The sequence below is a fragment of the Nannobrachium achirus genome (genome assembly GCF_963921795.1).
Source record: "Nannobrachium achirus genome assembly, chromosome: 17".
NCBI classification, from domain to species: domain Eukaryota; kingdom Metazoa; phylum Chordata; class Actinopteri; order Myctophiformes; family Myctophidae; genus Nannobrachium; species Nannobrachium achirus.
This window is the reverse complement of record NC_137824.1, coordinates 10,578,725-10,650,813: the sequence shown is the minus strand read 5'-3', so window position 1 is coordinate 10,650,813 and position 72,089 is coordinate 10,578,725. Positions and strand designations below refer to the sequence as shown.

Genomic DNA, 72,089 nt, shown 5'->3' with positions numbered 1-72,089 from the left:
ATTTAGGATTCTCTTTTCCTCCCTTTGTACTCACGCAGTTATACAAGAGAGAGAGAGAGAGAGAGAGAGAGAGAGAGAGAGAGAGAGAGAGAGAGAGAGAGAGAGATGGAGTTATAAGGGCAACCTGAGTCAATGCATTGAGATTCTCACTGCAGTCTTTTTTATTGTTACCAGGGGCGTCACAAGGGGGGGGGGGGGAGTGGGACTTACAAGTGGGAGTGGGAGTTAGTGGGAGTGGGAGTTACTAGGGCGCAAGGTGGAGGGGTGCCTTAATTATTTTATACTTTAGCTATTGGAAAATAGCAGATATACAAGCTCACAGCGCGGCGAGCTTGTAGATCTGCCATTTTTGAAAAGTCGCGAAAACTTGAAAATACTTTCTGGTGCCAAGGAAGACAGATTAAACGTCAGCGCCAAGCTCCAGTTGGTAATGTAAAAAAATAAAAAATAAAACTCTAGCCAAGTCAATAACCTTGGACCCAGGACTTGAATTTAAACAGCCACATTATCACAGTCACAAAGTCAGCCTATACTGTGTCCTAGAAAAAGAAAAGAAAGAAATACAAATCAATCAGATGGCTGCAGTTGATTGAGATGTGAGAGAGATTAATAGAGGGTGCAGGCAAGATTGACAACGTTTCGATGTCAATACATCTTTGTCAGGTCATTGACATCGAAACGTTGTCACTCTTTTCTGCACCCTGTATTAATAAAAAGGCTTTAAAGGTCCGTGTCTGCTCCAGTACGCTCCTTCTACATATTCAAGTCTCGTTCCTAAGATGCACCGGACCGGCCTGAACTAGGCTAGAGGCGCAGTGGACACTCCTCATGCTAGAGATGATATATACTTTATTAATCCCTGAAGGGAAATTGAGGCGTTATAGTCAGCAGCATAGTGTGACAGATGGATGGATGGATGGATGGATGGATGGATGGCAGTATCTATCCATCCATCCATCCATCCATCCATCCATCCATTTGTTTTGCACGAAAACCATTCCTTGGGCTAAAATCGGACCCCATAAAACTATGGTTTAGTGATGACTGATGAGTCATCACTTTTTACAGTTTTGTGGGGGCTCTCGGAAAGGAATATTTTTCGTGCAAAACAAATGCTTGCATTGGATTCAGAATCCCGAAAAAACACCTAGTTTGACCCCTCACATGCTACTTAAAGCATATTTATTTTTTGTATTATTTTACTGTATAGTAAAGCCTATGAGAGCCCAACTTTGATTGGCTCCCACAAGTTTCCCAAGACAAATCTGCGATGGCCCTATAGGCAACATTTTTCCATATGGCATGTTCTGATATAAGTGGCTAAGAAATATTGTTTTAATTTAGTTTAGCTTCCCACAAAATTGCCCCGATGACAATGATGCTGATAGCCACAGAATGGTCTGGTCTGTCTGTCAGTCTGTCATTCTGTCCGTCACACGTCATGTCACACTTTTGCCCTACTCATATCTCCGCCACCGTTGCCCCATCCATGCCAAACTTGTCATCTAGTCATGTCATCGACATGCATCTGTCCCATTTCCCATATTTCCCCCTGATAGGCTACGATTGCCTTCTAAATTTTGCTGCATTGCTCCCTTTTCAAAAATATTCTGCAAATCATGAACATGCCTTTTCTTTGCAATTAGCCATGCACATTCCCTCAACACATAGCCATACATGCCACTTAAAATCTTCACATCTACCTGCACCTGACCAATTTGTGTATACATGCGACCTGACTGTTGCTTATCTCCCGATTAGAGAGTCTTGCTGATTGTGGGAGTGTTAACCTCTTGAACCCCTTTGCCCCCGCCGGCAGGGGCAAAAGGTGACCTCTGAACAGCTGTCAATAAATGTCAATAAATCAACAGAGACCAAATCAAACAATTTCTTTGTTGATTATTGTTACAGTGGTCCTACAGCATAGTAATCAGCTGCCATTGTACTTTTCATCCATACATTACTCATATTACAGTATTATTACAACTTATTGTTACTGTTTTTTTCACCCTAGATTTTAACATTACTAATATTACAGCTCTACTCTCACTAACACATCTGTAGAGTTTACATAGTTTGGAATATATTCATACAATTTTGCCTATCAATTGATGACACCTTGGTGAACAATTTCTCTATTCACTATTTGAAAACTGTTTTCAATGAGGTCTTGAGGCTCATTCACTATTCAGAATGCAAAATGTCCATAGGCGGAGGTCTTTTTTAAATCATCTTTTCCTTGGTAAATGATCACAGCAGGACAATTTGGTAAGAGAAACGTGATGTTTTACACTGCATCTGTGAATTCTCAGGGGTTAGCTGACATTTGGTGACATTTGGTGAGCCACAGTCATGTTAGTTTTGTGTCCACAACTGTTCCAATTCAGGCATACATTTTAGGTAGGCCTGTGACGATTCACTTTTTCCCGATTCGATTCGATTTCGATTCATAGGGTGACGATTCGATTATATCACGATTATTGCGTTTTCCTGCGATTTGCGATTCGAATCACGATTATTGCGATTTTTCCTAAAAAATTACAGCTTTTTTTATATTGAAACATTTTAAAACAATTCTAAACAATATAAAACATTAAAAGTTGAATCATATACTTCAAATCAATGCAGCCAAATAAAGTCAGTCAATCTTTCTGACATTTATTTCAGCCAAAGTGCCAGTGGTACAACATTACAACAACATGTTCCTGGTCAAGATGCCAGAAAACACAGAACACAACAGTCATAAAAAATAAAAAATCGCTGTGCTGCAGGCCTACAGCACTGTGCTAGCTTTAGCCATAACATGACATTCTCATGACCTAGAACTGTTCCTTTAGGACCTGTACTTACTCTGACTGAAAGTGGTTATGTCACCTTCAGGTTAATTTCGCCTTTAAAAAAAAAAGAAAAAAAAAAGTTTTTTTTTTTTTTTTTAACTCATTTAGTGCCCATGAAATTAACGGATTATAAAGTCCACGATGCCAGTCTCAGGTTGGCATCACCCCCGTTATCTTATTTTGAAGGCCAGAAGTCCACAGCGCAAACACTTCCGGTCTGACGTCATCGCATCCTGCGCCGGAACCGATCGTTGTCCACGTGGAGTTGTGTAATGGCGGACCGGGAGCTTTTATACATGTGTAACATAAGCGAGCATCTGCCTCCATCCTAGCTTCTAAAGTGTAGTTTTGAGATAATGGACATTAAAGATGAGATCCCCCGTCCACCTCAATGTTATGGATGGGACTATTTTGTGCTCGTGGAGCCGTGATGATGCGAAATCAGCGACGGATTTCGTCTCCGGACCTCCGGCCATTGTTCTTGGTAATGTATCCGCCGTTACAGTAATATATTACTTTTCACGAGTATACTCGGGATTGGCACCATGTGATACTCGAGTATTTTTCACAAGTCTTCTCGGGATTGGCACTATATATGAGTTTTTAATAAATAAATAAAATCGGGAAAATCGATTCTGAACTTTGAAAATCGATTAATTGAATCGCCAGTATTAACATCACGATAATATAGTGAATCGATTTTTTTGCACAGGCCTAATTTTAGGCAGATCTTTCCCCTGGACCCCCCTGGGGCTTAAGAGGTTTTTAACGTGTGGACAGAATGGTCTTATTGTTAGAGTGTTAAAGTGTGGACAGAATTGTGTTATTGTTGGAGTGTTAAAGTGTGTCCTGGGAGAACAGAGCTGTTGTTTGTTGTCCTGTGCGTTGTGTGACTGACTGCTGATGCAGCAAACCTTAAGCCTTCACAGCTGCCTGGCTGACAGCCACACCTCTTCAAACCATAAACTCTCCATTAGTCTGTGTGCGCATGCACGTGCATATGCGTGTGTGGGTTTGCGTGTGCTTGCATCCGTGCACTAGCATACTATACTTGTGAGGTCTAAACGTCCCCACATATAGATAGCCCTCACAACTATATGTCCTGTGCTGTGCACCACCGATCCGACTGAAATGAATATTGTTTCCCAAGCAGTTTACTGGGGAAAAGAGGGTGTGTTAATGTGTGCTCCACTTCCTCCACACAGCTGATTCAAATCACTTAACAAAGCACCAATTAATCACCATGCAGAGATTCAGGTGTCACAGGCTCACAGCAGCAACAGCAACCAATCACAGGCTCACAGCAGCAACAGCAACCAGTCAGAGTGAAACACCTAAGAGGAACAGGAAGTGATGCCCACCTTACACGCAAGGGCTCATGGGACACAGTCTCGTGTGGCCAGACTGTTGACACCGCGATGCTCCCGTCATACATACATAATGTTAGAAGAACGATGAGTAACCGGTTAAAACGGAAGTGAAGCCTTCTCCTCACTTCCGTTTCCGTCTCACATCGCGCACATTTATCATTATATGAATACAAATCATCTAAGCATATTTAGCTTGCTGCTTAGCAGAAATTACATTTTAAAATATAGTTTCATGAACAGAAATGCCAGCTTCCATTACTCGCCGTTCAGGAGCTGTAGTTCCAGACTCTATATTCTCCTTTTGCACAAAGTAGAATGCAAAATAGAGGGCGCCAGATCCCATGAGTCACACCCTACCATTACTTCCTGTTCATCCACAGAGCATTGATTCTAGTTGTTTTCTCCATTAGATCAGTGGTTCTCAACCTGTTGGTCGGGACCCCCAGGGGGGTCCCCAAATTATTTTGGGGGGTCCCCAGATGATTAACTTAATGTGCAACATTGTTTTCTCTCTCAACAGGAAACAAAACATAAAGTTGAAGTGCAACCTTGTGTATCGTTTTGTTAGCATTAACGTTAGCATTTTTAGCATTAGCATTAGCATTAGCATTTTTAGTTTAAGAATTGGCATTAGCATTTCAGTATTAGAATTAGCATTAGCATTTTTAGCATTAGCATTAGCGGAAGTAACGGTTAGCATTAACGAAAGTAGCTGTTAGCAACGAACGGTAAAAAGATGAAGCAGACAAATAAAATGTATTTTGACAAGTCCTAAAAGTGGAAAAAAGAAATGAAAGCACTTTAATCTAATGGAGAAAACGACTAGAATCAATGCTCTGTGGATGAACAGGAAGTAATGGTAGGGTGTGACTCAAAGGGATCTGGCGCCCTCTATCTTGCATTCTACTTTGTGCAAAAGGTCTATATAGCATTCGGAGATTGTGGAAAAGTTGTCTGGCTACGCCAGACTATGGGACACAGGAAACTTGTGGATATTTGTCAAGCCCTTGTCCCTTTTATGCCCATACTGTATATGGAGATCTCTGCATACATATGCACAATTCCAAATCATCAGGCTTTCCTGATCCTTTTAGTGATTATTATCTTGAATGCCCCTGAATCCATATATGGCCAAGACAGCAACGCCTCGCACCGTGAGGCGTTGTGTGCTTGTAGATCAGCTGTTTTCACGCGACAGCCTTGTGTGATGAAGCAGCGCTTTACTTTGCGAAAAAATGTACAAATTTGAAATTTGGAGATAGAAGGTTTCTGCCCGACAGTGACGATATGTATATGTTGACATCTTTTTTTTTTGCCATTTTTTTTATCTTTAGTAGCCCGAGTAGCAAGGTAAGTCTAAATGGTTAAATTAGCTGGTACCCACTGCGGTCGCTACTCAACCTTAGGGAGTGTTACTAGTAGTAAAGTACTGAAGAAAATGCACTTCATTCCAGTCCACCATAGGTGGAGCAGTAAAGGTCATTAGTTGTGTGACAGACGCTGTCACGCCGCGAGGCCTTATTTGGGCAAGTGCAATTAAGAGGCCAACACATGAGAGCTGATTTGTTATGACTGCACGTAAAGCTGTCACTTCCCCCCGAGCAGACAATAGACTCCAGGAGATTTAAATCATGCATCGGCCAGGACCTTTCTGCTACAGTATAGCAGCTTCTCAAGTTGCTTTGTGTGTGCGCGTGTGTGTGTGGTGAAGTACTAATATACTTGTGAGGACCAAATGTCCTCACACACAGATACAGATAACAGCCTTTGTACACTGCTGCGTTTTTTTGGCCAAATATTGGAGCGAATTTCGGAGCACATAAATAAATAAATAAAACATTTGCACACTGCCGCCCGTTTCGTATTTATTTTCGGACCAGGGTTGATTTTTTTCCCGATTTTCTGTCTCCACTGAGTCCCTTGCTCTCCCTCTCTCTCTTTGGCCTGAAAAACATTATTTTTTTCTTTTTTTTCTTTTTTTTTTGGATTTCCAAAATGCAATGAAAAACACAGCAGTGTGAAACCACCTTTGGAGGTGGAAAGTACTGAAAAATTCTACTCAAAGTAAAAGTATTGTTATTTTAAATGACAAGACTTTGAACGGCCGCGAACGGGAGCTGCCACATGCACAAATGGGAAACCTATGGCAGTCTGAGTAAAAAGAAAAAAGCCAAAATGGTATTCATAAAATGTTGAGATCCTCGCAAGTATAGCAATACAAGCCTGTGTGTGTGTGTGTGTGTGTGTGTCCCTTGCTCTCCCTCTCTCTCTTTGGCCTGAAAAACATTATTTTTTTCTTTTTTTTCCTTTTTTTTTGGGATTTCCAAAATGCAATGAAAAACGCAGCAGTGTGCAACCACCTTTGGAGGTGGAAAGTACTGAAAAATTCTACTCAAAGTAAAAGTATTGTTATTTTAAATGTATGTAAAATGTATAACTACTAGTCCAGGAAATTACTCAAAGCAAGATAAAAATTGGCCAAATTGTCAAATATTAGGAGGCAGAAATTGTGAAAATAGCACATCTACATGCTCACAAGCTTGTAGATCGGCATGTAGATCATGTAGATTGGTCGTGTTGTACAACATGTAATGCCTCAACTCTTAGTGCTCGTCAGGGTGCAGTTAAAATATGATTATTTTGTGCCACGGCGGCCGCTAGTGAGCAAAAAAATGATTTCCCATGATTCCTAGCGTAAATAGTATTCCGCTGGCATCCGGTCCCCATGCTAGCTTGCCGCAGCAACATGGATTTATCTCCGCTTCTTTTCCCTATGGTTTGGTTGGTCAAAAATGCGATAGCTTACGTACAGATCATCGCGGCTGTATTTTTTGTTCTCCGTGCATGTGAAAGACAAGACTTTGAACGGCCGCGAACGGGAGCTGCCACACGCACAAATGGGAAACCTATGGCAGTCTGAGTAAAAAGAAAAAAGCCAAAATGGTATTCATAAAATGTTGAGATCCTCGCAAGTATAGCAATACAAGCCTGTGTGTGTGTGTGTGTGTGTGTGTGTGTGTGTGTGTGTGTGTGTGTGTGTGTGTGTGTGTGTGTGTGTGTGTGTGTGTGTGTGTTTGTGCGTGTGCATGCGTGTCCATGAGGTGACAGTGACGTCTTCGTTAGGGCCAGGGGAGTCTCATTTAGACCGTGTGAATTATTCAGACGGGCCATCAGCCTGTCCCCTCCCCCGTTCACACCTGCGCACGCACGCACACACGCACGCACACACACACACACACACACACACACACACACACACACACACACACACACACACACACACACACACACACAAGGACCAGACGGACACAGTGAATTATTTAAGCAGCCGTCACACACACACACACACACACACACACACACACACACACACACACACACACACACACACACACACACACACACACACACACACACACACACACACACACGCACTCTTAAGGCAGTGGAGGAAGAGGATGTAATCTCATGTGCGTTCACACAATGGATGGAATAGTGGACGATACTAACACAGTGGAACGTAACAGCAAAGGTGAAACACCCTCCCCTACAACCAATGAGACTAAATGGTGATATGCAGGGGTGCCCACACTTATTTTGCTGCACACACTATTGACACTAATTAACAATAAAAACAGCGTGCGCGCATGACGTCATGATTTTTTTTTCTCTTTCTTTTAATCTTATCTATCTTTTGTCTTACTTCTCTGTAACTTTGTAAATACTGTATACTGCTATGCTACAACTGGACAACTGAATTTCCCCCTTGGGATAATAAAGGTATCTATCTATCTAATTTAGAGGACCCACACTTCTAAAATCAATATCACACCACTGGTGATATGCCCGCCCTACATTTTGCATACTGGGCCCTTGGTTCCCTCACAACCATGGGAGCTGAGAAGAATGTACATACATAGCTGAGCGAGGCCAGACCCTATCTGCTGCCTTCAGTTAAGAGTCTAGCTGCGCTAGGCTACTACTCTCCCACTGCCGACCTGGGTAGAGCCCCGAACTGAGCTCATACTTCCTTCAGTGCATGAGGAGTGATCGGGCCGCTTCTTATAACCTGACAGTGGGGAGTATCACCGGTAGGACGTAGCACGCGGAAGGAAGACCAGACTCGAGTCCGACAACTAGAGTCCTAAAATGTTTTAGTTTTTACCCCCCCAGCTGCAGAAAGCAAGATTCCAAGCCTCTCTTTAACATGCAGGCGCCACACAGACAGACAATCGATACGATCAGTCCGACCCGATCAGATTAGCGCGTTGTTTCACCCACGTCACACTCCATCCTAAAGCAGACCTGTACACTAAACTACTGATTAGAGAGGCATCGACAGAAAGACAAAGACGGTGCTGGAGAAAACATGCACTTCATTCAGATAACAGCAAGACTGGCCCTGATTTAAAGAAATCCACCCAATTACAGCCAGGTTCAGAACGGTTGATGCAGAGGCGTCAATTGGGTATGGCAGGGGTATGCAGCTGCCATACCCTGGCTCCAGGGGGGGAAATTAAAGTTACTTTTAAATATAAATACATGAATGTCTCTTTGTCTATCTGTGCTGGTTATTATGTTATAAAATACATGAACGTGCGCCTTCGCGCGCGTTCAAGACACCAGTCATGTTGCCATACCTTAGCTTTTTCTGAACTGACGCCACTGGGTTGATGAAACAGCTGCTCGTTGGAAGCTCATATGTCCAAAACCTTTCAGGATTAAAAAATGAATAAAAAATACATAAATATAGCCAAGGCAGTGGTGTAAAGTAAATAAGTAGCCTACATTTACGTAAGTACTGTACTTAAGTACAATTTGGGGGCAATTTGGAGGCATTTGTGAGGCATTTGTACTTTACTTGAGTATTTCCAATTTCCAATACTTCTACTCCACTACATCTCGGATCCAAATGTTGTACTTTTACTACATTTATTTGACAACTTTAGTTGCTAGTTACTTTGCAGACATAAATGATTATAGTATAAAACATTTGTTAATCCACTTTAGCCCTATTATATACCTATTTGAAAATAGCCGATCTACAAGCTCAAAACGTGTCAGCAGTTTTTAACTGCCGTCAGTAAACCGCCTTCACCACTTTAACCCAATATGGTTGACAGGGGTTCCCCAGGGCTCTGTACTAGTGTATTGTCTGCGTTGTGAGCGTGTCCATCGGCTGTTTTCAGGCTAAAAAAAAAAAGCAAACAAAAAACCTTTCCACACAATATGGATGCTGTTGTTTAGCTTGTTATTCTTATTGTATCTTATTATCATACCTGGAAAAATGGAGCACACACACAAGTGCACGCAAGCACACACACAGACACACAGACACACACACACACACACACACACACACACACACACACACACACACACACACACACACACACACACACACACACACACACACACACACACACACACACACACACACACACAAAAGCAATTACAGTTCCCTACTTGCATTTGCCATCAGGAAACAAAAACAGGCATGCTCGCACAGGTGCACACACGTACGCGCGCACGCACGCGCGCACGCGCACGCGCACGCACACACACAAACACACACACACACACACACACACACACACACACACACACACACACACACACACACACACACACACACACACACACACACACACACACACACACACACACGGCAATCAGGATGACTAAACAGCCAGTGTTTTGCAGCGAAAGCTCTATCAATCATTCCTGAAGGTTGGGTCAGCTATAGAGACCCCTAATAGCCTTCTGTGTGTGTGTGTGTGCGTGTGTGCGTGCGTGTGTGCGTGCGTGCGTGCGTGCGTGCGTGCGTGCGTGTGTGTGTGTGAGCGCACAAGCGTGTGTGTGAGCACTCGCACATGCATACTTGTTTGTGATCACACACAATATTGTGATCGACGTATCGACGATTTAAGTGGTTAAATGTCTGAAAAAACACATTAACATGAATCCAACATAGATGGATGACAGTGCTGTCAAACAAGTTTATGAATCTATCTATGAAATCGATCAAAAACTGCAACACATAAGTAAAATGCCTGTAATAATGTTCTTGGTGATCATTAGAATGTCTAGAACATGTACATGTTATTATTGTAAAGAAAATATCCCCACAATGTAAATTATGATTTATGATTTATGGCTATAAAACCTTACAACATTTTTTTTTAAACATTACATTTCCCTCTGATTAGGACTCCTAAAACACCATCTGATTTATTTATTTATTATTTTATTTTTTTGCAAGTAGAAATTTATTTGGCTCTTGCAGGGTTAAACAATATGTAGAGGGGGTCCCTGCTTCATGTCTCTCTCTCTCAGCTAAGTGGTCCTTGGCCTGAAAACATTGAAGACCCCTGACATGGAGAATTAAGTGTCCATGTTGTTGGCTAAGACTAAAAGATTAAAGGCCCATGCATTCCCCACCAGCAAACTGTGTTGACAGGCCAAGCAACAGGCTGCGACAGATAAAGAGAAAGCCTCTGAAGTCATCACAGTGAGCCATGAACAATAACAATTTGACATTGGAAGATGCGGACTGCGGATGGCGCGGATAATGGGCGAATAATGGCCGGATAATGAATGTTAGCGGGCAGATTTGTGTGAGGCTCATCTCTATTGACCACACATTGTCACGGTAGAAAACAGAGCAGTAGCCAGGTGTGAAATGGTGCCAGGAGTCTCATTTCACACCTGACTATATGGGCACGACAAGGGGGGGTAGAGACTAGGGATGGGACGATAAGCGATATTATCGGTTATCGTGAAAACACTTACGAAAATCGTATCGTGGAGATTTAATTTATCTTGATATCGTCCTCCGTCCAGTGGCGTTTCTGAAAATTGTGGGGCCCCCCTGCGAGGAGGTGGGTGGGGGCCCTTTTGCAAATGATGCGCAGATACTCTACCGACTCGTCGGGTCGAGGGGAGCACATATAAATACACAATTAAGCTTTTAATACCACAACTTTTACACCACCAACAAGCGGAGTATGAACATGATTAGTGCCAACTCTACCAGAGGGAGCTTGACACTAGAAACACAGCTGTAAACACAAAGCAATCTGTTGGACATTGTGTTTGATATGTCCATTCTAAACAACTGTTGCAGTGGGCCGCTAGTCTAGGGGGCTGCTCAGTGGCAAAAAAAAAAAACAGCAGAGGGCCCCCCTCTGCTGGGGTCCCCCCGCCTTGCGGGGGTTGCGGGGGTCTCCCCTACGCCACTGCCTCCGTCATGCACTGGGATCAATTCACCTTATATTTGCCGAGCTGCATATTATCAGGTACCACTTAAACCCTCTATTGGTAAAACGTACTTATAATATTGGTACTTGATACAGTCTTTTTTCTCATTCTCTTTTACCAAATGTCTTTGTCAAAAAAAGCAGATCTACAGGATTGCGACGCTTTGTGAGTCTGTTGATCGGCTATTTTTTTTGGCAAATGTTCCACCCCAGGATAGTGGATGTTGGAGATATTTTGATATCACGATAATATCGTAAATCGCGATTCTTTGGTCAAAATAATCGCGATAGGAAACTTTCATATGGTCCCATCCCTAGGGGGGACTTTAGGGAAAGATTAGGAAAAGACCAGAGAAGTGTGAAGAGGTCAACGTCTGTTTGAGATTTCCATGTGGGCCACCGCCCTACAAAGGCAGAGTGCAGTAACTACGTTTTCGAATTTCACCAAAAAATGGGTTTAAAAGTGTTACAGCTTATCAGCCAAATGAGATAAAGATATAAAAGTGATATTACACTGATTGTACATCTGTTCTTGAGGTAATTGTTCATCCCCCAATATCATGAAGGCTAATTTGACCGTTGGGCGACACAAATAAGTCGGTGTGTCCCAAAACGTAGTTACTGCACTCTGCCTTTGTAGGTACACATTCCTCTTCTCTTCTGGCTATTTGAGGCACGTCAAAAACGGATAGGCAATTTTTACGGAATTCTTCCACGTGCGTCACAGAAGGGGACGTTCTGGGCCAATCAGAGGCGGGACTCCTTCTTTCCCAGAGGCACTTGCTTTGGCAATGCAAACGTTTGCTTCCTCGTGCTAATAAAGCTCCTTTGAATTGAATTGAAGTCGCGGAAAAATACGTTTTTATATGCTGGTCAGGGGTGTTGCACCAAATTCTGGGCCCTGGGTACAAGGATACACTGCGGGCCCCCCCATGAATGTTCTTTTTAGACTATTTTGTGCTTTAACTATTGAATTTGTTTTGCAGATATACAAGCTCACAGCGCGGCTGCAAGCTTGTAGATCTGCTATTTTTTTTAAATCGTGAAAATTTGTGCAAGTCTTTGAATATTTCAAATCCTTCTAAGGTTTATTGTTTTTGGAGAAAAAAAAACTATGTCATTGGTGCTCAAACCTTTCTATGTGAAGGACCCCATGATATGTATTTGGCCACAGACTCCCATCTCAAAATATTTAGTTCCAGGGACCCTCCAGAAGCAAAACTTCGCTTAAAAAAATACATATATTCAAAGATTTGCACACATTTCCACGACTTTCGAAGTATTTTTCAATAGCTAAAGTATTTTAAGGCCCCTCCACCTTATGGGCCCTAGTAACTCAGTCCCATTTTCCCCCCTTGTGACGCCCCTGATGCTGGTAACCCACAGGTTAAAGACCCAATGAAATGACTATTTGGGGTATTTTATTTTGAAGTTTCAGTTTGAAAAGGAAGCCTGTGTGTTTCTGAACCAATCCGAGGGGACCAGCCCTTCAGGCGATGGGATTTAAAATCTGAGTAATGGGAGTAATTGGAGCCAGCAATGGGGAAACAAACAGGTGCATGTAATCAAATCAAATTTATATTGACACCTATCGATGTCATCACTTTTTGAATTTCTGTTCACAGGAAGTAATTAAGAATGGCCTATTTAGGGACCTTTGATATAAATACACACAAAAATGATTTATTTTCTATTTTTTTTGCATCGTGTTAGGAATCGTGTTAGGAATGCCCATATGATTACCACGGATAAGCTCTAAAAGTGTGAAAAACGTACTTTTCATTTCACTGGGTCTTTAACCTGTTAACAATCCTGTATAATTTGCAAAAAACGCCTATACACAGCGTACCCAAAGTAAATTGATTGTTGTTTTTAAACCATTTGGATTAATGCATTGGGCATGGTCTCATTTTGAAGTTTTACCCAGAAATAAATAATCACTCTGTGTGCAACTGACATTGAGTAATGCAAGTTTTAACTTACTGGAATAGCAGGTTTTTAATCCTCGCCTAAATATTTTCAGTAAATAGATGCCTGCATAACACTGTTATTATCATATAGGAGCTGAAAAACACAATGTGGACACATTTTGAAGCCTTACCTAGCCCAATTTCAAAGGACATGATACAACTACAAAATATGAATATTTTACACATGTTTTACTAAGTGTATGTTTATGCGTTTTCATTTGGAGACATTTGCATATATCATATAAAAAGGTCAAAAAAGGGCTAATAGACTGGATTTATTTTATTTTAATTTTTTATTATTTTTATATATTTATTATTATTATTATTTAATTTATTTATTTTAATGACAGCCCTAACACTCTTGGTCTGACGTTCGGCGCGCTGCTGCGCATTTACGCACGTCCAGTAGAGCTGTTACGCAGGGGTCTATGGGTATTGTAGTTCACTTCAGCCATGGATTTTATCATGTTTACCCTTCCTCTACACAAGAACATCATTGTTGTGGAAATATATGATGTTGTTGGAGTACAATCCAACTCTAAACGTGAGTAGCAGCAGATTTATGAATATTTGTTTGTTTGTTTATGTCGGACTTCTGCGTTGTTTGCGGCGTGAGTTTTGGGGCTATAATCAAATGGTTTGCAGATTCGGAATCACAAGAATCTTAGCTTTAAAATGGTATACAGCTTGGCAATGCAAGTGAAACAGAGGCTTGTCTAAACGTGATTGTTTGTCAAAATACGGCAGGCGGGCCCGCCGGCGGGCCCAGACCTGTTAAGAGGTTAAGGAACCTCTGTAGACTGTGGATTCTATAGGCTGTGGATGTCACAATTGTCACATTGTCAACAGCTAATCCATTTTATAGGTTGTGGAAGATGGAATGGAGCTCGTTACTTTTTACTGATAATGAGCACCTTATCGATCTTGCTTATTGAGCAGGGCTTTTATCGAGCCCACTATTGAGCGTTTTCTAATATTTTGTGGAAAGACGCGAGACAAATTCTGTCTGACCACCATCTATGAAGATGACAACTGACAAAAAGTAACACATATTATCATTAAATATCATTAAAACAATCATTCATTAGTGTGCAAGTTTTAAATGGCTTGCACTGTAATAATTTCTTGATCACTGCGAGAGTAAATAAAAAGACCAATCTACCAGCGATATTAAATTTTTCCTTACCTTTTCAAATATATTCGATTGTTGAGCGTTGCTAAACACAGGTATGTTTCTATGCTTCCCCGGTTTTTACATTTTATTTTTGACCATCCATTCTCTAGTTGTGGGCCATAGCCTCATCATCAAACACAATCAAAAACATGTTCTTGGCAGCGTGAGGCTTTGAAAGCATTCGAAAAGACGTGATTGACCAGTAAATAAGTTCATTATTTATTTATTTATTTATTTATTTATTTAACGTTTGTGCACCTGAGGAGAGACAAAAATTTGGCTGAAACTTTTTGGGAACCATAGTTTTTATTTAGACCAGGGGTCTTCAACGTTTTCAGGCCAAGGACCCCCTAGTTGAGAGAGAGATGAAGCAGGGACCCCCGCAACCTTTTCATAGATTCCATATAGTTTCATCGTTTGACAGCACAATCATCAGTGTATTTTGGATTCATGTCAATGTGTGTTTTCAGATATTTAACCACTTGAACCGTCAACATATTTCCGCAACTGGGATTTCTTAGGACTTTTAGTATGTTGTTCTGGAGACCTTATAGAAATATAGAGGTCTGTGAAGAAAAAAAATCTGTTACAATTACTTTGTGTTTTGGTTCCAAAATGAGCTAGTTTGCCTGGACTATTAGTAAACTTCACCTTTCACAAGTTAGTCTGCTCTTTTTCCCCCCTCTACACCAAACCCCCTTGTAGATCTGCTATTTTCGGATACTGTTCTCAGAATATGGACACTAGGGTTCAAGTTGTTAATATAAATGAATTGGAAGATTTGGAGGACCCCCTGAAATAACTCTGAGGACCTCCTTGGGGTCCCGGACCCCCTTTTGAAGACCCCTGATTTAGACCATTAAGCGGGTTTCTTTCTAACCTAGCGCGGACATCTGTTCTCGCAGGGTGTCAGCGGCCATATGCTATACGAAGGCAACAATTATGCGTTGCCCTTTCAGCAGTGAAATTGAATGGAAGTTAAAGTGAATGGGAAATTAAAGAAGGAGGCGAAGTGTGCCTGGACTTCACAACAACTTTTAACAGCCCGCTTCAGGAGACGAATGACTTTTAACCTATTTAGGCCTAGAATTATTGAATGCTTTAACCGGTGAAAAATAGCAGATATACAAGCTCGGTGCCGCGCTGCGAGCTTGTAGATCTGCTATTTTTGAAAAAGTCGTGAAAATGTCTGCAAATATTTGACTAGATGTATTTTCAAAGCGAACGTTTGTAACTCAAATTTTGCTTCTGGGTGGTCCCTGGAACTAAATATTTTGAGATGGGGTCCGTGGCCAAATAAATATCATTTTGTCACATGAAAAGGTTTGAGAACCACTGACATAGTAGTCTCTCAAGAACACTAACTGAGCTCAATTTAAGTGAAAAGGACCTTTTCTTTGACGATGGCTGGCCAGATTGCTGACATAGAAACACAGGGTTTTTAAAAAAAACCTTAGAAGGATTCAAAAGACAATAGAATCGGGTCAAAATTATAATTTTAGCGATGTAAAAAAAATAGCAGATCTACAAGCTCGCAGCACGGCACTCTATTTTTCAATAGTTAAAGCATAAAATAATGATACACAATAAAGTGTACCTGTTCTAAATAGGTTAAAGAAGTTCCTTGGGGCGCAGAGCAGAGCAGAGCTCCAACAGTTTGAAGGAGTTTATGTTTAATGCGAAGCCAGTTGCAGTGTATATATCGTCTATATGTCGGGTGGCAACCTCATTTGTCCAAAACTGTTACTTCTTTAGCACTAAAATTCCAAAACGCTGCAGGATCTGGTACTTTTGATGCTTTTTAGTTATGCTGTACGATCACCAGTGGTGGAAAAAAGTACTCACATTCTTTACTTGAGTAAAAGTATCAATACTGCAATGTAGAAATACTCCGTTAGGGTGCCCTCACACCAAAATACCTATGAGAGTGGAATCCGCGTTCCGCCAATGCATTTCAATGAGAGTGAAGTGGTTTCATGCCAGCAGAGGATTTCTGCAAAAAACGCTCCCTTCTCATTGAAATGCATTGGCGGAACCCCCACACATTTCAGCTTCAAAAGCCTTCTCTTTATATGTTTTCTATGAGCCGTGAGGGGGGGAGAATTTCGCGGCAAAATGACGTCATCATACACTACCGGCCAATCACAGCGAGGGTTATACACTGCCGGCCAATCACAGCGCATCTTGAAGTGGGGTCGCTAGGGCGGCCATATTTGTAGTCTCCCGTGTGTCTCTATACTCGGAGTCCGTTTCTCCGGAATGCCTGAACGCACAGGAACCAGGGACCCCTCTAAAGATAGATCTCGGCGAGGTGGAGGCAGACGCGGGGGTGTGAGAACCGTTCCGCGGCGAAAAACGGCCGAAAGACGCGGACGCGACCGAGGTTTGCTATAGAGCTACTGACCACAAGTTGAGCAACTTACACAGTATAGCTTTAAGTACATTACTTAAGCAAATGTACTTACTCTACACCACTGATTTACAGCAGTGGTTCTCAACCTTTCCAGGCGCAACCCCCAAAATAATCACATTTTAACTGGGGACCCCCCATCCTGACGAGCACTAAGAGAGACACGGTTCTATTGTGAAAATAGCAGATCTACATGCTCACAACGCCTCGCAACGCAAGGCGTTGTGAGCATGTAGATCGGCTATTTTCACAATTTCTGCAACAAATATTTGACAATTTGGACAATGTTTAATTTGTAATTTTAGAAGTATTAAAAAGTCCTTAAATTGTCACTTTAGAAATGTGCATACACCCGATCTATACACTCAAACTTAGTTTTGGTTTGTTTACTGTTTGTTTACAGAGAAAACAATGTTGCACATTAAGTTAATCACCTGGGGACCCCCCAAAATAATGTGTGGACCCCCCTGCAGGGGGTCCCGACCCACAGGTTGAGAAGCACTGATTTAGTTAGAAAATGGAGATAAGAGGTTTCTGCCCGGTCTGTGTCTCTTCCCTCCCCACAGTTACCTCGGCAATAAAAAAAACAAAGTGTTATCTGGACTATTAAAACTTCCTCCAACTCGAGATGCATGTCTCCCACACGTCTGCGGCGCTGAACTCGCTGCTGAAGCACTGCTCGCCGTCTTATTGTTTTGTGGCCGCTGTTTGTGCGTCCCTCGGCTGGTCGGGCTTGGCTTGTGTTTGTGGAACCACGAATAGATTAATTAAATGGTCTTGGATGCGCGCCCGAACCGCTCCACTTGTGTGGTGTCTGTGCATTTTCTTCTTGAGTTGTCCTGTTGTTCAAACACTATTAAATGCCTCCCTATTCACTCAAGACACAATAAATAAAAACTCTCCTGATCATGAATGCAGCATCCAAAGGCGGTTCCAGGGGGGGCTAGAGGGGGCTTATTTAAGGAATAAATAAATAAAATGTATATGAATATGTGAAAGACAATTGACTAACTTCTACGTAAACCATACTCAAAAATCATACTTGTTATGCTGAAAAGCATCTTCAGCCTCACAAAAACCCTATCCGATCACCTACAGTCCACAGATTTGGACCTAGCATCTGCCAATGATCTGGTCTGTTTGTCATATTAGAACTATTCATTATAGTTTGTTGCCAAGATTAATTAGCCCCTGCTCTAAAAAAGCCAGCTCCCCCATAGCCCCCCCAGTCACAATTCTCTGGAGCCATCTTATGTTGAAAGAATTGCCCTCTCTGTGTAGAAATCCATGCTGTTACGCCACATCTCCAGTATTGACTTGATTCTGATTAGTTCAGTGTCGTACCAAAAATAGGTACCACAAATAGGTACCACGACCTCCAAGCTCACAACGCGTCACGCTGCGACGCGCTGTGAGCTTGGAGATTTACTATTTCCGATATTTCCACCAAAAGGCTCTTTTAGAAATGTCAGCCCCTGCCTTTCTAACAGTCTGGACAGCAGTGTGCTCAAAGCATTGCTTTGTGCACAGGAAGGAGGCCCAAGGAAAGCAAAGTAGGTTGATTGCAAATGTGAAACATGCACACATGCACTTGCTCATGTCAAATATGTTATACTGTTTTACACAGTTTGATGACTTATATACGTTAGACCATTCAGAGTGGCAACGGAGGACAGAGAGACAAAGAGACTGAAATACTATTTGAACCCCCATGAACCGACCACCTGCAGAGGAGACGACACAAACAAAGAGAGAGAAAGAGATGAGGAGAAAAGAGATTCACTGATGAGCATATTTTACAGAATGCGTCATTCACTCACATGGTGTGAAGGAAACCAGACATGAGAAGTGGAGAAAGAAGCCGGGGCAGAAGGTCTAAATTAACCTGTTTAGGCCAAGAATTACTTAATGCTTTAACTATTGAAAGATAGCTAGATCTGCTATTTTTTTGAAACATCTAGTTTTTGAATTTGAATCTTTTAAACATTTGTAACTCAAATAGTTGCATTTGTAACTCATGGAAAAACATATTTTGAGATGGGGGGGTCCGTGGCCAAATACATGTCATTTTGGGGGTCCTTGACATGAAGAAGTTTGAGAACCACTGATTTAGAGGAATGATTTAGAAGACATTTATAGAATCGGGTCAAAGATATTCAAGGACTTTAAAAAAATAGTAGATCTACAAGCTCGCAGCGCGGCACTCGGTGCCGCGCTGTGAGCTTGTATATCTGCTGTTTTGTAATGGTTACAGCATAAAATAATAGTTAAAGTGGTTAAAATCAAAAGTGATACAGATTTGCGTTCGGGTCTAAATGGCTTAATTCAATTAGCATAAAAGCTAAATTATAAATGAACCGCCTTTTACTCCAGACACTCGTTATGGCTAATTATTCATTCTATCTGTCAAAGAGGAGGAAGTCTCCTGCATATGAGCTTTTCATAAGCTATATATATCTATACGTGGATCCTTAAGAGTTTCAAAAGGCCAACCGTGAAGTCGATTAAAGTGTAATTGGGCACAGAGGCCTGTATTTATAGAGAAAGAAAAGGAACGAAAATACTGTAACAAAAAGGAATCAAGTCTTTGAAATGAATTTGAAGAATGGAACAAATTGTTACACGTGTGTGAGAGCTGACAGACAATGGAAAATACGTTTGAGCGTTTTCGAGTCTCCAGCCTGAGAAACAAATATAGAAAAAATGAAATGTTTCACAAAAAACGAAAAAAACTAAAACATTCCCTAATTGGTTTTAAGAGTGTCTGCTGTGCCTAAATTGTATATTATACAACAAATAGTGAAAGCAATCTTTAGATTGATTGAAAGAGTCAGTTATTCTATAAAGGTTCAGTTATTTAATAATGCCAAAAGGATATCACAAAAAGCCCTGAGGGCGTGTGTCCATTGTCCATAACCTTTTGCCAAGCTAGCAGTTGCAAATTACAGATGTGCAGGTGCTCTTTCTAAGGCACATTTTGGTGACATAACAGTGGAATGAATTCATCCCAGCAGCCTGTCTCTAGAGGCACCAATGCAACTAGTCGCAACTCCTTGCAACAAGTGTTGAAGGAGTCTAATATCTTAACCAGTAGACAAAAGGCATATCCCTATGGACCGGCAGAGACATTAGACCCATTTAGACCGGGAATGCAATATTACGCATTATTTTAAGCTTTAACTATTAAACAATAGCAGATATACAAGCTTGATATATGAGCTTGTAGATCTGCGATTTTTGAAAAATCTTGAAGATTTGTGCAAGTCTTTGAATGTTTTGACCCGATTCTATACGTTTCTTCTAAATCCTTTTAAGATTTTTTTGAAAAACCTATGTGTCTGTGTCAGTGGTGCTCAAACTTTTCATGTCAAGGACCCCATGCAAAATCATATGTATTTGGCCACGGACCCCATCTCAAAATATTTAGTTCCAGGGACCCCCAGAAGCAAAATTTGAGTTACAAATGTCTGCTTTAAAAAGAAAATATATATATATGTATTCAAAGATTTGCATGCACATATTTTCACGATTTTTTCAAAAATAGCAGATCTACAAGCTTGTATATCTGCAATCTTTCAATAGCTAAAGTATAAATTAATTATAAACATGAATACACAAACACACAACCCTGTGGGTGTGCTGCATGCGTGCACGAGGAGCATCAGTGATGTAGATCCATGCTCCACTCGTGAGGCCGAATTTCAATTATGCAACGCTCTTGCAGAGGAGAGGGCCAGATTGAAGATGTCAGCGCGTGTCAGATTATCTCAGTTAGAAATTGATTTTTCTTTTCTTTTTTTCTCCGGCAGCCTCACTGATAAGGCATGAATGAATATGGAGATGGTTAGAGGTCGTCTGACTCGTCCAGTGAAGTACTACTTTCACAGAGCATTGTAATTACGGTTAGAATTGACAGAACGCGGTTACCGTCTGTGGAGTGGAAAGCTCATTATGAAGCAGGGACCCCCACAACCTTTTTGTGGAGTCCATATAGTTTCATCGTTTGATAGCACAATCATCAATATGTTTTGGAATCATGAACATTTATGTTTTCAGATATTTAACCGCTTGAACCATCAATAGTTAATAAACATGACCTTTCACGCTGTACTTAGTCTGCTCTTTTTCCCCTCTAAACCAAACCTCTTATATAATAGCCGATCTACAAGCTCACAACGCCTCGCAGTAGATCTGCAATTTTTGGCTAAAGTTCTCTGGACGCTAGGGTTCAAATGGTTATACAAAAGGGCACAAAACTCTGAGGACCCCCTAGGGGTCTCTGACCCCCTGTTGAGGACCCTTCCTTGCATTATGTCCAAAAGAGTGACTTTTCAGGGTTCCAAAATATATACTGTATATCAACTGTAGCAGATCTAGTGTACAAGCTCAAAATACCTCCTAAATGTCAAGGATGTCCACAATTACAACACCAGAGGCAGCTCCACAAATCACATTCAACCCAGATTTGACTCTTAAAAACAAGCGCCGACATGATGTGGAACGCCCTATCGCAGGGTTGATGTGACCTTTGACTCCCTGCCTCTGTGTCGATAAAGCGAGGCTGACTCCTGTGGCTCCCATTGGCTCTCTCTTTATTTGTCTGTCTGTCTGTCTGTTTGTCTGTCTGTCTGTCTGCAATGGCTTTGTTTACCGCTGAGGCCCTTCCTCTGTGTGCAGCATTCTGATGGTATTTACTCTTCTGTGCGTGTGTGTGTGTGTGTGTGTGTGTGTGTGTGTGTGTGTGTGTGTGTGTGTGCGCGTGTGCGTGTGTGTTGTACTTCATCATACAGGAGTGTCGCACAAAAGTGGTGATCATAGATGATCAACAGATGTGCCGTTTCAACTCTGTCCAGCAGAAGTATTTTTTTCCGCAGGTTTCTTTCGCTGTTTCGCCTTTTTAATTTGTATGGAGAATGGAGCGTATTTTTGGAGCAAATGGAAAAATGCAAGAAACCACTCCATTCCCATTGAAAAAGCAGAATCCACCTTCATAGGTAGATTTAAACTTTGAAATAGCAAAAGATTGCTGATCTACAAACATAGGCCGCTCCACAGGGGGGGGCATTGGGGGGCAGTGCCCACCCAGATTAGACTTTGTGCCCTATTGTGTTGTTGAGCATGCAGCATGGGAAATTCAGATATTTTCAGTGGGAAAACTTGTAATGGACATTACTAGTTTGGCTCAAAACGCCGCGAAAATTGTCTTGCTATAGGGGTGTGTTGAAAAATAAAGTGCCCACTTTGGAAAATTGAAGGCCCCCCTGCTGATTACTCCCTGGAGCCGCCACAGGCTCAATGTTCGTCAAATCCCCTGAAAATCTACTGTCTTGCCAATGGCAGGACATGTGGGGGACTGCCCCATAGAGCATCGCAGCGGAAGTGGATTCCTGCTGGGGTCACTTAATATCCCCCATTCATTTTCGCCATAGACTTTTGCAAAAATATTTATAACAATTATGTTAAGCCTCGAACCAAGCCATCCAGGATGGAGGTGAATCATGACCATATTTTCTATGAAAAGAACATTTTGAAAATCGCTAAACAAAGGGTAGTTATTAAATGTAGTAGGCCTATATCAAATAATGTAATATTAAAATGTGTTTTCACATAGGATCAAAGGTTATATGATCATGATTCACCTCCATCCTGGATGGCTTGGTTCGAGGCTTAACATAATTGTTATAAATATATTTGTAAAAGTCTATGGCGAAAATGAATGGGGAATATTAAGTGACCCCAGGAATCCACTTCCGCTGCGACGCTCTATAGGTCGGACTCCCGTTGGGTCGAACAGTGTCGGCAGGTTAGATAATCACCCGTGTCACGGTTACTGAGGTTAGGCTTAGGGTTTGGGTTAGAGTTTGGTGGTCGATCCAAAGGGTGTTCGAGCTAATGACATGTTACTAGTTGAAATGGCACATCTGTACAAGCTTGTAGATCAGTTATTTTTCACTATTTTAAAATATTTATTTTGTAATCCCGCGCCACGTTTCGAGCTTGTGGATATGCTACTTTTTGACGCTTTAGTTTTGTGTGACACTTTAGTATGATCAAGTAGGGCGTTCATTTTACGCACAAAAACACAAAAAGGTCAGAATATGGAGATAAGAGGTTTCTGCCGAACGTTCTATTTTTCTTCGTCCTCTCCTGCTGTGGTTTTGTAAATTCCCGGGAGATGGTAAGTGGTGGAGACATGACATTTTCAGCAGCGATTGGAGGGAAGCTCTGTGTTACTGGCACACAACAAATATGACCCCAGTCGGCCTGATGGGGGTGCTATAATTAAAGGTCAAAGTTTTGCACTTTGGAAAAGTTAACTTGTCACTCCTACGCTTGTGTCAGCGCAAGTGACACCAAACTTCCAGACATACATTCATCGTCACTCTCACACTCTCAAAGATTCGCCTCGAGAGCTTAAAAAAAAAGCTAAATCCATCTGATTTGTTTTCCTGTGATTTTGGATTATTAGTGGCCAAGGCCACGAAGTGGCAATGCCTTGGCCACTCATTGTTATTGGACTTCATCACTATTATTATTATTATTCCGCCACTTTTTCTCTAGCGGCTAGACCGTGCAGTCGCTTTTTACGAAACTCGGCAGTATGGCAGAGGACCATGCCAAACGGCTAAAACGCGAAGCTCGCAACAATCGGCCAAAGGGTGGCGCTGTAGGAAGCCTTCGAAAGTGCAAACTTTGAACTGGTGTAGCTCATGCCCTGTTTCAGGTACAGCAATTAAACCTGTATACACTTATGCGTCTCCTCATGCCGAACAACTTTTACGCTCTGACTTTTGACCTCTGACCTTTACCTCTCCCACAATTTTGAATTATATGAAAAACAGTCAAAATCTATCTCCTCCTGGGATTTTCGCGTAACGTGCGCGAAACTTTTTTTACATGAACTTTGGACCAACACGGTCATCGCACAGCGGCCGGATTTTCTTTAAAGCGAAACATTATTTTTTAATAATTAACCGTATAATGCAGTTTCATGCAAATTATTCTTCTGCCTCTAAATCATACATGTAAAGTGACACGTTCATGGCAGTATGGCAGAGGACTATGCCAAACGGCTAAAACGCGAAGCTCGCAACAATCGGCCAAAGGGTGGCGCTGTAGGAAGCCTTCGAAAGTGCAAACTTTGAACTGGTGTAGCTCATGCCCTGTTTCAGGTACAGCAATGAAACCTGTATACACGTATGCGTCTCCTCATGCCGAACAACTTTTACGCTCTGACTTTTGACCTCTGACCTTTACCTCTCCCACAATTTTGAATTATATGAAAAACAGTAAAAATGTATCTCCTCCTGGGATTTTCGCGTAACGTGCGCGAAACTTTTTGTACATGAACTTTGGACCAATACGGTCTGAAAACTTAGGCGGATTTTCTTTAAAGCGAAACATTATGTTTTAATAATTTACTCAATGTTGCAGTTATATGCAAATTATTCTTCTGCCTCTAAATCATACATGCAAAGTGACACGTTCATGGCATTTGGCAAATATGTAGAGGATTAGTCCAAATATCACTGAAAGCAATCTTACTCCAATTGGCCAAAGGGGGGCGCTATACGAAGCGTTTGAAAACTCAAACTTTAAAGGGGCATAAGTCATGCCTCGTTTCGTTTGAAGACATGCAACTTGCTTACACGCGTGCCTTGACTCAAGCTGAAGACATCTGTGTCTTTGTTAAGTAAGCTCCGCCCTTCGATTTTCCGCCTTTTGGAGCAGTTCGTAAAACACTTAAACCCGCTTTTATTCCGGAACTTTCGCGTCACGTGCACGGAACTTTTTTTACATGAACTTTGGACCAATATCTAAAGATCTGTCAGATCGGATTTTTAAAAAATTGAAACATGCTTTTTTAATAATTCATCAATTTGCGGTTTTATGCAAATTATTCTTCTGCTTCTAAAACAAACATTTAAAGTAATATTTTCTCACTGTGCAGAGCTGTGCATAGCTCACCTGGTAAGGCCTTTGTCTATCATTCCAGAAGTCCCCTGTTCAAGCCTTACCTCATGCATTTAAAATACATTTTACAACATTTTGCCGTGAAAACCCTGGTACTGCAACTGAACATGGCAACCCGACCAAACATGGCAACCTTCTTAAGCAAGGGTATAAATAGTGGTTGAGTTGAGGCCACTCCCCCCTCTCAGATTGTTTGGAAGCAGCATGGTGCTGGTGGTTGCTGCTACTCACTGCTACATTATGCAGCAGCTGCAGGTCTGTACACTGTTCATTATTCCAACAACTATTCCAATTTCTAACAGTTTCATTCATTATACTTACCCATACTATAATTTGGCTTTTAGATTTACCTCACCTGAACATACCTACCTGATCCACTCGATACACTGGCTGTGTATGATGGAGGAACAATGTGTCACTTGGTAAGCTGACCATGTGCTCTGTTGTTGAAATGTTATGTTGTTTTTGGTTTTGGTATCTAAATGTTAAACGATTTCTTTTGGAATGTAATGCTTGTATGTTAGCTGCAACGTTGATTATTGAATTGATGTATTTTGAGTTTAATGCCAATGCCTAGTTGGGGAGATTAATGGAATTATTTTGTTTCAAGCCTGTAGTGCAGCAGATTATTTGAATTTGTTGTTTTTCTATTCATTTGGCCTTTTTCTTTGATCCAGGCCAGGTTTATTGCCTAGAACTGAATCTGAAAGATGGCGAGCCTGCAGAAAGACTTGACACAATCCTGTCTGACCTATGGTTATGGGTAGGAAAAAGCAGCCGCAGTGATACTCATTCCTAGTTTGATTTGATTTTGAAGTAATGACTTTGAGTTTCTTTATAAAGTAATGATGTTTGAGTGCATTCATTTATTCATTTATTGTTTCAAACCATGCAGGGGAAGCTCAGCCTCACACCTGAAGCCCATCTGACAATCAGCTGACAATCAGTACCAGCTCCCAGATTGCTTCATTGAAGCCAAAGAACGGCAGTGTAAGTGGGTTCATTATTCTGAACTGTGTGGAACGGGCAGATTGAACACCTCTTCTCTAACTTGTGGCTCAACTGTAATTATTCTGAAGCTCACCTCATTTCTCTCTGCCTCCCCCACCTAGGCTGGCTGGGTTCCAACACCCCCCAATTGGAATCCATAGTCTGCTCTGCCCACAGGACGGCAGACCCATGTGAGCGCCTAAAGTTCCAAGTTTTGACCCCCAGCCGCCTTCCCCTCAACGTTTTTCAATAAAAACAATTTAAGTTTAGTTAAGTCTGACTCTGCTAGCCACTTACAGAAAATAATGCTGCCAAATATTTTGCAATTGCAAATCCTTTGTGTAAATAAACTGAAATTCATACTATTGCATGACTATTTCTTTATCATGTTTCACAAGCATCTGGGTCTACAATGCCAGGGGTGTAAAAGTAACTGAGTACATTTACTCAAATACTATCCTTAGTATAATTTTGAGGTATTTTATACTTCACTTGTATAGTCTTACTTCTAGGCTACTCCAGTAAATGCTCATGCGTTGCATTGCATTGTGAGCTTGTAGATCTGCTATTTTCAAAAAATGTCAAGTTGATGCCAATACCTTTGTACTTTTATTCAGTATTACTATTTATCTCTATATATTCATGTTATTCCTGGCACCGCCCCTGTTATCCTGTTCATATCCTGAAAGAGGCGGGGGCTGAAAAAGCTGTCCTGAAAAACATCATTTGATTTCCTGTTGTCCTTGCATTAAAGTGTCAGTAGTTGGCGTTCTGGGCTCTGAATGTACCTGGGTTGCCATGTCTGCTTATAATAAGCAATTTGTGTCTCGTTAAGATTTTTATTTATCCAGCCCCCACCATGCAGTTGTACAGTGAAACCCAAAATTCAAAAATGGCAAAAATAAACTTTGCCAAAAATCTAAAAATAGAGAACTCGGGAACGGGAACAAAAGGCAAAACTCAAGAAAAAGGCAAAAATAACAAACACTGCACTAGGCTATGGGGCCCTTGCAACTCTCACTGAGATTTGTTCATCTCGCTCTGCAGCTATAGACAGAAAATCACACAAATCAGTACACAGTATCTCTACAGTGATGTGATCATGACGGATTTGTCCGATATCATATTCTATCTAATTGGCTAAAATTGAATTCCAAGGTTTGCAGGATTGCTCCTTTTTGAACAAATTGTCTCAAACGCAGCCTGCTATGTGTGTGAGATTTTGCACACACATTCCCACTAGGCCAAGGAACAGATGCCACCCTTCTCACATTGGCCTGTTATAGAGTCACCAGTGGGCCAAAAAAAACACCTGACCTGTTCGGAAGAACACTGCTTCTAGTTTCTCTTTGATGTCTTCTTTGCTTTCCCTTGATGCTTTTGCCTTGGCCACTTTATCGCTGCTTGCAGCTATATTTTTATATTGTTTCTGTAACCCATCTTTCACCCGGTGTCAATTATTGAATACTAGAAGCTCGGCCGCCCGACAATACGGGATGTCTTGGGGTGTTTTTGTCACAGTAAATTTCCACATAGGTGAAATTTATCCTCTGCATTTTACCCATCCTATAACAACTATAGGAGCAGTGCGCAGCCATTGGATTCTATGGCGCTCGGGGAGCAATTAAGTGTTAAGAGTCTTGCTCAGGGACACATCGACACATTGCTGACCTGGCCGGGAATTGTACCCGGGACAACCAGGGGCTCTGGCTCCCCAGGCAGGCTCACTAACCACTCAGCTACACTCCCTCTGCCAACATGGGGAGAGTAACGGACTGACCTCATGCTTCCTTCAGTATATGAGGAATCCAAGTTGCTTCTTTTCACCTGACAGGGGGAGTTTCCTCGGTTGGACGTAGCGTGTGTAAGGAACACGTTATTAAACCAGTTCCTTTGCCCTCCATCAGGCGCTCCGGCTGGCCAGGGGGAGGCAGTACAGAGACCAGGATTACTGCATGTGTTTTTTGTGAGAATACTATATAGTCCAGTTCTATTTGTATTTTCGTTCAAATTTTCTGGAGATTAGGAAAACTATATATTTTTGGAAACTTCAGAGTGTAACAAATCAGAAAATCCATGATTCCATTTGCGCTGAAGCCAATATGGTGGTCATCTTGGACTTTGAAAAATGGCGACCTTTGAATATTCGTTTTTCAATATCTCGACTTCTAGATTATGTAGGATCATGATTCTAGTGGCTAAATCAACATTTTTAGGGTTAGGAAATCCAATGGTGCTAATTAGAAATATTCACAAATGATCAATGGCACAGATTTGGGTCATCATCCTTAATTTTGGGGGCAAAAGGTAACATTTTAATATTCATTTTTTCACTATTTTGAACTACAGTACATAGGATCATGATTCCAGTGGTTAATCTAAAATGTTAAGGAAATCAATATATTATCTGAGGAGACAGAGACAGATAATTTCTCTCATTGACACAAAATCGTGTAATTTATTTACACCCAACATAAAACTGAATCGATTAGGTTTCAAACTATCAAGTACAAACTGGTATATTTCTGCTGTCGGGGTGGAAACCTTGTATGAACAAAGCAGTTACTTCTCAAAAAATGGAAACAATAACCTGTTCCAATGGATCCATTGAAGATATTATTTAGTCATATGCTTTTGTTAATACTTTTTGTTCTTTCAATATTCATAAACCCACAGAAAAACACTTTCAGTGAGGGGGAAGCAAAGGGACCAGGTGGAGATTGACGGAGTCAAAGGGGCAGCATGGGTCAGAGTTCTGAGTGGGCAATCTGCGTGGCGCCAGGTTCTAGAGGGTAAGGCTAGTCATAGTCTGTGGGTCCTGTCCTGTCTAAACAGGCTAACCCAGGGGTCAAAAACTGGCACAAATACAGGTTATAGTAAGCTAGAATAAATCAGCAGGCAGAGAATAGTGGAATAAGTGAGGCAATAAATGCTCTGGCTACTCAGTGGAAACAGGCAAGCTTAACTGTAGAAATAGCAAGAACACAGTAATCTATACATCATCCTCATTATCAATCATTGCTGTCACTAGTCAATGTATCTTGACAGTCTTCATTGTGACATCAATAAATGCTAAGACAGTGACATTGACCATCTCAATGATTGCCTCTGGTACTGGGAGGGACTCAGTTGTAACTGATTTCAGCTGGCCATCCTCATCCTTGAAATAGCCATTGTTGAGTGGGTCAAGGAACTCCTACTGAGCTACGTGTGCCTGACTCCACACTCTGGCCTCGATATGGACTCTATGCTGCGTAAGAGCACCAAGTGTGGGTGGAAGCTTGTCCCCTTCTGCCATGTGTTTGCAGAATAGATGCCATCTCAGTTAAGGGGTGTTTCCCCTTTGGTAAGTATGCAGTGCATACAAACTTAAGCCCCCTTTCCACTGCAAGGTGGAACCAGAACTTTCCAGAACCTGAACCTATTTTTTTGGTTCTGGTGTTGTTTCCATTGCACACAGCCTGGTTCCAGACAAGGTTCCTGGAACCTTTTTTCGGTTCTGCTCCTGAAGTAGAACTAAACTTGAGTTCTGGGAACCTATGGGCCAGCAGCGCTGCTGCTCGGACCCCGGTTAGTTCTAGTTTTATGGAAACAAAAGCAGAAGTTCTGGTTCTAGTTCTGGGTCGGCCCTACAGTGGAAATTTTAGTTTGAAGATCCTGTTACATGGAAGAACATTAGCTGTGCATCAAAGAGTTTGCTATATGAAGCCAGAACTGTACAACAAGGTGTCTGCTTCTTCATAGTTGTTGGCTTTAAAGTAGAGATGGACATCGGTATCGGCCGGTATCGAAAATCGGCCGGTATTATATAAAATCGGCCTCAATCGGTGACCGGCCGGTCCTAACGTAATTTCCGGTTTTCCGCCGATCAAAAATGACACGCATTCGCAGTACGCAACATGTGGCTCAACGCGCGCTGACCAAAACAAAGCAGCAGCGAAGCTAACGCTAACAGACTCATGAAGAAAACATGTCGCAGATTTGGACTTATTTCACTGTGTGCCAGGATGATCCAAAACTCGCTCTTTGCATTGATATTACCCGTTCGCTCAAATAAATAACTCCATCTCATTACAGTACATCTGAACAAAAGCAATAGATGCGAGCTGAACGGGGCTGTAGTGTTCCGTCTATCTCTCTCGCTCTCTCTCCCCGTCCCTCCCTCCCTCCACACACACACTCTGACTCTCACACCCACAACGAACAGCAGCTATGTGGCTGGCTGCGTGAGTTTAGTCGAAAACAGCTGATCTACAAGGCATACAAACTCACATCATGCTAAAGAATGGCCAGATTAATGCACACGCTTTATGTGCTGAAGCACAGGGCACCATGCTAAAAAGTAAAAGTGCTGAAATCTATAGCAAAGGCTGCCGAAGAAGCGCTAAAAATGTCCGTGAAGCGTCTATTTGAAGCGTCTATATTATTTTCCGTGCGAATCGTCTATTTTACGTGCTATCAACAGTGATTTTCCGATGTTTCCTCCCTGTTGGTAGCCAGCCACACATATCCCAAATATTGCGCTACATAAATGCATGTAATCATGAGCAGCATGAGTGTCCACTGTAGCCTGCTTGTTTAGCGTCCTGTGCTAAGATAAACACTTCTCTGAGTCTGACACCCAATGTTGCCAGGTTTTGTTTTTGAGAGAGAAACAAGCAACCAGGGGGGTTGCTTGTTGATACTAATGACAGTTTAAAAACAGAAAGGATTGCCAAGCCAATTTCACCAGCATATTAATAACAATGATAATAATAATAGTTAAATAGCACCAGCTTTCATTTTTCAAGTACAAACATTGCACTAGATTGAGTTCAAGTTTTATTTTCTTAAGTTAACTCAGTGCTGCTTAAAAAATTGTTGATTGTGACATTAAAAGTCAACTATTCCAGTGTTTAACTGGGGTACTACGAGTACCCCTGGTGATACCCAGAGGTACTGCATGGGATACTGAAGAAATTACATGGTAGAATACCAGCCAACTGAGATGTGTTTTTGAATTTTGTTGATCAGTTGATGATTGGTTGTTGATTACTAGTTATTGACATGAAAACTGACTGAATCTTATTGTCAGTGTTGAAAATAAATCTGCTCAGGATGCACTGTTTGAAACTCACTCCATTTCTTATTTGTGATGTTATATTGTTGAACAGGGGTGTTATGCATATAGCCTACCATAGTTGTGGTTTTAATTGCAGTTATATAAGCAAAATGTTGTCTGGGAAAGGGAGTACTTGGATAAAAAAATCATGGAAAGGGTACTCAAGCCAAAAAATATATGGTGTATTGTATAATTATTGTTCTTTCTTAGATAGAAAATCGGTATCGGAAAAATCGGTATCGGCAGATCAGAATTTAATAAAACCGGAAATCGGAATCGGCCAAGAATTTTGCAATCGGTCCATCTCTACTTTAAAGTGCAGTTCACTGTTAATCTTTGTGTGTCCTAATAGCGGACCCAATGACAAGCATGGGGGAGTCTTTGCTGTATTCAATGGTCTTTGATGTCAGATCAGATCAGCATTTGTTTGGTCGTGAGAAAGCGTTGCCAGGACTTCATGCCTTTACAGGAGCAGACAACACTGGGAACACTGAGATTTTCGATAGGCAAATCTACATGGTGGAACAGCTACCTCAAAGCTGGTGATGAAGTCTTCAAGGCACTGAAGATGCTTTCTCAAACCAGTGATGTAACAGAGGATCTATTAACTACAGTAGCTAAGTTTGTATGCACTGCACTTACCGAAGGTAAGCTGAGAAGGCATCTATTCTGCAAACACTTGGCAGAAGGGGTCAAGCTTCCACTCACACTTGGTGCTCTTAAGCAGCATGTCCTAAAAGTCCATATCGAGGCCAGAGTGAGGAGTCAGGCACACATAGCTCAGCAGGAGTTCCTTAACCCACTCAACAATGGATATTACAAGGACGAGGATGGCCAGCTGAAACAAATGAGTCTCTGCCAGCAATCATTGAGATGCTCAGATGTCACTGCAAAAAGCAGACTGTCACATAATGTTCTTGCAGATCAGTGGAGCTACCCTCTATGGAATTATGTCAGTGTAGTACTGACTTCCAAAACGATGAAGGCTGTCAACATAAATAGGCTAGTGACAGCAATTATAGCATTGAAGATGATGTATAGACAACCGTGTTCTTGCTATAGCTACAGGTAAGCATGACTGTTACCACTTAGTGTATTTATTGCCTCACTTATGCCACTATTCTCTGCCTGCTGATCTATTCTTGCTTGCTATAACCTGTATTTATGCCCGTTTTTGACCCCTGCCTGTATCTGGATTTGACCCTTGCCTAACGCCCTTGTATTCCAGCCTGTTTGGACAGATCCCCAGTGTTTGGACCAGGACCGGACCCACATACTACGATTAGCCTTATCCCTCTTGGACCAGGCGCCACGCAGATTGCCCACTAAGAACTATGAACAATGCTGCCCCTTTGACTCTCTCCACCTGGTCCCTTTGCCTTCTCCCCTCCAGCTTTTGTTTAATTAAATCCATTGAACTTTGTACCTGCCTCTTTGCCTGCTATTGGGCCCTGTATCTGTTTGGTGACAGTTTTTGCTATTTGCGGAAGAACTTATCACTGAAATTATCTGTATGTGGGGTTTATGAATAATGAAAGAACAAAAAGTATAGACAAGAGCATATGAAAAATATCTTCATTGGGTCCATTGTTTCCATTTTCTGAGAAGTAACTGCTTTGTTCATTCAAGGTTTCCACCCGACAGCAACAATATAGCCTACCAGTTTTTACTTGATAGCAGAGCATGTGAGCGGAGCGGAGCGGGCCGTTTTTGACGTGAGCGTGAGCGAGCGACTTTTCAAATGGGTCTGAGCGGCTTTGGAGCGAGGATTTTCCTCCGCTCTGTGGAGCGCCGACCTCCTCCGCTCCTAGCCGTCCCTGTTGGGGCCGCGCGCCGCATGTTTCCAACAAAACAGTGCCGTGTGCAGTCCATGGTAGTGCAGCTGCAGCCATGTCGCAGGAGGGAGAAAGCACCGCGGAGAGGAGAACCTTTATCAAGATTTCACTCAAGTCAAATGTATCTATATCATCCATACAAGTGGCTATGTTCATAATAAATAGCCTACATTGTGTCAGTTAAGTTATAGGCCTATCACCAGCCAGTCAAAGGATACGATTTGAAATGCAAGTGAGACTGATGAAAAAAGCACGCAACAAGTCGCCTCCTTCTCGAATGTGGTGATTAATCAATAACCAACTGGATTTAAGATTGCCTGTCTTATTAAAAAATACAATGCTTTAGATGGCGTCTTTTGTAACATTGTAGGCAGCTCTCCATCAAAGGCTCAACAGCAGGCATTTGTGTTGGGAACACTTGTGACAAAGCAAAGGAGAAAGTGTTTCGGACATGGTAGCAAAATACTTTTTTTTATGTTGGCTGCTGAGCGGAGCGTGGAGCGAGCGCGGAGCGACAAATGCGCAAATCAAGGTGAGCGGCGGAGCGGCGTGGAGCGGAGCGGCCCGGTGGCCGACCAGAGCGACGAGCGAGCGGGACAAGAGCCGTCTGGAGCGCGGAGCGGCTTTTGTTCCCGCTCCACTCCGCTCACATGCTCTGCTTGATAGTTTACTTAATCAATTCAGTTTACTGTTGGGTGTAAATAAATTACACAATTTTGTGTCATTGAGAGAAATCATCTGTCTCTGCCTCTTCAGATAATATATTGATTTCCTAAAAATGTTAGATTAACCACTGGAATCATGATCCTATACTGTAGTTCAAAACAGTGGAAAAACGAATATTAAAATGTTACCTTTTGCCCCCAAAATTAAGGATGAGGACCCACATCTGTGCCATTGATCATTTGTGAATATTTCTAATTAGCACCATTGGATTTCCTGACCCTAAAAATGTTGATTTAGCCACTAGAATTATGATCCTACATAATCTAGAAGTCGAGATATTGAAAAACGAATATTCAAAGGTTGCCATTTTTCAAAGTCCAAGATGACCACCATATTGGCTTCAGCGCAAATGGAATCATGGATTTTCTGATTTGTTACACTCTGAAGTTTCCAAAAATGTATAGTTTTCCTAATCTCCAGAAAATTTGAACGAACCTTCATTTTTGGACAAATAGAACTGGACTAATAGGAGACACAGGGAGAACATGCAAACTCCACAGTACAGAAAGGCCTTTTTGCCAACCCCACCCAAGATTATGGAATTGTTGACTTGTGCGCACACACACACACACACACACACACACACACACACACACACACACACACACACACACACACACACACACACACACACACACACACTTAGAATGAATCTACGAAACAAAATGCAAAACGTTGAAATATGGAGATAAAGCTTTCTATCTAACATGCATTTGTTATGCTGAAAATGAACGAGCGAGCGTCTGTGCCATGATCATCATGAAACCTCTTAGTTATTATTGCTGATATAGGCTTCAAAAGATGCAAATGGCCAGGGACCCTTGCACTGTGTGACACATTTTGATAATATTTGGAATTCATCAACATCACTTCAGTTTAACCACTTAGACCCTCTAGACCAATGATTCACAACCAGTGGTCCGGGGACCACCAGCGGTCCTTGAAGGGGTTCCTGGTGGTCCCCAGATAAATGATGGATAGTGATGGGAACCAAATGGACCCTTATAGATCTTTAACTCTTGAGAGTGTAACATTAAACCAAATGGACCCTTGCGGGTACATTTGATTCCATGTTACGCTCTCAAGAGCTAAATTATTGTATAACACTTGATTTACTAAATATACAACACGTCTACACAATTAGAGAATGTAGAAGAATTATTATTTTGATCAATTTGCCTGTCATCTTTCCTATGTTATCAACATCAATACAGCATGGAATTGTAGACAAAATCCTCTCCAACGATAACAAAATATACTTTTTGTTTTGGGTCTGAGAGGCTAAATCTCATCGAATGGTGGTTCTGTGGCTCAAATGTAGAATGAATAATAATGGACCTTGATATGAAACAATGTTGCCCTTGGTGTGTTCTTGTTCCATGTACACTAAATATCTTCACTAAAAAGAGTAGATCTACAAGCTTACAATGTGTCACAACGTAACAAGTTGTAAGCTTGTAGATCAGCTATTTTTGGTAGATTTTCCCTCCTAGAATAAGGATGCTGGGGTTCAAGTGGTTAAATATCAAGTATAAAGTCATTTAGAATCTGTCCTATAAAGGAAACAGATATTCTCTACAGTCTGCCTTGTTCACATGCTGGATCTTTAGGGAGGAAAAGATTTACAGTAGATATTTATGTACCATGACATAAATGTAATGTGCTAATGTCAATGTAGTTCAAAGGGGGCCGTGGATTAAAAAGTTATTTACAGGGGCTGCCCCAGCAGCTTTCAACTCAGTGCAAGCTTGAACGTGAGTATGTGTGTGTATATATTTGTGCGCGCGTGTGCGTGTGTGCGCACGTGCATCTGTGTCAGCGTACCTGAGTGCATGCATACGATATTTGCTCCCCTACTATATGCCAGGTCTTTAATAATAAGCATGCTCGTGCTGGGAGATGAAATTTGCCATATTTCCCCCAGACTCACAGTGCAAACCCACTCAAGTGAATACATGAATACCATTATGGGCTAACGTATGCAATATGTCACGCAGACATGGACGCACGCACGCACACACATACTCCTCTCTTTACTGTACTATATTTTGTCTGTGTCGGGTGGAAACAAAATGTACAAAACTGTCACTTTTTAGGAGTCGTATTTGAAAAATCACACCTAGTGTGAAGTGAGCGATGCTAGTTATGAGTTTAATTTCAGCAAGCGTCCCGCTAGCCAATCACAGCGCATCCTGTGAAGCTTGGCCATTGGGACTCTGGGCGTACAACAAACTTTGAAACATTTGTGCCAAGATGTAGGGTAGGCCATATCGAGGCCAGATGTAGGCCATGTTTCAGCACCGGACATTTTTTAACACGTTTTTCCCATCGGTTTTTGACCGGACAAAGCCACATGTTGGAGCTATAGCTCCTGTTCCAGGAGCATCACTCAAAAATGGCAAACTTAACATTGTTATGTACAAAACTTTTCAGGACATAGAAAAAAAAGAATCGCATCTAGTGTGAAGTGAGCGGTACTATTTATGAGTTTATTTCATAAAGCTTAGCCGATGTGACCCTGAGCGTACAACAAACCTTGAACGCTTTGTGCCAGTTGTAGGCCAGATGTAGACCAGATGTAGGCCACACTTCAGAGCCCGGACAAAGCCAGATGTTGGAGCTTAGCTCCTTCCAGGAGCTCCGCTCAGAAAATAACATAGTTATGATTTAGTCACAGGATCTTGTCAATGAGCTTTTCTGTTTTTCGGCATGTTGTTATGCGCAACACCATAATGAAACAAAGAACATATCAAGGATGGATTGTATTATGAAATGAAATGTATAATAATAAATACACTGTGTAAGGAGGCAACTGCCATTCAAATTCAAGCTGTCTAAAGTAAAAAAAAATCACACCCAATGTGAAGTGAGCGGTGGTCGTGCTTGCATAACGTCTTCAGACTAGGATTTGAGTCCAGGATGTGCAGGCTATGCTACACACACACACACACACGTTTTGCTATGGCAAAACGCTGAGGAAAAAGGCTACAGACATACGACATAATGACATCACTAGACAAACATGATGCTACGTACACACATTTTGCTATGGCAAAACGCTGAGGAAAAAGGCTACAGACACACACACAGCCACTCTATGGAGCGGTTCACCACCGCTCAAAAAAACAAACGTAATGAAATCCTGCTAAGGACCGAAGATAACAGCTATTCTAGTGACAGGGCTGCTGAGTCCTGCAGGCATTAAGATGGCATCTCCTGACCACAAGGAGGGTTGTCCTGGCAGCATCTCCTGACCACAAGGAGGGTTGTCCTGGCAGCATCTCCTGACCACAAGGAGGGTTGTCCTGGCAGCATCTCCTGACCACAAGGATCGGGTTGTCCAGGAATGCCCTCCATTCTTTGCGCCAATCAGCCATATTCCGCATGATATTCATCGCCAGGGTTCATCTCCATGCTGGCTTGACATACAAGCGGACAATAATGCAACCAGAAACACACCAAGAGCCAGCACTAAATGTATACCAGCGCAGGGGTTCTCAAAGCGGGACGAGAGGGACCTTCTGGGTTTTAAAGGGTGCATTTTTGAGCGGTGGTAAACCGCTCATAGAGTGGCTGTGCGTGTGTCTGTAGCCTTTTTCCTCAGCGTTTTGCCATAGCAAAACATGTGTGTGTAGCATAGCCTGTACATCCTAGACTCAAATCCTAGTCTGAAGACGTTATGCAAGCACGACCACCGCTAACTTCACATTGGGTGTGATTTTTATATAGCGTCTTCATCCAAGGCACTTTACATTCACCCATTCGCACACACATTCATACACTGATGGCAGAGGAAACCATGCAAGGCACCAACCTGCACATCCGGAGGAACTAGGGGTTCAGAGTCTTGCTCGACTCTTCGACACCAACTCTGGGGGAGCCCGGGATCGTACTGGGAACCCTTAGGAAACCCTCTGTGTTCTAAGACGGCAACTCTACCCCTGAGCCACTGCTGCCCCTGTTCCTTGAAGGTGGTCCTGATTGAAGTTATAGGCCAGTCAATCTAAGCTAAAAAAGGGCCTGACCCAAAAGAAATTGCAATAGTAATCATTCAGGTTTTTTTTATGATCCTTAGGGTCATCCAAATAACAAGTTTTCCATTATATTCTTAGTGGATCAAAGTAAATTCAGGGGGTTCAAGTTTGGGGTCCTTTCACTTACAATACAGGTAAGCTCAGTTTTTTTGGGGGCCGTTTTTTTGCCCGAGGAATGTTTTTCATGCAAAACAAATGCCTGCAATGGATTCAGAATCATGAAAAACCCCTAGTTAGACCCCTCACTTAAAGAAGATTTTTTGGGGGGTCTTTTTTTCCTGTATAGTAAGTGAAGGGACCCAAACTTGAACCCCTTGAATTCACCTTGATCCACTAAGAATATAATGGAAAACTTTTAACATGTTTTTTGGATGACCCTAAGGATCATAAAAAACCTTGAACCATTACTATTGCAATTTCTTTTGGGTCAAACCTCAGATTGACTGGCCTATTATGGGGTTCTTTGACAATACGTTTGAGAACCACTTTGCTAATGGACTGCAAATCAGTGCCATATCTATTCTGAGGAAAACCTGAGACTGACATTCAGCATGGGGTCTTATGATGAAAATGAGAACATTATAATGTTATATAAAAAAATCACACCTGTGTGAACTGAGCGGTGCAGGCTGTGTCGTGCATATCTCCTTGCATGGGCCGTTCTGTCCGTGACATCATCTGTGGTGTTGTCGGTCTCTGCGTACCCTCTATGACGTTAGTCTCGTGTGAGCTGTTGGTCCTGCATACATAGGAACATAGATAAGGACATACACACAGCGGTTTGCACCACTCAAAAACAACATCACAAATTTACCACAAACAGAGACGTGCAGAGAATTTTAGAGAGGCAGGGGCTGACATTTCTAAAAATTCTAAAATAGCAGACCTCCCAACGCTAAGCTCACAATGCGTTGCAGCGCGACGCGTTGTGAGCTTGGAGGTCGGCTATTTTCGGTACTTGATACCACACTAAACTTCAGCATAAAAAAGGAACTACTGGAGAAGTGGCGTAACGGCATGGATTTCTACACAGAGAGGGCAGTTCTCTCAGCATAAGATGCTGCATTCAAGTTCAGGAGAGTTTGGACAGGGAAATTCTCGTGAATGCTGCCTTCAGGTCTGGCATGGAAAGAGGGGCATTTGCATTTATTTTATCATAGTAAAAAACTGCATTCATGGTCTGGAGAGGGCAACTTTCACAGACGGATAAAAGGGCAGGGGCTCAAGCCCCCTTTGATGTCTATGTGTGCACGTGCCTGAACACAAATACACGTGTCCATGTACCGACAAGGAGATCAAAGACACTCGGCCTAGTTAGTTGACGCGGACGCCCGAGATGAAGGGCAGCCCCGTGGGCACCCTCCTCTTGTACTCCACGTAGTCCTCGCCGAAGAAGTGCACGAGCGCCAGCTCCTCCTCCTCCACGCGCTCGCGGAAGTAGCGCCAGCCGGCCAGCGCGTAGCCCAGCGCGCACGCGGGGTTGCACAGCACCAGCTGCGTGCCCACGCTCCAGTGCCACCAGCCCACGTAGGCCGGGTGGCGCACGTAGGCGTAGACGCCGCCCGTCACCAGCACGTGGCCGCGCGCCCTCTGGCTCTGGACTACGTGGTTGAAGTTGGAGCCCGCGGTCAGCATGGCCGCCTTGCGCAGGCCGTCGCCGCACAGCGCCATGGCCAGGCCCGCGGCGCTGACCCAGCCCAGACGCCGCTTCAGCTCGGGCACCGCAAGCCGCTCCACGGCGAACTCCAGCCAGGAGAGAATCGCGGCCACGCCGTACTCGGCGCTGTGGTTCAGCAGGAAGGAGTCGGTCGACAGGGAGTCGGTGTTGACCACGGCCGTGGCCAGGTACTCCGAGTAGTGGAAGAAGGAGAGCGAGCACACGTACCAGCCGAAGCGAGTCCAGGTGGTGTCGACGCCGCTAGAGAAGCTCATGATCAGGCCGCAGCCGAACGCCACGCCCAGGAAGCAGGCGCGCACGGCCACCTGGTACAGGGGTCCTCCTCCTCCTCCTCCCCGGTACACCAGCAGCAGGAGCCCATTGACAGCCGCCACATGGGCAAAGATGGCCGCCGCGTTGCCGCCGAACGCTCCTCCCGCCGCCGCCGGATTGTCGCCGTCGGACGCCCAGATGCCGAGATGTCCGAAGAGCGCTGCGGCCACAGGGATCAGGAGCACGCTGAGGCCTAACAGGAAGCTCTTTATGCTGATCCAGCCCTCCAGCACCAGCTTGTTGTGTTGCTTCCCATCGCCCTGATGATGGGAACCTATGCTTGCCATTCTCGCTATCGATCACAGTGAGATATAAAACACTTGTCGCATGACACCTTGCACATGTCATGTCCTTTTGCTGGTTCCTCTTTTGTCACCCCGTCATTACTGGAGGTCTCACCACCTCCTCTGGCGTCCCGCTGATGACATCTGTGACGTATCTGTGTCTCCGTATTCGGCGAAGGTTACACCGCTTGATGCGTTCGCCAATGACTTTCATTCATCATAACAATGGATTAAAAGTTTAAAAAATATGTAGAACACATTTGTGGGTTTAGACGTCGGGAGTCAGTGTATGTCAGTGTGCCCAAGACATTTGGTGTTGATGGGTCCAGTGGTTTGCAAGATTAGCTACAGACAGAAGGACAGACATATACATACCTCATAGACGGCTCAGCCCCTTTCAGAGCCATGACATTAAACATGAAAAAACACTATTGAGTGAGCGGTGCTATTTTGCTATTAAAGAGTTCATTACATTAAGCGTCCCTGGCTGTACAACAAACTTTGAGCCAAGATGTTGGCCAGATGTAGGCCACGCTTCAGAGCCTGGACAAAGCCATTTGTTGGAGCTTAGCTCCTTCCAGGAGCACCGCTAAAAAAAAAAAGGTAAATAAATATTGAAAAAAAAAAGGTACACTATGGAGGGTAACTAATCCTCCTTTCAAATGAGCCTCAGTGCCGTCCGAGTTAATGTACATTGGGGGACAGAATAGTAAAATCATAACCCCCCCGACTTTCGGCACCTCCGCGCGGTCCAATTGAACAGTGGAACAGTGGAGCGCTCCCTACCTACGGTTCAGCCAATCACAAGCATCCGCAGGCGGGTCTTTAACTGTCCCACGACCGATCAAATTAGTTCAGAGCATGGTTATCCCTTTTTGCTCCTAGAGAAAGAACACTCGCCTTCTGAAGTGAAGGCCGGCCAAGCAAGGGCCATTTGTCCAGTCCTGAATCTAATGAGGGTTGCTACTGTATCCTTGGGAGGTTGGTGCCGCTACGGACCTGTTGTTTGGGGAGACCACTGTCTCAACCTCCAGGGACCTGTTGGTTTGGGAGACGGCTGTCTCAACCTCCAGGGACCTGTTGGTTGGGGAGACGGCTGTCTCCTTGGGAGGTTGGTGCCGCTAGGGACCTGTTGGTTTGGGGTCTGACGCCAGGTGATTGTTTGGGAAATCCATTTCTTTTCCCCAGAGCTGATTGGAAGGTGAAGTCAGCTGGGATGGGGATGTTCTTCTAAATTAGTTTTCTAGACGGAAGTCGAGCAGCGGGTGAGTCATAGATGTCTGCAATGGATCGGTAGATGGGGAGAGTCTTTGACATTTAAATACTACTCGCCGGTAGCGTGGAGGGGCTGTGTTTGATAAGACAGGGAGCCAGGGAAGCCAGCAGTCACGGTTATGATTCTCAGGGATGGATGCATGGATGGATATCAATCATGAAGGTTATGGTTGAAATTAACTTTGATAAAGGGATTTTTCCTTGTTTTTTTATGGGTGGGGTGGGGGTGGTGGGGAGTTGCACTGAACTATCAGTGCCAACAGTACCAAAGGGGTATTTATTATATTTTATTATTTTTTTGTTATTTTGTATTAATAATAATAGTAATAAAGTAGAATAATAATTGTCTTGCATATTTTTTATTCTGTTCACTGAGCAATCTAGATCATTTTAAAACAACATTTCTAAAGATAATGCAGGTTTAACTAGAACTGCACTCTGTCGAGGTGCCAACTTGCGTCTTGTGCGCCAGCAGAGCGCACCACGAGGTGCGCTCACCACTTGCTTTAGCAGGAATGCTGGTCCCTCATTGGCAGTTAATGATGACGTTGCCAGAAATGCTGGTCCCTGATTTGGCTACGGGACTAAACATACGCAGCCAACTGCAGTACTTGCACGCTCTGCTGGCGCAAATAATTAAGAACAAGACTGATGATGATGATGGTATTAACAATCTGATCCATGCTCAGCCCTGCACCAATCAAAGTCACTGGATTGGTTTAAAGATGGGGACTCTGGGGAGTTAAGATTTCAGACAACAAAAGACACCGGTGTCTACATATTGACAAGAAAAAGACAGGAGAAAGTGGTACAGTCAGCTTGGGCATTAAGGTCACTGTGGCCTCAGGTCATGCCATTGGTTTGAGGGGCACAAGGCCAAACTGAGGGGCAACGGCGGCCATGGCCCTCATGAAATTCCTGCCCTGGTCGCAACCTTTTAATTGCCGAAGGTCTGGCCTTCGGGCGGCTGCGCCAGCTTCAGGTTGTCCTTGGTGGTCATGAGCCGCCGCAGCTCCTGCAGCACCGCCTTGATGCTGGACGAGTTGTGCCAGCGGTTGAGGACGGGCACGCCGCGCGTGTCCACCGAGCCCGTGTTGGCGTTGACGCCGCTCATGTTGACCTTGGTGACGAAGCACACCACGGGCGGCGTCTCGGGGTACTTGGGCCCGCACTCCACCTTCAGGCTGTAGATGCGGTTCTCGTAGGCGGTGCGCGGCGGGCCCACGATCATGCCCGTCCAGCGCGTCAGCGTCATGTCGTCGTCGTCCTCCAGGCCCCAGCTGACCGTGCCGTCGCCCACGCCCTTCTGCCCGTCCTCGAGCTCCTCCAGGAGGCGGAAGTTGCGCGGCACCGTGACCGTTCCCGAGGAGGCCGACATCTGTTCGCGCTTGCTGTCTTTCTTTCTTCTCAATGTAAACAAGCCACAAGGGTTACCCAAGTTTCCTTTTGGTTGACCTTCCTTTCTCAATGTAAATAAGCCGCAAAGGCTTACCCGAGTTTCCTTTTTAGTTGAACTTGTATCAGTGAACTGTAGGGTCATGAAACTGTAGCTTTCCCTATGCAAACGTAGAAATACTTCAATCAATAAATCACTCCTTTCTTCTTCAGGGAGATCCGGAAGCACCTGATGATGATGACGCTAATGTACACTGGGAAGTATTATTGCTCATGTGTCTCTCTCTTCCCCCAGATCGAGCACTTGTCGGAGGTTTTGCGTCCGGAGGTGCTGTTATATAAGTCCAATGAGCCTATCTATGACCTTGATTACTACATGCGTGATGTCTTCATCACGGCGATGTCAGGCATATCCATATTTGGACTAGGGGGTGCTGCAGTTATAATCGAGCCCCTGAGCGTTAAAGCCGCTTCCAAGGAATGGCTTTGTCTGTCACATACAGTCTGTCCCATAGGCTTCCAAGGAGTCCTGTGTCCGTGTCATGTCCCGTGCATGCAGTATTGAGGATTGGTCAAGCTTCACATGACAATTTGGCCCTCCAGACAAAATCATTCATTCATTCAGAATTCATGAAAATATAGAACTAAAGCACATAGAAAGTATAGATCTAGAAGATAGAATGTATAGATCTAGAACACAGATTTCATAGCTCTAGAACACATAGAATAAGAATTCACTTCAAACCGAGGTTCGATTTTTCAATAATTAGTGTGGTTGCCCAACAGGGCAACACATTAGTCCTGGGGAAACGTTATAGACTTCTAGGGTAACTTTTACGCTGCCATTGGAAATGGCAGGGATAGGGAATCAGTAGGGAATCAATGGGAGTGGGAACCAGTAGGGAATCAATTGGTGGAGCTTCACATGACAGTTAGCTTACTGTAGAATATAGTCAGCAACCGTCAGCAACCACACTCGCAATTTCCAATTGCATCTTTCTAGTTTAACTTCTACACTACCACTGGCTGCTGTTTACACCGCGGCAATGGCGGCGGCACTCTCTACAGGGGAGCACTCAGGCGAAAACTGTCTATTGGCTAGTTCCACGTTGATTTGTGAATATCCATAGTTATAAACGAAAAACAAATGTATATAGATAGCAGAATAACCAAGTAAATAATTGATAGGTGTTCTTATGCATACAGGAGGGTTATGTCCCCGTCCAATGTTTATGATTATGCAGCAGCATAAAAGAATGACAGCGGGATCGTTGGATTCATCGCTTTATAGCAATAAGCCATCTGCTGTGCTCTTCTAACACAATCGTCCCCTTCTACAAGAAGTGCTAGACACAAGCACAGCTGCCTGAGTCATGTTGAATTAAGACAGTTAGGCCGGAATGCAAATCTGTGTCACTTTAGATTTGAACCACTTTAACCATTGTTTTATGCTTTAAATATTAAAAAAATAGCAGATATACAAGCTCACAGCGCAGCACCGAGTGCCATGCTGAGAGCTTGTAAGATCTGCTATTTTTGAAAAATCGTGAACATTTGTGCAAGTCTTTGAATATTTTTGACCCGATTCTATAAATGTCTTTCAAATCCTTCTTCTAATTCTTCTTCCAGTGGTTTTCATGTCAAGGACACCCAACATTACATGCATTTGGCATCTCAAAATATGTTGTTCCAGGGACCAACCAGAAGCAAATATTAGAGTTACAAATGTTCGCTTTTAAAAAAGATATATTCAAAGACTTGCAAAAAAAAAAAAATAGCAGATCTACAAGCTCACAGTGCGGCACTCGGAGTTGTGCTATGAGCTTGTACATCTGCTATTTTTTAATAGTTAAAAAAGGCCTAGATGGGTTAATGACTGCAAATGAGGCTCGACTGTTATGTTGTGTTATGGCGTTATAGGTACGTCAAAATAATACAATTAGGGCCATCTTGGAGCAGATGCTCGCGCCCGGGGATGACGTCTCAATTTACTTTCCATCTCACTTTGTCTTTTCTCATAATTTGCGTCATTCCTCCAAGTATTTGTTCTGTCATCCTGTAAACAGACCCGAGGACTTTATACGGGTTCATAGCGATTTACTATCTTTGAATACAGAGTGACAAGTACTCCAGGCACGTGTGCACACATAGACATCAAAGGGGGCTTGAGCCCCTGCCCTTTGGTCCGTCTGTAAAGAGTGCCCTCTCCAGACCACCAATGCAGTTAACTTTTTACTATGGAGAAATAAATGCAAATTCCCTCTTTCCATGCCATACCTGAAGGCAGCATTCAAGAGAATTGCCTTGTCCAAACTCTCCTGAACTTGAATGCAGCCAGCGTCTTGTGTTGAAAGAATTGCCCTCTCTCCCTGCCGTTACGCATCATCTCCAGTATTGACTCGATTATGCTTAGTTCAATGTGGTATGAAGCACCGAAAACAGCAGCATCTCCACTCGCAGCGTGACGCGTTGTGAGCTTGGAGGTCTGCTATTTTCGAAATGTTCACCAAAAGGCCCTTTTAGAAATCGCAGCCCCTGCCTCTCTAAAGCCTCTATCATAGTCCAAGGTGAAGAGCTATCACCTCACCGCGGTATAGTTGTCTAGCTATGACCTAGGCTTTGTTATACATTTTGTTTGTTGGTTTGTTTTCTTGCCTTTCATCAGACTTTCCTCGCGGAGGAAATAAGCCAGTTTAGAAAAACTGGAGAAAAAGAATAATAATTCCGGTGGTTGGTTCAGTTTGGCGTCGCATTGTGTTTGTTCCCCACATAATGAAAATCAGTTTGTTTATTCACGCTAGTCACGCTTCGAGTTGGAATATAGAACATGGCCATACGGAACCATTATTATACCAAAAGAGAGGAAAAGATTATACCAAACCAAACAAGGTTTTAAACTAGGGGATTCAATTTGGTGGTGGTTCCGATCGTTGGTTCCGGTCATGTGAATATGAAGTTATTTTTGTATTAAAAGCCAGTGGAATAAAGGTTTTTTAAGTGTTTAAGCTTGCAGAGCTCGGAGGTAGGCTACCATGCAGGAGATGTAAAAGTTGAGGCGAATATGGGAGAAAAAATGTAAGAAATCACTCAAAACTCTGGAGAACTTTTCCACTAATCACTACTCGCTGGTGCTTGTAATTAGAGCGGTTGTGTTATTCAAATAGAGCCGTTTGGCACGTTGAGTTACAGCATTAGTGTTGGATGGATGCCTTCTATTAAAGAGTGACAGAGGTTCTCCCTCACATTATCCCTCTATTAGTGCATTAGCTACAGGTCCTGCTCCAGTGACGAGGGGACTGCGGTGAGTGCTCTGACTGGGGTCATTACATAGTGACACAGTGGCCCGTTGCCTGCCAGGTTTAAGTCACTGGATGATTGGATGGATTTACTCAGTGGCCTTGTGGTGAGAGGAGTGTCCACTCTGTGACACTGGGGGGTCAGGGTTCAATATCACCGGCCAAGGTCCAAATACTATTAGGAAATGGGACCATCTGCCTTAAATTCCACTGGGTGAAAAGAGAGATTATCTGACATATACTGGTAGATTATATGACCAATGTTGTACCAGTATACTGGGCATATACCCTCATTATTGGAAGTTTTCAGTTCAAGAGATTTTCAGGCATATTCCCCTGTAAACTGCAAATAATAGGTGATATTCTGTCCCCAGCTAGACAAAGGCACACAAAGGCCTTTGTCTAGCTGGGGGCAGAATATCAGGGGAATATGCCTGAAAATCTCTTGAACTGAAAACTTCCAATAATGTGGGTATATGCCCAGTATACTGGTACAAAATTGGTCATATAATCTACCAGTATATGTCAGATAATCTCTCTTTTCACCCAGTGTTCCTGCTTGGCACTCAGCATCAAGCTTTAGGCCTTTACATAAATTGTGTATTACATTCACACATTCATACACCGATGGCAGAGGAAACCATGCAAGGCACCAACTTGCTCACCAGGAGCAACTAGGGGTTCAGAGTAGGGTTGGGTACCGAAGTCGGTACTTTTATTGGTATCGAATGCATGACGTCGGTACTATCGAGTATCGGTTCACGCAAAAACAAACGGTACCTCGTTTCGATACTCTTGAACATACCCGTGGCCGGTCGCATCCGTAACAACATTGAATTGCTTTAGTAAACTTGCGTAGTTGCGTTACTGTGAAAATGGCCCACAACTGAAAACATCCGACAATAGCCAATAATATTATTATGATGATCCAACGTCTATGATCTCCGGCTGTGACACTGTGTGAGCATCGATCGTCACCTTTCCCCACCCAGCTAACAATTTTCCCGATATTTCTGGCGTGAGAACTTCGTCACGCCGCCTCGCGATCGCCATTAGCGTGTCGTTCGCCAGGCGTGTTACGCTGCGCTGAATGCACGTCCTTGATCAGCGTACGCCAAGCTTTACGCCAAGCCTCCAAACGACGTCACTCCGGCGGAGCCCGGCGTGCGGCGATAGCGAGCGTATAGCGTGACACCGTCGTATAGCAACATCATTATGCCCCCCCCATATATTGTGTACCCTCCTCCCCTCCCTTCCACCCATATTTATACAATCAGTTGAGGCACAGACATTAACTTCGTTTTCTTCTTTTTTTATTAAAATGTACACAAGCAACAAGCAACAATATCAGTTGTACAGATGTGAATCTCTTATTTCGTTATTTTTGTTTACAAGTGCTTTACAATTACTGTGCATAGTACTGTGTACTGTCTGTCATTCAATATTATGAGTTAAGAGCAGTGGTCCTCAACCTTTTCTGGCCGTGACCCCCAAAATAATCATATTTTAACTGGGGACCCCCTACCCTGACAAGCACTAAGAGTTGAGACATTACATTTTGTAGAACACAGTTCTATTGTGAAAATAGCAGATCTACATGCTCACAATCTGCATGCTCACAAGCATGTAGATCGGCTATTTTCACAATTTCTGCCTCTAATATTTGACAAATTGGCCCATGTTTAATTTGTCATTTTAAATTAAAAAGTCCTTCAATTGTCCCTTTAGAAATGTGCAGTTACCCTCTGCAGTGTTGAGAAAACAATGTTGCACATTAAGGTAATCACTGAGTTAGAGAATGATATCAATGAAAATAAGCCCTTGCAAAACCTCCAATAAAAACTTCAAGCAATCAATGTATTACACAAAGGTTGCCATCTTTATATCATTGACAACTGGTAAACCTGCCTGAAAAGAATTTAAATAAAGTATGGGTGGGTTAACAGTGAATTTTGATATCCTAAAGGCTCTGCTATCTATTATTTTGGGAAAGGTTAATCATTTATCCTGTATGCTAAAAACAGAAAGGTGTAAACATAGCCAATATCCAAGCTCAATAGCCTACACATGTAACTTTTCTATAATAGTTTAAACTGTACTGTGGCACTGACGAGGTACAACATATAATAACATTATAACCACATGTATATCGGAGGACATTGTAAACATTAAAAGTATTTAGTCTTTCTATAGACAGATTGTGTGCATGCTGTCAACCCTAAAAATGAATTACAGTACCATCAGAGCTGGCATTGGACAAAATTGGAACCAAATTCCCATCATCAGTTTGTTTCATGAAGGGTATGTAAAATTAATTCAAATAGAAAAGTTAAACTGATCCACTTATGAAACTAAGATGAACTCATATCTGCAGTACCCAGATATAACGGTGGGGATGAACAATATTTTGAACTCTAGAAACAATATTCAAAAGGTTTAAACAAAACATCCTTTAGGTAGGAGAACAGTGGGAAGGTCAATGAACTTTGTGTACGGGTGGTGAGCGTCCCATGGAATGCTTGGCATGGGGACTGAGCGACTATGGTATTCTGGGCTGTGCTGCTTTCGTCTAACGTCGGAGGTCCAACTTGGTGTCGCGTAGCCATGCCAACATCTTGGGTCCTAGGTCGAGAGGCTCGGCGAGACTTGAGTCTGCTTAGAGGTGCTGCTGGTGTGGTGTAGCATGTGCCAATCAGTGATTTCCTGGCCAGGACGAGGGTGACAGGCTTCCATCTGACGCCGGCCGTGGCTGTGCTGCGTCTTGTCGCCAGTTAACTGTGTCATCGGCTCTGGAATGATAAAGAACAGATCATTTAGTGTGTATTTTAGTTATCACATTATGAGTACAAAATCTCTCCGAGCCAAAAAAGGCTTATCTACAAGCTCACAACGCATCAAGCTGTGACGTGTTGTGAGCTTGTAGATAGTATATTTTTGTCTTACTGTGAGCTTACCAGGGAGTTGGATGTAGGACTTCATGCAGGAAGGTCTTCAGCTAGGTGTGGGGACCGGGTCTTCCTGCAGGAGGATGTACAACAGAGAGAGTGTGTCAATAATTGAATAAATGCATTTCATTTCAATACATTTCTTTTCCAGATTACAGTAATCTCCAAGCCAAAAAAAGCTGATCTATAATCTCACAACGCCTCACGCTGCGAAGTGTTGTGAGCTTGTAGATAGTTAATTTTCAGCTTACTGTGATGTGTGCTTACCATGAAAAATGAGATACTGCTGGAGATCAATTTAGGCTTCGGGCCAGGAGGTGGCGGCATGGGCAGCTTAGGGTTACAGCTGGAGGCCTAATAGATACAAGGCAAACAAAGCAAAACAAAAATAGGAATCAATACAGAGAAATAGTACACATAGGTAAAACCAAATTAAGTGTCCATATTAACAGTCAGTGCTACATAAGCGTCTCACCTTGGGTTGCTGCATTGACGAGGTCGACGTAAACGTCAGGACAGGAGGTGAAGGCCTGGGTGGGTTACGGCTGGAGACCTAAGATAGATAGATAGATACGCTCTGTAAAAGCAGGGTCCATTTTTTACGCTCAGAGAGTTACAGACCTAGTACACTCTGAGTTACAGACTTGTAAGGGTCAATTTGGTTCCATTTTTGTACACTCTGAGTTACAGACTTGTAAGGGTCAATTTGGTTCCATTTGTACACTCTGAGTTACAGACTTGTAAAGGTCAATTTGGTTCCATTTGTACACTCTGAGTTACAGACATGTTAGGGTCCATCCAGAAGTAGTAGTGAAAATAGCCCATCTGCAGAGCTTGTAGGTCTGCTGTTTGGGTAAAATATTTAATAAAAATAGAGTATTTGGGCTTGGTGGTGGAATGTTACACTCTAATACTCAACAAAAAATAAAATTGAAAAAAATAAATTGAAAAGCAAAAATGGCCAGATGGGTAACATTAGACAAGACATTTTAAGGCTATAGATAGAGGTTTACCTACAGACAGATGATTTGTGGTCTGCCTGTGTACAAATGGAACCAAATGAACCTGTTAGGGTTCATTTGGTTTCATTTGTATGCTGTTAAGAGTTACAGACTTGTATGGTGCAATTTAGAGCCCCTAAAGGAACCCACAGTGTCCCTGTAATCTGCTTTGAGAACCACTGGCTATCTTTACATGTGCTGGTCGGATTTAAATACACACATAAATAGGGAATCATAATAAAATAAGCAGCCTTCTTGTCTGCTGACAAAACAAAACAAAACAACAACAAAGGGATGGATTGGCTCCTAGTGCTTGATGCAAACATTGCTAACTTTAGCCATACACACTCTCTCACAAAATATATATACAAAACGTAGATCTGTTACCAATCTATCAAACATTAGTATGTTATGACTGAGTGGTATGATTTCAAACACTGCACCACGACGCAATAATAGGCTACCGCAAATGAATATACAATAATGTTTACGACGAGGCTACCATGCTATGTAGCTAACAAACTACAAATAGAAGGCGAACAAAGGTCTCACACGGACATTTAGACTTTACTACACAGACCACACTTCCCCACATATACACTCACCGTTTCAAATGAATTACATTTCCAGGAGTAGAAGAATTAAGTATACAATTCAACATGTATCCCTCCAAATGCACGCGGTCCCGTTTTCTCCTTGTTTCTTTGTCCTAGAAAAGATACGGCATGGTACGGCACCGAAGCCAAGAGGGCGATAGCAAGAGGGTGCAAAAGACCCGTACTTCCCGTTTCTGTGTGACGTAGGTAGATACCTTTTTAGGAGGCGGAAGCATGTTTGGAGTCTATTCATTTACAATGGGAGAGCTAACGTGAACACAGAGCAAAATAATAGTTCAGAAGCTATAGTCACTGAACTAAATATTGGACCAGATCATCACAAGCCACACAATATTAACAAAATTGTCATACTAAAGTGGCTTTTTTCAGCGACACAACAACTGAGAAAATCAGCTTTATTATTGCTCTTTAGCTGTCCCACAGTGTCCCAGCAACACACTCTCACGGGATCTATAGCACCAGTAAACAGGACGTGCGCGAGATTTGCCGTCAGAGCCGGCGCCCACTTAGGAGTCTATTTGTAGGATTTGTGTACCATGTCGCACTCTAGTGGATCCAATGAGGATGAGCTATCTTCATTAATTAAATATCTTTGACCGAAGCATAGCACGGTGACGGAAGCCTTTCTCTGCTACTTCCTGTCTGTGGATTCTGTGTTATTTAGAGGTTAATAAAAATCGCCTACATTAAAAAGTTGTAAACATTAAAACCCTACAAAATACAATTTGACAATGGAGGCCTAATGAATGAATAAAATAGCAACAGCACAAGAATGGGGAAAAAACTAAAAAAACTAAAAAATAAAATAAAATAAGGAAAAACATATTAAATAAAAATAAAATAACTTTATTCAGAAGACATTTTCATTGAAATTGAATCAGTATTATTGGTGTTATTAGTAAATAACACCAATATAATAATATTGGCATAATGGCAAAAAAAAAAAAAATTGCAAAAGTGCTGTACAATGAGAGAGAGAGAGAGAGAGAGAGAGAGAGAGAGAGAGAGAGAGAGGGGGAGAGAATGGGTGGCGGTGGCGTAGCGTGAGGACGTGAGGAGGTCGTTACACTATAGCAATACGCCACTCAAAATCGTCACGCTAAGGAATTCTAGATAGCGGGATTGATCGGCGTGAGGAGAGCTGAGCGTCGGCGTTTCCCGCACGGCGTGGACCCGCTCTTAAAATACCAGCGTCACGTCATCAGCGGCGGAGTCTTGCTAGCTGGGCAGTCCCACGCTAACGCTCTGGACCAGAGCTACTCTCCCCATAGCCTCTCCCCCTCTCCGCTCGCTGCTCTGTCTGGCTTTCACCCTTTCCGTGTTGAAGAAGTGAAAGCCTTTTTCTGTGTCGTATAAAAAAAAGAATACAGTCCCAGGAGAGATGTGTAGTATGGCGGTACATGTGTCTTTAGTTCCGACCGTCTAGAAAAAGTAATTGATCGGTTGAAACAAACTTTTTACGCATGTTTGTGTTTGTTTCGCCAGCGCAGGGCAGACACCCTGCCTCTGTGTAACTCCATGCTGCACGTTCATGTATGCAGTAGACGCGAACGCGCATTCGCGTTCAATGGAGTTGCATTCAGCAACGCAAATTGTTGATGTGAGGTTTAAGAAAAAAGAGAAGCAAGGTTTTATTGTCACTACTCAGGGACAAGAAGCAAAATGCAATGTTGTGATCGAGGTGATAATAATAATAAGAAAAACTAAGATAAGGTAAGATGATGATGATAATAATAATAACAATAATAGTAAAAACAATAAACCGTCAACAGTATAGCCATAGAATAACTGTATAAAGAATGTGTTCTATATTGCAGACAAACACTTGTATATAAAATAGCAGCCATAGTAACAGTAATAGTAGTCCCATCAACTACAGTAAGCCTACTACTTGACATGAAAATGGCTGTCTTAGGCGGCCTTAATAACCTATTGTGGTGTGTAAAATAGCCTATGGAAAAAAGTTAATAATAAGGGTAATAATAAATAAAAAAGTATCGAAAACAGTATCGAAACAGGTATCGTATCGATTCCCAGGTATCGAAAAAGGTATCGTATCGATTCAGAGGTGAACGATACCCATCCCTAGTTCAGAGTCTTGCTCAAGGACTCTTCCACACTAACTCTAGGGGAGCCCGGATTCCAACTGGGTTCTAATTTGCGGTTTCTCTACCCCTGAGCCATGCCGCCCCTGTGGCATTCTACCATGTCCGGGGGGGGGGGGTACTTGTACATCATGTCCAAGGGGTGTACTTGTACATCAAGCTTCCTCGCGCTACAGAAACTGCTTCCTGCCCTATGGGCGACATGGCTCGGCAAGGCTTACTACATCTATAGAATAAAGTAGGGCCATGTGCATATTTGCTCAGCACATTTTACATGCTAAGGCTTTGCTCACACTGCAGGCAGCCGGAAGCACATTTGTTTTGGCCTATCGAGACTGGAATGAGATCAGTTTGATCAAGTCTGAATGCCTCTCTCTCGAAGTAGAGAGAAGTATGAAAAGAAAACAATTCTGTCGTGTACAGCGTGTTCGCACACTGGCTGCTTCCTCCACCCCTGCAAAGAGGACTCCGTCTCCAACATCGGAACCCGCCTTCCTCACCACCAGTCTGTTGGGGATGAAGGTGTCACGCGCTCTGTTGTGAGGAGGGCAGGTCAACAATGACCTGCCATCTGTCTACATACAAGCTATCTAAACTACTACAATACAGTATACAATATAGACTATAGGTCGTAGGTGGTCCACACTAGCCTGATAAATCAGTCCGCACATTACCACCCCCTGTTGGTGGGTGGTGTGTAGTGTGGACTGACCCCGGAGATTGCTTATTTTATTTCGTCTCGCCCGAAGAGCGGGCGAATTGAATGGGCCAATCAGGGCTGTAGACTTGGGGCACGTGGTAGGCTGGTCCGGTCCCAGCCCCCCCCCCCCCGCCCCCTCCCATCAGAGCTCTTCTGCCCACGTGAGAGTCCCTAGTGGACTCTGATTGGTGCTCTTCTGCCCACGTGAGTCGCTAGTGGACTCTGATTGGTCCGTGAAAACTGTCATGGCGGAGTCAGACTTGACTCGAATTATTTTAATAAACTATACAATAGTGCCGTTTCATTACGTTTTAATTCCATTTTGCAAAAGTAAACATGCAATCATATAATATGTTATAAGAAATAACGTATTTTTGCAATGTCACGCCATGTCGCCGTCGGGGGCTCTAAGCGCGCGTTTGTGTGTGTGTGTGTGTGTGTGTGTGTGTGTGTGTGTGTGTGTGTGTGTGTGTGTGTGTGTGTGTGACGTCAATAGGCTTTAGCCCGCCCCCGCTGAAGTAGAATCTCCTTCTGAAGGATCAGACACTTTCCCAAAACGAAGTGAAACGTAGAGTGTGAAGAGTCTGACGCTTGCAGTCAGGCAAGGTCCACACATCATCGACATCATCATCACCTATATTTATCTGGTGTGAAGTTGAGAGGCAAGCCCTTGTGTCCAGTGTAGCCGAGGTTACAACATTACATTTTACAATCAGAGCAAACATTTAAAAATAAAGAACTTTAAGAGAACACAAAACAAAGTAGCTCAATTAAAACATGTGCAATCAGGGTTAAAAGCGTTAAGGACCATTGCTCTCAACTGACCAAAAGATGCCAAGGAGCTCAGCGTTAAAGGGGCCACACCATGCTTTTAAAAATATATATTTTATATAAATATTGGTCCATAATACGGTTTTATACAGGTTTTAGCCTAAACAACCACTCGGATATTGAAATTTCATTTTCTGTCTGTCTCTAATTCCAAACCGGAAATGCCCTTTGTTGGCAACAGGGCGCCGTCTCTGGGCTAAAATTGGAACAATACAGTGTATCGTTCCAATTTTATTTATTTTTTTCTATAATTTTTATCCCACGATTTTGCGACCCATTTTCACCCAGTGCCAATTGCCTATGTAATCCTGGGCTCTGCTCTCCCTCTGCCGCGCATGGGGAGACAACAGACTGACCTCATGCTTCCTTCAATGCATGAGTAGGCCAAGTTGTTTCTTTTCACCTGACAGGGGGGATTTCCCCACGGGATGGACATAGAGCGTGGAAGGAACACGTTATTCCAACCAGTTCCTTTCCCCTCCATCAAGCGCCCCGGCAGGCCAGGGGGAGGCATTATTGAGACCAGGATTACTGCATGTTTTTGTGAGTGTATCAACCTCAGGAGACACGGGGAGAACATGCAAACTCCACACAGAAAGGCCCCATCGCCGACCCCACCTTGGGTGTGGGCGCTGATGATGCGGAGGGAGAAACACGCCCCCAGCACCCACAGCGTCCACCGGTGGGAATTGAACCCGGGACCTTCTAGCTGTGAGGCAAAGCGCTAACCACTGCGCCACCGTGCCCCCTTCGTTCCAATTTTAGCACCACTTCACCCCGCCCACCCCATAGTCTCAATAGAATCCACCCTAAAGTACCGCCCTCTCTTCTCTTCAGTTGCCAGGAAACTGAAGTGGAGGGGTGGTAACATGGAAATGAGCCCCCTGTGACATAGAATTGGGCCGATTTCAAAAGAGTACTGTTCAGACACGCCCATTCAGAAAATCACTGAAACGAAAGTCTATGAAATGTTGGTGTAGACTTTTGGAGTTCATTCCAAGACGTTGGGCCGCTGACAGAGCAAGCTGCCTTGTATAGTGCTGTTTGAGCAATAGGATCCTTGAATGCTTTTGCGTGCAACGCTTTCGTATGACGAAGTAGGGCTTTCATTTGGAATAAACTATACACATTTGAAACCTGGAGATACGAGGTTTCTGCCTGACAGTGATGATATGCAGGGAGAATTCACTCCAGCAACAGCTTTAAATCAACAGGTCCCAGTGTGTTTATATCCCTCCTCCCTCTCAGTCAGTCAGAGGATAAACCCTGGATCTGCTGCATCTCAACGTCATCTCTCTGTCCTCCATCTCTCCCTCCCAGGGACGTGCAGAGAATTTTAGAGAGGCAGGGGCTGAGAATTCTAAAAGGGCCTTTTGGTGAAAATATCGAAAATAGCCAACCTCCAAGCTCACAACGTGTCGCAGCGCGACGCCTTGTGAGCTTGGAGGTCGGCTATTTTCGGGATGGAAAACACAGAGAGTATTTCTACACAGAGAGGGCAATCCTTTCAACATAAGACGCTGCATTCAAGTTCAGGAGAGTTTGGACAAGGCAATTCTCTTGAATGCTGCCTTCAGGTATGGCATGGAAAGAGGGCATTTGCCTTTTTTCCACTATAGTAAAAGCTGTATTCATGTTCTGGAGAGGGCAATTTTTTTAAGTAAAAGGGCAGGGACTCAAACACCCTCTGATGTCTATGTGTGCACGTGCCTGCTCCCTCCCCCTTCATGCTTCACCCTCATCCACTTTAGTTTGATTCACGCTCAACCGTTCCCTCTTTCCATCTGCGTTGTCTCACCTCTCATTTTACATTCATCCTCACTTTCACACGCACGCACGCACGCACGCACGCACGCACGCACGCACGCACGCACGCACGCACGCACGCACGCACGCACGCACGCACGCACACACACACACACACACACACACACACACACACACACACACACACACACACACACACACACACACACACACACACACTTTTTTCCTTTTGATTTAGTTTTAATTGCCACTTCTCCCCTCTAATCTGATTAGCTCGGAGTGGAGTGGTGGAGAGAGCGATAAGGCGAGGCAGTAATTGAATTAGAACCTGCGAGAGAGAGAGAGAGAGAGAGAGAGAGAGAGAGAGAGAGAGAGAGAAATGATAGGAGTGATGATGTGTGACAGTGTGACAAAAAGAGTGTGTGTGTGTGCGTGTGCGTGTGCGTGTGCGTGTGCGTGTGTGTGTGTGTGTGCGTGCGTGCGTGCGTGCGTGCGTGCGTGCGTGCGTTATAGTATTCACCTAGGCTCTCCTCTCTCATAATGTCCATATATTTGCCGACTCAGACTCGGCCCTCGCAGCGGTTATGGCCGGAGGGCAGGTGACCTTATTACTGTGATATTCTGGGTTGGCAACGCAGCAGCCGGGTTGTTATACTGTACCACACCACCTAGTCAGCCACGTGGAAGGGAGATATACACCTCTGAAGCCTAAAACTATGCTTTCGGGTAGGGATGGGACGATATGAACATTTCATATCACGATTATTGTGACCAAAGAAATCGCGATTTACGATATTATCGCGATAATCAAAATATCCCCAACATCCATTATCCTGGGGCGGAACATTTGCCCAAAAAAAATTAGCAGATCTACAAGCTACAAGCTCAACGCGTCGCAACACTTGTAGATCGGCAATTTTTTGGGGAGCTTGTCGCTATTTCTACATGTCATCTTTTCGACAACCAAACCTAACCCTAACCTCCGTGGGGTGAGTAGCGATACCTGCCGACGCTCCGTTGTCGAAATGATGTGCGTTCGAAAAAGCGAGATTTACCCATTTTTTTGACAAAGAGATTTGGTAGAGAGTGAAAAAAAAGACTGTATCAAGTACGTATATCATAGGTACATTTTACCAATAGAGGGTTTAAGTGGTACCGGATATGCAGCTTGGCAAAAAAAAGGTGAATTGATCCCACTGCATGACGGAGGACGAATTTTATTCACGATAAATTAAAACTCCACAATATGATTATTGTACTTTTTTTTTTTATCACAAACGATAATATCGCGTATCATCCCATCCCTATACTCTCGGGTTGACTACTTTTATTCTTACCGACACGGAAGGTACTTAGATACTGCAGTGTAGGCGAGACATGTAAGAAAGCTGGAAGTTGTGTAGGAGAGACAGTGTAAGAGATACAGACCGTCGGACAGTTGAAAGGCAGACAGTGTAGGAGAGAGAATTCAGTTCAATTCAAAAGAGCTCTATTGGCATGAGAAATCATTTGTTGACATTGCCAAAGCACGTGTCAAAATATAAATAATCCAAACTGTTGAAAATGAAGAGCACATATACATTTGGAGGAGGTACGGCATTGTGTAAACAGAGCTATGTCACATTGTGTTGTTGCGACCGAAGGTCGCATATACTCTGAAAAACCGTGTCGCTTGAGTGACCTTCCTTCCTTCCTTCCTTCCTTCCTTCCTTCCTTCCTTCCTTCCTTCCTTCCGTAACCTTCCTTCTGTAACCTTCCTTCTGTACGGGAGTGATGTCAGTGTGATGTCAGCGAGTTGTGACATCACTTCCTGTACGGGGCGGCTACACGAAATGTGGATAACACTATATATGGAGATAGTCCAGTCCATCATGTCATATGGGACTACCGTCATAGACAGTAGCCAAAAGAGAAGGATACACAAGACTAAGAAAGGAAAAAAAAAAAAAAGAGAAGAATAAAAAAGGAAAAAAAAGGAGGAGGAGGATAAAGATACCAAAAAGAGAGAGAAGAAAGGGTGGATGAGGTACAATGTGTCTCAGAAAAGAAAATGTAACAAGGAGGTGGCAACGGGGCGGCTAGATAAAGTTATTAGGCCTGGATCCGACTTTAAGTCGACGCACAGGATTCCAGAAGTGTAGCGCTTATTCGCTCTTGTATCAAACTGGTACTCGAAACGTTCTTAGAATTGAATATATATTTTCTAAAGTAAATATGGGGGCAGCTGTGAAAAAAAGAGAAGAATAAAAAAGAAAAAAAGGCGGAGGAGGATAAAGATACCAAAAGGAGAGAGAAGAAAGGGTGGATGAGGTACAATGTGCGGTATCCTCCTTGTCAAGCTCGACGTTGGGCATTTGGACCTATACATGGAGAAATGGAGCGAACCTGTGTGGCCTAAACATGGAGATGTGGTACAGAATGACTCATATATGGGCATAAAAAGTATGTCATGTGACATCACTTCCTGTACAGACAGTCAGACAGACAGACAGCCATTGACTCCGGCCTAACAATGGCTACTGTCTATGACGGTAGTCCCATATGACATGATGGACTGGACTATCTCCATATATAGTGTTCTCCACATCTAGGCCCTATCGCTCACACCCTAGGTGGGGTTGGCGATAGGGCCTTTTTTTGTGTGGAGTTTGCATGTTCTCCCCGTATCTCCTAGGGTTGATAACAACTAGAATCGTCAGAGAAACGCTGTGGTTGGCCAGATAGTCAAGAATTCCACCCTCAGGTGTCTTACTAGATTATACAGTACATGTTATATATTGAAAAGCTTTTGAAATGGATAGCAGCAATATTTTGCAGTCGCTTTGGAACCAATTGCAGCATTTGTTTTTGTCAAAAGAATTTAAATCGTAGACAAAAAAAGCCTCCGATTTAAAACATGTTTAAAGGTAACAGCTCTGTTTAACTGTGCAGTAGGTCTAGAGGTCACTCGATGGTTTGTAGTCCTTCGCTAGCCTTCTTTTATCGTGAGACAGACAATAGGACAGTTGAAAGGGGGACAGTGTACTAGAGCAGGGGTCTTCAATGTTTTCAGGCCAAGGACCCCTTAGTAGAGAGAGAGATGAAGCAGGGACCCCCCCTCTACATATTGTATAAACGTGTGATGGAGATTCCCGTCGATTTCATAGATAGATTCATACTTGTTTGACACTTAACCACTTAAAATCATAAATTGTCGAAACTTGACCTTTCACTCGGTGCTTGCTCTGCTCTTATTTTTTTACCTACACCAAAACTGTTTGCCAAAAATAGCTGATATTCAAGCTCTCAACGGCTCACAGCGCGAGGCGTTGAGAGCTTGTAGATCTGCAATTTTTGGTAGGCTATAGGGATGCGAGGGTTCAGTTGTTAATTAAAAATAATTATCCAATCACACAAGGATTTGGCGGCCCCCCTGCAGTAACTGAGGACCCCCTAGGGGTCCCGGACCCCCTGTTGAAGACCCCTGTACTAGAGAAATGCATGGCTAATGGTATGCAGTAAAGATACCATAGTTATACATGGCACTCTTAATAGAGAGCTGTCTCTGTTAAGATATTGGTCGATTGACAATAAAACTGCTCTCAGAAATATAGAGTCCGTTTTATTTGGTAGTAAATGCCAAACTTAAGATAAACGATACAGCTATGGTAGAGTACACGAGTAGGGTAGCCTATGCACAATGCAACACGTTTCCATCAGGACACTAGGGGCAGGTATAACAAGGAAAAAATGTTAATACATGTAATCATGTACAGGGACATGCTGGGCCCCTGATTCAGCCCGGGAAAAAGAGTTGGAGAGGCCCTCATTGCGCACTATAGAGAGAGATCTCTCTCTATAGCACTGCTGCTACTCAAAGATTTGTGACAAAGTGACAAGCCAGTGGGCCAATTACATGAGTTATATTTCGTCATCGTCGGGTGGAAACCTTGTACGTCCAAAACCGTTTGTTTTGTATTTATCATTTTAAAAATGATTTAAACTAGTGAAAACAGCCGATCTACAAGCACACAACGCCTCGCACCGCGAGGCGTTGTGTGCTTGTAGATCTGCTGTTTTCACTACTTTTGTGCGACGGCCTTGTATGATGAAGCAGGGCTTCGTTTTGGGAAAAAAATTTAAAATTTGAAACTTGGAGATATAAGGTTTCTGCTCGACAGTGACGATTTACTTTGTTGGCCGCCCAGCCCCCAAAGTGGAACAAAGGCCGACATTTTATTTATTTATTTTTCCTAATGGCCGGCCTGGACCGGCCGGGAATGAACCGGCCATTCGGGAGTTGTCCCGCTTTTCCCAATGGCCAGCACGTCCCTGATCATGTAAAACAAAAAAACTGAAAATTCAATTAAACTAATGTTAAGGTTAAGAAACTATTAGTCGGATGGTTGTTCTGCATTGGTATGGTGCACTTTCCCCAAAGCTTAAAAAAACAAAAGGAATAATTTTATGAGTTTTCTTCCTAGGACATACCGGTAGCACACTGGCACAAATGAAGAAAGTAGGGTTATTACAAGTCAATGATCTAGTTAAACAACTTAAACTTAATCATAATGTTTGCTACAATTCACAAGAAAAGGCCACAGAATATGCATACTGTCAAATTGATAAAGTATGTGTTGGAAACAAGCAACGCAAGAGCAAGCACTATGCCATGCAGTCTTCCTCGTGATAACGGTAAAACCACTCCTTTACTGACATCTAGGAACAATATGCAGAGGAGAGGCGAGACAGAGGGAGACAGTGTAGGAGAGACAGACAGTAGGACAGCTGAGAGAGAGACAGTGTAAGAGAGACAGACAGGAGGACAGCTGAGAGGGAGACAGTGTAGGAGAGACAGACAGGAGGACAGCTGAGAGGGAGACAGTGTAGGAGAGAGCCAGGAAAGCTGAGACAAAGCCAAAGTGCAGTAACCATGATATCTTTTTTTAGCTGATAAATGGGTTTAAAAGTGTTTCAACTGGTCAGCCAAATGATATTGCACATTAATTAGTGTAATGATATTACACTAATTATTGTGTGGTTGTCTATAGGGCAACAAACTAGTGTTCTGTTCCAACTTTATAGTACGTTATAGCCAATGATGAAGCAGCATTCTCGGTGACGTCACCTTTATGCTGCTGCCCCATTGGCTAAAAGTTATACGCTATAAAGTTTTTGCTGCTTCTTCATTGGCTAGAAGTTACTCTATAACGTTTTTTCTGCTCTTCACTGGCTAAAAGTTATTCTTTACAGTAGCCCTGACTTAATAGGGAAAATGCAAAACCGTCAACCACACTTGCAATTTCCCAGAATTCCATCTTTCTGGTTACTTGCGCACATGTACTGCGTTTGGTGTTTCTGTTTCCGGCGGTATCTGTGCGTCTGTTTTTACGCCCCGTAGCCAATCAGGGAGCAGCGATGTCACCACCAACAAGTGCGACTTGATATAAATAACAAGGTGCACGTTGGCACCTCAGCAGAGTGCCATATTACCCACCCACCCATATATATAGACAGGCAGTTTGAGACAGTAGGAAATGCCTCAGCCATTCACATAAACAAAGACAGAAACATGCTTGCTTTCATACATGCTTTCATATTCAACAGATTGCACTTCAACAAGGCTCATGATAGTGTGATACAAAACTCCCTAGTTTGATCATTTGAAAGTTTGGCCCGATGAGAGTGCTAGGGGGGAGGGGCCTTGGCCTGATGACAGTGCTATTGAGGGGAGGGGTCACCAAAAATCAATAGGTGTCTTCCTGCTGGGAGAAGTTAATACTACACAGCATGTTTCATGGCCATCTGGCCGCTTCCCAGACATGACAGACAGACGGACAAAACTGTTACTATTCAGCATATAAGGTGGGGGGATAACCAATGAAAAGGGAGAAAGTTTCCCAATGAATCCTAATCACTTCCGCCAGGGGAATTTCCCCGGAAGTTGTCTTTTTTTTTCACAGTGCGGTGTTCCTGCAAACGTATTCCCCGCTGGAAAAAAGAAAAAAATCTGTTCGCTCCTTTGGATGCGCTCGCAATAAACAATATTGCGAGCCCTGATTGGCTACGGGGCGTAAAAACAGAGATGATGATGGCGCCGTGGAGATGTGGATGGCTGGCCGTCGCGCTACTTTTGCAACTGTTTGCAGTCTTTGTAGCCACTTTAGGTACACATAGTGTAAGATGCACACACACATATGACAGGCAAACACTACTAAATATCAGAGCGACGATCGGTTACTGTTTACCGAAGTTCTCCGCCGTTCCTCCGCCGGAGATTGTTGCCGCGGCGTCTCCCATTGTCCTCCCGCTGATATCAACACCAACGAGGCGGAAAAGAAGACGCTGGCACCGGGGAAAGCGAGCGGGAGTCCTCGTTCGGACGAGAAGACGCGCAGACAAACCGCCGCTGCCGTCCATTCTGCTGTCCAACGTTCAGTCCTTAGAGAACAAGCTTTCGGAGCTAAGGGCAAGGATCCATTTTACCCGGGAGATGAAGGATGTTAACATCTTAGCCCTAACAGAGACATGGCTGGATGATTCACGTGAAGACTTCATGGTAGAACCAGCTGGATTTTCCATCTATCGCCAGGACAGGTCGTATGCTCTTTCCGGCAACAAACACAGAGGGGGCGGAGTCTGTGCAATGATACGCCAATCATGGTGCAGAAATGTAAAGCTTCTGAAATCCCTGTGTTCCCCTGATATAGAGTATGTAACACTCTTTTTACGACCAATGTATCTGCCCAGAGAATTCAGTGCAATTATACTGTCAGTAGTCTACATACATCCCCGTGCAAATGAAGAGGCAGCACTAAAGGAATTGTATGGGACAATTAATGACTTGGAGTCTGATTATCCTGATGGCTGCTTTATTTTGGCTGGCGATTTCAACTCCGCCAAATTAAAGAAAGTCCTCCCCAAGTATTTTCAACATGTCACATGTAATACACGGGGGGAGAGGGTTCTCGATCAATGCTGGACGCCTTTTCGGGAGAGTTACAGAGCCCTACCACGTCCACCATTTGGTAGGTCGGACCACAACTCTGTCCTGCTACTCCCCGCATACAGGCAAAAGCTTAAACGGGAACCAGCCAGCGTAAGAGAGGTCCGAATCTGGTCTGAGGACTCCGATTCTATGCTCCAGGACTGTTTCCAACACACAGATTGGGAGATGTTTCGACACGCCTCTGAGAATAATATCAATAAGTTCTCGGACTCAGTCGTTGGATTCATCAGTAAGAGCATAGAAGATGTGGTACCACGAAAGACAGTAAGGACCTATCCAAACCAGAAGCCTTGGATCAACAGTGACGTCCGTGCTGCGTTGCATGCACGAGATGTTGCCTACAGGTCTGGAAATCTGGGTTCCACCCGCGCTGACCTCCAGAAAGCCATCAGGAAAGCTAAACGGGAGTATGGGACTAAGCTGGAAGACCAGTTCACCAACGGAGATGCGAGGAGCGTGTGGCAAGGGCTCCGGGAAATAACAGACTTCAGAGCACGACCTAGAAGCACGGAGCCCACCTCTGCCTCCCTCCCCAATGAACTGAACACCTTCTTTGCCCGGTTTGAAATAGACAGCACCAACGCCAGACCACCGGAGCCTGCACCACCATCTGCCAGCCCATTATCCATCTCAGAGGCTGATGTGCGCAAGTCCTTTATGCGGGTGAACACCCGTAAAGCGGCAGGCCCCGATGGGATACCAGGTCGTGTCCTAAAAGTCTGTGCACACCAGCTGGCTGGTGTGTTTGCAGATATTTTCAACCTCTCCCTCTCCCTAGCTGAGGTCCCTGCAGTGTTCAAAATGTCCACCATCGTACCAGTCCCCAAGCGTGCTAACACATCATGCCACAATGACTGGAGACCTGTTGCCCTAACACCAATTGTGAGCAAGTGTTTTGAGAGGTTGGTAAGAGACTATATCTGCTCTGTGCTTCCTGCTACACTAGATCCATGGCAGTTTGCATACCGGAAAAACAGATCAACCGACGACGCAGTGGCCATGGCTCTCCACACCGCCCTCAATCACTTGGAAGCGAGAGGGAGTAACAACAGGTATGTACGGATGCTGTTTGTGGACTTCAGCTCAGCCTTCAACACAATTGTCCCTGCAAGACTTGACATGAAGCTCAAAGATCTAGGCCTTCACCCAACCATGTGCAGGTGGATACTGAGCTTTCTGTCGAGTCGCTGTCAAGTGGTGCGGATGGGGAATTTAACATCGGACCCAATGACCCTCAACACTGGTGCACCCCAGGGCTGTGTGCTCAGCCCCCTCCTGTACTCACTGTACACTCATGACTGTGTGACCACGTACAGCTGTAATACCATCATCAAATACGCTGACGACACAACCCTCATGGGGTTGATCACAGACGCCAATGAGACGGCCTACAGGGAGGAGGTTAACACACTGGCGCTATGGTGCCGGGAGAATAACCTCGCTCTCAATGCTGGGAAGACCAAGGAGCTCATTGTGGACTTCCGGAGGCCGTGGAGGGAGCACACGCCAATCCACATCGATGGAGTTGCAGTAGAGAGGGTCAGTGAGTTCAAATTCCTCGGCACACATATTGATGACGACCTGAAGTGGGACACTCACGCCACTCATGTAGTGAAAAAGGCACAACAACGCCTGTACTGCTTGCGGCGCCTAAAGAAGTTTAGGGTCAGCCCCCGTATCCTGAGGTCGTTTTACAACTGCACCATCGAGAGCATCCTGACGGGTGGATTTATCGTGTGGTACGGGAGCTGTACTGCTCTTCAGCAGAAGTCACTGCAGAGAGTGGTGCGGACAGCCCAGCGGATAGTTGGAGGTGAGCTTCCCTCCCTCCAGGGACTATATGACAAACGATGCGTGGCCAAGGCTAAAAGGATTGTCGGGGACATCCACCATCCCGGCCACAGCCTGTTCAGGCCAGTAACTCGGCCGCGGCCAGGCAAGCGGTTCCTTAGCCTCGCCAGCCGCACCCAAAGACTTTGGAGTACCTTCTTTCTGGCCGCCATTAGACAAATGAACAAACACTGAACATTACCTGGCCCGGACTATATGGCCATATGTCTGTGGCTATGTATTGGCATTTTGCACAAGTTTGCACTTTGCACAATTATGCACTTTGCACTTGAGCGTTTGCCCTTTTAGGTAACTTAATCTTAGACTATTAATTAAGCAGTGTAGTTTTTAACAACTTAACACTGATTTTAATGTGGTATTTAAGACTGTATATCTGCTGCCTTGGTTTTAGCGCACAATGAATTTCACTTGCCTTTTACATGTAACTGGTATTGTTGACAATAAAGTTGAACCTGAACCTGAACCTGAATATCCAATATCCAAGCAAAGACATGGATTCTGACAAAGTTACACTTATTAAGAGCGAGTTAAGTGCTACATTCAGGTTCTGTTTGTTTCGCTGGGGGATGTAAACAGACCTGCACCGCATGTCGTATCCATTAAACGCAGCACTTCTGCCAAGATCAAGTTCTGTTCTACAATGTAAAACAGTTGCTTGAATTAAATGTAATTGATTTAAAGTTGTACCATGTAACTTTTTTTATAAAACAAATCTTAAAATTGTCCTAACTGTTAAATCGCTAAAGTTTTAGAACACCCACTCCGTTATTTTCAGCTTCTGAAGCCTTCTCTTTATATGTTTTCTATGATCCTGGCCGTGGACCGGATTTCGCGCAAAATTGACGTAATCTGCATCATCTGTATACGTTGTGTATACGTTGCCCAATCACATCGCCGATCATGCACACATGGTACACTACCGGCCAATCACAGCGCATCTTGAAGTGGGGTCGCCATATTTGTAGTCGCCCGTGTGTCTCTTTACTCAAAAGGTAATCTCGCCTACCAGGCAGGGTGAAGTAGTCCGTTTCTACGGAATGCCTGAACGCACAGGAACCAGGGACCCCTCCAAAGATAGCTCTCGGCGTTGTGGAGGCAGACGCGGGGGTGTGAAGGTACGAAAAACGGGCGAAAGACGCGAACGCGACCGCGGTTTGCTATAGGGCTACTGACCACTAGTTGAGAATCTTACACAGTATAGCTTTAAGCTGAATTTCTTTAATTCAGTTTCAGTCTTTTTTTTTTTCCAGTGTTACATATTGTAACATAACGTCATGCTGTCACCATCTCATAACGCGCTTAAAATGCAACGTCAGAACAGCGTCCACTTACGGTCTAATAACTCACGACGTGTTTTATCAATTGGAAAACTACGTGGTTTGTGAAAGTGTGTAGGTCTTTAGGTCTTTTGCTTGAGTATATTATTACATAAAGGGTAAAGGGATGGCTAAGTAAGGCCATGGCTACACGGAGCTGGATATTTCATATATCCTGTTTTTTCAGATATCCACATAGAAAAATATCTAGGTCCACACAGAGCTGGATATTTCATATATCCCGGTTTTTCAGATATCCACATAGAAAAATATCTAGGTCCACACGACAAAGATATCTAGGTCTAACAAGCACACACAGTAAAGTCTTCAGATATCCGGGTATCATGACTACACGGATCCAGTGAAGCGGATATTTTTCAGTGTCTCCACTTATTTATCTGGATTGACAAATATCCAGATTCACTGCCAAAATATCCAGCTTCGTGTGGCTACAAGCCCCAACAGCACCAAAAAATGTCTAGATTCACAAATATCCAGCTCCGTGTAGCCATGGCCTAAAAGAGTGAAAAGTGAAAAACGTCAAAAAGAGGCAGCTCTCCCCTGGAGCGACACTCTGAACGGTGACAATGATGATCTGGCTAACATCCGTACCTCTAGCAATATAGACCTCTCATATTTCAATTAAAGTCTGCTGGTGAAGGATAGGCATTGAGGCTATCAGTTCTATGTTCATTTGTCGGCCGCTTGTAATCTTCCTCTCGCTGGAGAGAATGACAGCCATGATGGATGAAAGCGGGGGGGATGAGAGAGCCGGGAGAGGGGGGGACGCGACGCAGGTCGTAATCTACCGTGGAAACATGGCACACGGGCACTTAACCTATTTAGACCGGGCAATTAGTACTTGTTTTATGCTTTAGCTATTGAAAAAGGCAGATATATAAGCGCACAGAATTATTAATTTAACCATTGTTTTATGCTTTAGCTATTGAAAAAAGCTTTGACCCGATTCTATAAATGTCTTCTGAATCCTTCAAAGGTTTTTTAGAAAAACGCTACTTCATTGGTTCTCAAACTTTTTCACGCGAAGGACGCCTAGAATTATATGTATTTGGCCGCCGACCCCCGCCTCAAGATGGGATTTAGTTCCAGGGACCCCCAGAGTCACAAATGTTGGCTCTAAAAATACATACAGTATATTCAAAGATTTGCACACATTTTCACGACTAATCATGTCCTCAAACTTTTTGATGTCAAGGACCCCTAGAATTGTAAAAATGTATTTCGCCGCCAACCCCCGTCTCAAAATATTTAGTTCCAGGGACCCCCCAAGATTCAAATTTTTAGCTACAAAAAAACAATTGTTAAAAACAATGCATGTATTCAAAGATTTGCACACATTTTCACAACTTTCAAAAATAGCAGACCTACAAGATCGCAGCGCGGCACTCGGTGCCGCGCTGTGACTTGTATATCTGCTATTTTTTTTTTTTCCAATAGCTAAAGCATAACATAACCGGGAGGTTAAAGTGGTTCCTCCCGGTGTAAATGCGTTAACCTCCGTCGCGCTCCCGGGCCCCGCAGGGTGGAGCCCCGCTCCGCGACCGTTCTCTCGCCGCTGACAGGATGGTACTCTGGAGAGAGGACACCGTGCCAATAGAGCATAACACGGTCATCCCTGTCCCTCCCTCTGGGCTAGCGTCAACGGGTGCGCGTGTGTGTGTGTGTGTGTGTGTGATCCCATGGCTAATGTCTAATAAGTAATGGCCTTAATCAAAAAGGCCCCCGCGACGACACTCTCAGTGTCACGTTGGGAGATAAATCACCGTCCTTAATGAAATATGGGCCGTATCGCAGCGGAGGGCGGGCTGCTCTGATTGGCTGCAGACTGCTGCGCGGGCCGGGCCCGGTGGTTAAAGCAGCAGAGTAGGGATGGGACGATATGAAAGTGTCATATCGTGATTATTGTGACAAAAGAAATCGCGATCACGTCACGGCCGGGAGGCGAACCCGGGACCCCGATTTGCCAGGTATGCGCGCTGACCAGTCAACCAAAGTGCCAGGCACGTTGGCGAGAACCAACGCACATACCGTATAGCCTACAGTCGTCCCCTCTACCAGGAAGCGCGACCACGCGCGTCGGCCAGGATCTAAGATCGACTTTGAAACCGGGGGGTTCAAACGCAACTCAGGGGGGAACAGTCGTCGACTACTAGCCGGACAGGTCTACACCGCCGCCGGGGATGAATACTTCCCCTCTGCACCGCTGCCACCAATGTAGCGTCACGGCCGGGAGGCGAACCCGGGACCCCGATTTGCCAGGTATGCGCGCTGACCAGTCAGCCAAAGTGCCAGGCACGTTGGCGAAAGCCAACGCACATACCGTATAGCCTACACATTTACCAAAATATAGCAGATCTACAAGCTCACAACTTGCTCAACTTGTGAGCTTGGAGATCGGCATTTTTTTGGGGCAAAGACATTTGATAAGAGAGAGTGAAAAAAAAAAAGACTGAATCAAGTAGGTATATTCTAAGTAAGTTTTACCAATTGTGGAGGGTGTATGTGGTTCGGCAAATAAAAGGTGAATTGGTCCCAGTGCATGACGGAGGACGATCTCACGATGAATTAAAACTCCACGATACGATTGTCGTGAGTGTTTTTTTATCACGATAAACGATAATATCGCTTATCGTCCCATCCCTACAGCAGAGTTTTGTTTTGTTTTTTGTTAGGGGGGTGGAGGGGGGGGGGGGGGTGGGTGGAACTCACTGCTGCTCTCTCATTTGTTAAAGTGCCATTCTATCATTTTATCCTTGGATGTCTCTCTCTCTCTCTCTCTCTCTCTCTCTCTCTCTCTCTCTCTCTCTCTCTCTCTCTCTCTCTCTCTCTCTCTCTCTCTCTCTCTCTCTCTCTCTCTCTCTCTCTCTCTCTCTCTCTCATATATCTGGAAGCTGCCTCTGCATTCCAAGATATGGGCTTGATGACATCAGGGATCTCCATATATGGGCATAAAAGGGACAAGGACGGATTGGTTAGCAAAGCTCAAATAGGGACAGGGACTGACTGGCATGAAAGGGACAAATGGACGGGATGCATTTCCTTAGGCAGAAAGTTAAATACACACATTTGTATTTGTGTATTTATAAAAAAAAAATGTCTCCCCTGAAAACCTTACAAGAATTACGCTCTGCTCTATGTGAGTCAGCCGCGGACACACACCAAGGACCCCTGGGGGTCCCTGGACACCAACATGAGAACCACAATATTTTCCTTATGGTCTGCTTAATGAAGCTGGGTCTATTCATTATTTTCTTTAGAGTTTGATTTTGTGTGTCTTTGACTCTTTAACTTATTCGCCGCCGTTGACAGTCCTCACCGTCATTGAAAGGGTTAATACCATGGCGCCGTTGACGGTGAGGACTGTGAATCTTACTGTATATACAGTAAAGATATTATTACTTACTTAATGTCGCTCCGGTCCCGCTCGCATCGGTAATGTCGGCGATTTGTTTACAACGCACGTTGGGCGTGCACGCGAAGTGAAGCTCCTCAATGTTAAGTCAATGGAGAGGCCCATAAAGAAACTTCATTTAAACAAAATAGCCATTTTGAGACATTTTGCAGCAGATCTAAATGTAAACAAGGCTCAAGGCAGGGCGCAGCCATCTTGCCTCTTCTTGTCCCACACTGTCATGTGACTAGATGACGTAATCGTTGCCGTCAAGTGATAATCCAAAAAAACAAAAACAACCCCCTTCCGGCCCTTCAAAATAATAGCGGCGGCCGACGGAGGAAACGACGTGGCGCCGAGGCACCAAGCAACCTTCAGATTAAGAGGCAGTAGATGTGTTAATGTTTTTTTCCTTTGTATTTTTCATCTGTATAAATGTTAAGGTTTTATCTGTAAAGGATACATTTATTCTACCATGATGTAATTTTTATCTTTTGAATGTAGTACTTATTCCTGGAGAATGCCATTTCTCAAGCCCCTTGAGGGTTTTTCGGCTTCTCCGTCACATTTCCTTGAAATGTTGTAACCAATTTTAAAAATGTTTTTGTAAGTGAAAATAAACAAACAAACAAACAAACAAACTGCCTTAAAAGGATCCCTGGCTAATACGACAAATATGCCTTAATACATTATAATTGCCCTCTATAACTACAATGTAAAATTAAAAACACCTTCAATATTTTATTTCTTCTAGAAATAGCTAATCTTTCACTCAATAGGGGAAATGCCCGTCGCATAAATGTCATGTGTGATTTATCCCTATGGAATTTATGGCAACAATAAAAAAATAAAACATTTGAAATATTGATTTGATGCTCATATTAACCATATAAAGTATTACGTTTGTTTTTATTTTCACATGCATGCCATAAATTCCACAGGGATAGATCACACATCATCAACTTGCGACGGTCATTTCCCTTATTGAGTGAAAGATTAGCTATTTCTAGAAGAAATAAAATAATCGAGGTGTTTTTAATTTTACATTGTAGTTATAGAGGATAATTATAATGTATTAAGGCATATTTGTTGTATTAGCCAGGGATCCCTTTAAGGTTATCAAATGTGCACCGCCTCGCATGCACGGGCAAACATTAAAGTGATATGAGAGAGACAGTTGGAACAGTATCTACCTCTGTGGTGTCTCTCTCTCTCACACACACACACACACACACACACACACACACACACACACACACACACACACACACACACACACACACACACACACACACACACACACACACACACACACACACAATATACATAATATGCAGCATTGCATCCATCACCCACAGAGAACATGCTAAATACATATTAGCAGAACTCCATATTAGCTACGGGACTCTGTTGGCAGAAGGATACATATAGCTTACCCACTGTTGTTTCTTAAGACAGCCAGGAGAAATAACACACACACACACACACACACACACACACACACACACACACACACACACACACACACACACACACACACACACACACACACACACACACACACACACACACACACACACTTGCCATTTTAGGCTAATACCTGTGTGATACAGAGGCCACAATAACCCACCCGACCTGGTGGAGACCTGTGCTGCGAGGAGCACTTCTTTTCTAGTTTTGAATGTTTTCAAAAAACATTCTGGACAGAAATGCTTAGCTGTAAGAGACATTGTGTGTTTGTGTACATCGCTGCCCTGTTTGGATACGACATCAAATCAAGCAACGCAGGTTGATATGAGCCATGCAGGTGCTCTGAGTCTTTGAATAAACAGCAGCGTGTTATTGAACTCAAAGGTCATTATTTAAAAGATTAACAGCACTGCATTCAACCAAGACATGTAATAATGTTAGTTCCATCTCTGTGGCAGGCAAGTGCACACACAGACATCAAAGGAGGCTTGAGCCCCTGCCCTTTTACCCGTCTGTAAAAACTGCCCTCTCCAGACCATGAATGCAGTTTTTACTATGGTGAAAGAAATGCAAATGCCCTCTTTCCATACCATACCTGAAGGCAGCATTCAAGATAATTGCCTTGTCCAAACTCTCCTGAACTTGAACGCAGCATCTTATGTTGGAAGTATTGCCGGACCTAAAAGCTCACAAGGCGACGCGTTGTGAGCTTGGAGGTTTGCTATTTTCAATATTTTCACCAAAGGCCCTTTTAGAAATTTCAGCCCCTGCCTCTAACATTCTCTGCATATCCCTGCTCTGTGGCTTAACACTTGGGGAGCCAAACTCGTTCAGTGACGAGTTAAGGCCACTAGGTGTCACCAAGCCAAAAGGAGTTATCTCGTTGAGAGACGAGGCAACATAGGGTTAACTGCCCTCTGAATGACCCGAGTCCATTGCGTCACCCCGTAGCAGGGACAGAGAGAGGGAGAGGGGAAATAGCGGAGCCTGCTTACATTCCTTTCCATTCTAGCCTGAAACATAAGAAGGGCTTTATCTCTGAATGAGGTAAAAAGAACGCCAGGGAAGCAGAGATCTGATTGTTTTCACGGTGACACTTTACCGCGATGGTCGGCTCCCGTTTGGATTTTAGTTTCGCGAGCGTTTGTAAACGAAGGGATTATCTT

General features: G+C 43.5%; 2 protein-coding genes and 1 long non-coding RNA gene across 3 annotated transcripts; 1 reads left to right on the top strand and 2 right to left on the bottom strand.

The window, feature by feature from the left end:
* The first annotated feature begins 25,189 nt into the window (after window positions 1-25,189).
* LOC308301538 lies at window positions 25,190-25,710 on the top strand. Its single transcript, XR_013962893.1, has 3 exons — window positions 25,190-25,249; window positions 25,339-25,416; window positions 25,672-25,710. It is a non-coding gene; the product is annotated as an uncharacterized lncRNA (long non-coding RNA).
* Window positions 25,711-38,994: 13,284 nt separating this feature from the next.
* On the bottom strand, window positions 38,995-39,957 carry LOC308302250 (protein-S-isoprenylcysteine O-methyltransferase-like; the record flags this gene model as incomplete). Its single annotated transcript, XM_080746508.1, has 1 exon — window positions 38,995-39,957. One exon carries the CDS (start codon window positions 39,955-39,957, stop codon window positions 38,995-38,997), a length of 963 nt encoding a protein of 320 aa, XP_080602634.1.
* A 2,209-nt stretch (window positions 39,958-42,166) lies between these two features.
* Window positions 42,167-42,607, bottom strand: LOC308302022 (ubiquitin-conjugating enzyme E2 variant 2-like; the record flags this gene model as incomplete). The annotated part of the gene is made up of 1 exon (XM_080746178.1): window positions 42,167-42,607. One exon carries the CDS (start codon window positions 42,605-42,607, stop codon window positions 42,167-42,169), a length of 441 nt encoding a protein of 146 aa, XP_080602304.1.
* Window positions 42,608-72,089: the final 29,482 nt, after the last annotated feature.